Source organism: Lycium ferocissimum, chromosome 7 (assembly GCF_029784015.1).
Source record: "Lycium ferocissimum isolate CSIRO_LF1 chromosome 7, AGI_CSIRO_Lferr_CH_V1, whole genome shotgun sequence".
Taxonomy (NCBI): domain Eukaryota; kingdom Viridiplantae; phylum Streptophyta; class Magnoliopsida; order Solanales; family Solanaceae; genus Lycium; species Lycium ferocissimum.
Window position 1 is genome coordinate 37,878,083 of NC_081348.1, and position 56,847 is coordinate 37,934,929.

At 33.2% G+C, this 56,847-nt stretch overlaps 5 protein-coding genes across 6 annotated transcripts in view; 2 read left to right on the plus strand and 3 right to left on the minus strand.

Annotated features, from left to right (window-relative positions):
• LOC132064824 (probable protein phosphatase 2C 63) overlaps positions 1–2,618 on the plus strand; it is a 3,438-nt gene extending 820 nt beyond the window's left edge. Inside the window, exons 2-5 of one of the 2 annotated variants that reach the window (XM_059457948.1) lie at positions 48–412; positions 540–569; positions 1,289–1,525; positions 1,940–2,618. In XM_059457948.1, the coding sequence (XP_059313931.1) occupies positions 48–412; positions 540–569; positions 1,289–1,525; positions 1,940–2,200 (893 nt within the window). In that variant the 3' untranslated portion in view covers positions 2,201–2,618. The remainder of the gene's footprint in view (positions 1–47; positions 413–539; positions 570–1,288; positions 1,526–1,939) is intronic. The other variant, XM_059457949.1, reaches the window with a different exon arrangement.
• A 499-nt stretch (positions 2,619–3,117) lies between these two features.
• Positions 3,118–6,095, minus strand: LOC132064825 (pentatricopeptide repeat-containing protein At5g02860). The gene has a single exon (XM_059457950.1). It carries the CDS (start codon positions 5,916–5,918, stop codon positions 3,477–3,479), a length of 2,442 nt encoding a protein of 813 aa, XP_059313933.1. The 5' UTR covers positions 5,919–6,095; the 3' UTR covers positions 3,118–3,476.
• Positions 6,096–7,176: 1,081 nt separating this feature from the next.
• On the minus strand, positions 7,177–9,764 carry LOC132064827 (uncharacterized). The gene is made up of 2 exons (XM_059457952.1): positions 9,353–9,764; positions 7,177–7,685 (listed from the first exon to the last, which is right to left on the minus strand). Exons 1-2 carry the CDS (start codon positions 9,647–9,649, stop codon positions 7,566–7,568), a joined length of 417 nt encoding a protein of 138 aa, XP_059313935.1. The 5' UTR covers positions 9,650–9,764; the 3' UTR covers positions 7,177–7,565.
• A 6,778-nt stretch (positions 9,765–16,542) lies between these two features.
• On the plus strand, positions 16,543–19,141 carry LOC132064826 (classical arabinogalactan protein 9). Its single transcript, XM_059457951.1, has 2 exons — positions 16,543–17,190; positions 18,832–19,141. Exons 1-2 carry the CDS (start codon positions 16,648–16,650, stop codon positions 18,913–18,915), a joined length of 627 nt encoding a protein of 208 aa, XP_059313934.1. The 5' UTR covers positions 16,543–16,647; the 3' UTR covers positions 18,916–19,141.
• Positions 19,142–31,463: 12,322 nt separating this feature from the next.
• Positions 31,464–34,471, minus strand: LOC132064828 (uncharacterized). The gene is made up of 3 exons (XM_059457953.1): positions 33,732–34,471; positions 32,857–33,204; positions 31,464–32,767 (listed from the first exon to the last, which is right to left on the minus strand). Exons 1-3 carry the CDS (start codon positions 34,200–34,202, stop codon positions 32,144–32,146), a joined length of 1,443 nt encoding a protein of 480 aa, XP_059313936.1. The 5' UTR covers positions 34,203–34,471; the 3' UTR covers positions 31,464–32,143.
• Between the last annotated feature and the right edge of the window lie 22,376 nt (positions 34,472–56,847).

Consider the following 56,847-nt stretch of genomic DNA (forward strand, 5'->3'; position numbering starts at 1 on the left):
ATAATTTGAGATTGAGGGAATACTAATTTTCTGGATATTTGTTGTAGAGTTTTCGAAAGAGCAAGGGGGTTTGTCGTCAGATGTGATAAAGAGGGCTTTTTATGCTACAGAAGAGGATTTTATTCAATTGGTGAAGAGATCTTTGCCTGTAATGCCAAAAATTGCTTCAGTTGGCTCATGTTGTTTAGTTGGTGCAATTTCTGAGGGTGAATTATATGTGGCTAATTTAGGAGATTCTAGGGCAGTTCTTGGACGCAATGGGGAGAAAAATTCTGTGGTTGCAGAAAGATTGTCGACTGATCACAATGTTTCATGTGAGAAAGTGAGGAAAGAAGTTGAATCACTTCATCCTGATGATCAGGCTGTTGTGGTATACATTCGAGGTGTTTGGAGAATTAAAGGCATAATTCAGGTGATCTTGCTTGTTCTCTTCTACGTGTTTGTCAGTTGATGAATGACCTAAGTTTTTATATTTGTGTTCTTAACGTAAGAATATGTATTCTTTCGAGTAATGTTAAAATTAAATTTGAACTTTCCAGGTGGTAAGAGGTTCCATCTGGATAGTCCAGGTTATACAATTCGCGCCTTTATTTTGCAATATGTTTTGTAGGCCAACTTTCACGACGTCAGTTTCATCTTTATTTTGCAGAAATCTTATCACTAACCTTAGATGGTTGTCCTATTGGTTTTGATAGTGGTTATATTTTAGTCTCTTTCAGTCAGTTTCATAATTGCCGAGCCTTGAATTTATAAGATGTGTTTTGTATATTATATGACTTGGGAAAGTTTAGGCTTCGGAGCATAAGGCTGAGGTAATTATGTTCCATATTATTTTGTGTGCATATCGATAGGGAATTCCTGTTTATCTCTGCCCGACGTGTTTTTAAGGCTTTATATCTTCCTACTCTTCCAGGAATTACACGCTTTGCCTCTTGGTCCACTGTTTCATGCAGTTCAAGTTAGAGGAAGCCTGTGTTCCTTTCATGAGACGTGCATGAAGATTTTATAAAGCCATGAGTCGTGATACTGTTGAAAAATTTTCCTCTCCGTTTTACTTCAAGGCCATCTTGCAGGCGTAAAAGACTCTGGATTCCTGTGATGGTTATCTAACTTTTAGACCTAGTTTCTGCTTGTTCTCTGCTGATAAAAATATGGACGTTATTCTAGGAGAGTGACAAGGAATGTTTGCACTTTATTTTTGTAGCCTTTTGTCCGTTTAATCTCTTCAGCCTTGTGTGCTCTATTGGAGATCTTAGGACGATACTAACTTATACATGTTAATTTGCAGGTCTCAAGATCTATTGGAGACGCCTATTTGAAGAAACCTGAATTTAGCAGGGACCCTATCTTCCAACAATATGGAAATCTTGTACCTATGAAGCGGCCTGTACTGACAGCAGAGCCTTCCATTGTTACAAGAAGTATTAGGCCAAATGACTTATTCCTGATATTTGCTTCTGATGGCCTCTGGGAACAATTAAGTGATCAAGTAGCTGTGGAAATAGTATTTAAAAACCCAAGAGCTGTAAGTTCCAATTGTTTCATTCTTGTCCTGGCAAACCGATGGGAATATGTGCATTTTTGCATATTGGTCAAGTTAGAGGTGGTTAGAGCTTATAATCTATGGGTTCCATTGAACTCTATTTTTTATCAGAGAACATAGGTATATGTGTGAAAAACTATTAAACTTCCAATAGATACTAAATTCTTAACCGTTAATTTCAAAAGTACAACGACTCGACGAGTTCAGTGCTAAGAACCTTAAGGTTGAAATACATCTAGTTTAAATCCTGGCATGGATCGAAATGAGTTTGCTACTTGTACTTTTTGTATAGCTCTCTGTTCACTAGAACCATTTTCTTGATTAGTAGAGTTCGTAGTAAATCTATGAGATAATCCTATATGACTTATCCTGTTTATTTGGTTGATGTACGTGCAGGGAATAGCTAAGAGACTGGTGCGAGCAGCCCTTCAGGAGGCTGCTAAGAAGAGGGAGATGAGATACAAGGACATACAGAAGATAGAAAAGGGTATTAGGCGCCATTTCCATGATGATATAACAGTTGTTGTGATCTACCTTGATCACCAGAAAGAATCTTTCCACTCCAAAGGCACTCTCGGCTCTATCACTGCACCTGTAGACATTTTCTCGTATAATTCAGATGATGTTGAGGAGAACCAAGTGATTGGAGCTTTTTGAATAGCCAAACACCCCAATAAGAGAGTGGTTTATTCAGTATATAATGTTGCTGTATAGGGAAGTAGCGACCGAAACAAAATATTACATGGAGAGAATACAGGTTTGATGTAGATAAACAGGGGTTATGGGTAGCTGATTGAATGAATTGAGAGCAGAAGTTTCAGTTTAGGGTCTGACCAAACCCGTTGTTTTGTTCTTTTCAGTTGGATTGTGCTTTGAGATGTATAGGATTCCTGTGATTTGAGCTGACCATTACCGGATTTCCCCTTTATTATATCTTTTTTGCTTGGACTACCTATTGTTTCTAGGTAGAGAAGTTTTCTGGAAATCCCTTCTGAAAATTCCAGGTTTTGTTATATCTTTTTGGGCAAAAAGTTGAATAATGTGATAATCAGATGACCTTCCTGTTTTATAGTTATAGTGATGTAGTCTCTCTATTCATAAATTTACACAAATCTTCACTTGTATTAAAGATTTTAACGACTTTCATTTTCTCATTTTTAAAGCCATTTGGGATTCTTCAAAAAAAGCTTGCAGAATTTCACACTCATCCTGCTTCGGTGTAGCCTATGCACAATGAATTGATAGGTTGAAACGCGTAATCACAAGTAAAGACCGTAATCACAAGTAAAGACCGCAGTTCTGCCGTTTCATTAATGAAAAGTATACGCAGAAATTGTCTTTTTTTTTTTTTTATGACATGGGAACATACCGCTTACCCAGTCCCAAAGACAGAATTTCTTGCAATCTGCTCTGCATAAACCAGAAAGTAGAAGAGAGAATATAGCCTATGCACAATGAATTGATAGGTTGAAACGCGTAATCACCTATGCACAATGAATTGATAGGTTGAAACGCGTAATCACAAGTAAAGACCTCAGTTCTGCCGTTTCATTAATGAAAAGTCTACGCAGAAATTGTATTTTAATTGCTGCAAAATCTCAATTAAACAGAAGATGTATCATTAACAAGTTTGCATTTTGGTACAACAAGTGTCATAACTAAGAGCTCAATCAACCTAGCAACTAAGGTTACCTTTTAGCACCAAACTTGCCTATGTCAAGCAAACATCACAAAGCTCAAACTTTTCACCATTGTTGAACCATGTGAATCTATTCTAACAAGGATCCCCCAAAATTGTAAAAGAAATTCTATATACGACAATTAGCACACTGCTCATATTTTCGCAGTATACACGTATAAAAAGGAAAACGGGAGAGAATACAACAAAACGGTATTGCTACTGAACTATAATCTATAAAAAATAAAAAAATACTCATTTCTTCATCAATCGTTCTGATAATTTAGTCACTTCCTCCTTAGAAACATGAGGATTAAGCTTGCGTAGGTTGTTAATAAAAGCTAGAGCCTCATCTCTCCGATTGAGTTTACAATATGAGTCTATAATGGAGTTATATGTGCTATCATTGGGCTTGCAACCTTGTTTGATCATGTAACGAACCACTTCAATGGCATCAATAAACATCGCATCAGCTGCATACCTTGAAACAAAGGTATTGTATGTGATCACATCAGGAACAATTCCAGAATCCTTCATTTCTGTAAAGATTCGTGAAGCGTCTCTCATCCGCCCATTTCTGCAATAAGCATATATTACTGTGTTATACGAAATAACATCAGGCCTGACCCCTTTTGCTATAATTTCCATTAGTAGTTGCTCCGATTTCTCATAATTGCCAGACCGGCTGTACATGTACATCAAACTATTATACGTAGTCAAGCTAGGAGTGTAACCAGTATCCTTCATGAAGTTCATGATCTCAGTTGCCTTTGTAAACATTTGCTTTCGACCATAAATGGAAAGCATGGCATTTAAGGTGCTTATATCTGGCGAAAACCCTCTACTTCTCAACTCCAAAAAAGCTCGTTCAGTCTCCACTAAAAGATCACTTTTGCTATAAACTAATACAAGGGTCTTCAAAAGCACAACATGAGGTTGGATTACAGAAGAGTATATCTCTTCTGCAAGAGTATGAATCCTGTCAATCTCTTTCCCATTAGCATACGCATGAAGTAAAGAACTATATGTTAGCTCATTTGGCTTACAACGACCATCTCTCATTTCTGTAAGTACTTTTTCAGACTGTTCCCATAGCCCTCCCCGAGCTAATGCTGCTAAAACAGCATTATAAGTGGAGAGATCCGGAGTGACCCCAGCATCTAACATTCGTCTGTAAACGACCATAGCTTGATCAAAAGCTCCACAACGACTGTAAGCACCAATTAAAGTATTAAAGGTGTCCCGTTCAGCTACGAAGCCCGCTCTCTTCATTTCTTTGAACACTCCGGTGACTTCTGAATCCATTCCGTTCTGGCCAAATACGGCTAGCAGCGTATTCCAAGTGACAATATCCGGGGAACAACCAAATGTCCTGATGTCATCAAAAACCTTCATCATTTCATTGAATTTTCCCCGGTTCCCATGCATCTTAATAAGAGCATTGAAAGTACAGATGTTTGGTTTACACCCTGCACTTGTCATCTCTTCAAATATTCTCATTGCCGATTCATCTTTCCCAGCCTTCTCAAATCCGGAGAACAAAGTGGTATATGTAAAAACATCAGGCTTAATCCCTTTATCTGTCATCTGGGATTTAAGCTCCATTGCTTCCTCCATTAAACCATCCCTAGCATACGCAGATACCAAAGAATTGTAAGTCACAATGCTGGGCGAAAACCCATGCAACTCCATCTCTCGTAAAACCTCCATGGCTTCTTTTGGCATCCTAGACCTCCCATACACATCTAACAACGCATTATATGTAACCTTATCGGGCATAAAACCGAAATTCTTCATCTCCTCAAAAATCTGCCTAGCTTCCTCATACAAAGAACCCCGACGACAACAAGTAATAAGAGTATTATACGTATAAGCATCAGGAACAACTCCAGAGTTCTTCATACCTTCAAAAACACCCGAAATTCTACTCCAAGGCATGCCCATTTTCCCATAAACATTCAAAATCACATTGTAAGTTATTAAAGTAGGTTTACACCCTTCTTCCTCCATTTTCTTGTAAACCATAACCGCGTCCCTATACCTCCCATTACGCGCAAACGCAGTAATTAACGAAGTATACGCATAAACATCGATACCAAAACCATCTTTATGCAAATTATGTAGCAAATTTGAAGCCACTGAAACCCTACCTTCTTTACCAAGCATACTTATAACCACAGCAATAACAGACCCGTTTAACAAAACACCCGAATCGGGTCGGTTTCTAACCCATTCAAATACATTCAATGCCAGGTCACATTTTTTATAGTAACCTAAACCCTTAATAATACCCAGAACATCAAAACATAAAGACTCATTATCCAATTCAGAACTTTCTAAACGATGTTCAGTATACAAACTGAGCAAAATTTGGTGAATATTTTGGGTTTGGAATTCAGGGTTAATAAGGGTTTGGAGAATTTTCTCACCTTGAGGTGAAAGTCTATGAGGATTCCATGGTTTGCCTTTGTTGGAATCATTGTTTTTGCCAATACGACGTCGTGTTGTTCTGGGAATTGGTGAAGGGAAATTTGGGGAAGTGTTGTTGGGGTTTTGTTGATGGTGAAAAAGGTCGTTTAGGAATGGAGGTTGATTATTGGAGGAAACAGTGAAGTGAGAATGTGGGTGTTCTTGGAAGATGGATTTAGAAGGTGGAGGGTTTGGGAGTAGAAGAGGGAGACCTAATTTGTCTGCCATTAACACAATCCAGTTGCTTCTGCTAGTAATGCTCAAGTGGTAACAAATACTACTGCTAATACTCCTATCTTGTTTGTATTTGGCGCCTCACTTGGCTTTTCATGGTCGCCAGTTTTTGTGTGTGTTTCCTAAGATATTTTTCTTACTAGTATTTATTTTTGTATCTATTTTTTTATTTTGGCGACTTCCAAGTTCCAACCTAGCTTATGGACTCTTGACTACTACTATTCCAGCGTTTCTTCTTTTATCACAATTGGTTCTGCAGAGGGTTGAAATAAAACAAACAAAAAAATATTGTATCCTTCCAACAATGATTTTAATCTTAATTTTCTTATGAGTCAAAATATGAATAAGTAAACACACAAAAGTTTTAAACGTTGTTTAACGTCTACTATATATACATAAAAAATAATTTTAACCATGTATAAATAATGTAATTTTCCGCTGAAGGGGGTTTGAACCCCTTCAGCCCTACCTAGCTCCGCCGCTGCCTTCCGGTAATACAAAAAACTACTACAGTGGCTATTATGAAATACTCATATTAAACGTATCCTTCCTTTATGACCTAAAATTAACAAGATCTTAGGCGCTCAGTTAATTCCATTTTGTAGTCTCCTCCCCCATTTCCTCTTCCCCTACCCCTATCCCTATGTAATTAAAAAAAATCCTGTTGGTGGGATTCTCCATTTTGTAGTCTCCTCCCCAATTCCCCTTCCCCTACCCCTACCCCTACCCCTATGTAATTAAAAAAAAAAAAAAACTAAAATTAACGGTACAGCTTCTTAGAGTAGGTAGGTAATCTGCGTAATAGGACGCTTGTTAATCTAGACAGACCCTAAATGATAGCCAATACCCAGATTCTGGAGTTTTGGTTAATCAGTACGTAGTATTTTTCCTAGAACAAACAGAAACTGAATGAAACTAAACCAACAAAATTACTACATAGAAACTGCACATATCTTCAATTTGGATATTCCGTATTCCGGCTTATACAAGTGCCAAACCTAGTTATAATTTCTCAAATGTTGCTTTGTCAAGTGTGAATCAGTAATAGACCGTGTCTGTGTCATTAAACAACTTCTGAAAACAGAGGGAGCACTCCAGAGTGCAAAGTAAGAAAATTAAAAAAAATTATTCTCCATTAGCATACTCCTAACAGCACATCAATATCTTTCACAAGCTTGAGAGGTCACGATGAAACTTTAAGCATTACTAGTCCTGCAAGTAAAGTGATGATTTCACAAACTTCATTCAGACATAGAAATAACACTGGATATTGTCACACATTTGCAAGGAAAAATCCCAAATATTCAGTACATTTGACCATATCAGAGTTCAGTAAGTGCTGCAGCCAAGCCGAAATTGTACTAAATATGCCCTGTATATAGCATACTGCTCATAACACTGCAATATGTTTAAGATTGACAATTCACTGGCTACTAATCTTGCATCGGAAAACCTTCATATGTAGATCTGAAGACCAAATCCAAACTTCCACAAAAGAGTGATCTTCATAGGCTAAGGCTTCCTTCAGATAAGTTTAGATAAGCTAAATTCAAAAAGCAGCACTATTCCTAGTAGAGACCATTACCCAATCTAGAAGCCTAATTTACAAAAAAAGAACTTCCCTTCTGCCCTTTAGATAGATCACTTAAGAAAGTGAGGACTAATCAAACCAGCAATCTCAAGGAACCCAACACGCTCCTTTCCATCAAAAATCGTCTTCAACTTGTCATCGCAAATTATGACCTTCTTGTTTTGAGGATCCTACAAAGGTAACAGATCGTTAAGTATCAACCAACTATAAAAAGACAGATATTAACCACATAATAAAAGAATGAGTAGGATAATGCAAAGTGCAAACTACAAATAACGGAAAGCTAAAAACAGATTATATATCTTCACCAAAAAAAAAAAAAAGAGATTATATATCACCCAATACAACACTACAAGTTTAGTGTATTAACTATACATTACACTAAGTAGACTGATAGAAAACAGTAGTCCAATGCACTAAGCACTCTTTCTACAGTTGAAACAAAATTTCAAACCTTCAATAGGTACTTTAGATGAAATCTAGGTAGAAAAGGGCAGCAAATCGGCAGCACGCCAAAAGCCAGCAATGTTCTGCGGCATCAATCCCTCATGGTATAGATTAGAACCAGTATGTTCATTCTCAACATACTGCTACATAAATTATCAGGTCTGAAAGTAAACATATCAAATTAAACTTTCAAAAATGATAAAACCTCATGAAAGTCTCACAATAAGATCATTGAAGCTTGATGCTTTATAAGTGAATGAAATTCTACAAACATACATCTTTGTTCATAGAAGATATGAAATGAAGTCCAACCCACAACCAAATACAAAACAACTAGCAACATGTAAAGAAAAATCTGCATTGATAGCCAGTTTCCACAAAATTAGAAATCTGGATCTTTCTCCAACTAAATATACACAAGCTCTCGATCCTCACCACATTATACATCCTGATGAGTTTGACAACCAAACATGAAGGCCAAATGCCATAAAGCCTTTAGATTGAGAGTACAACTTCAGTAAAATGTCAAGGTTTATGCCACATGAGAAGAATATTGCAACAAGGTTCTATAGACTTGGTAAGACTTCTCAATGGAATTACAGAAACAGAATCACACTCTAGTTCTCTTAATCTCCACCTTCTCATTTGACAAGAATTTCTTGCAAGACCAACAAACAAAAGAGAAACTTGTCCCAATTGAACTATTTACAGATTATTTCCACTTTTGCATCAATAGACTAGTTTCGATGCCAGCAAGAATTGCGCCACCAATTTTTTATCTGAAAGCTAGAAAGTGTGAACAGCCTGCAGCTGAATTCTCAACAAAAAAATAAACTGACATAGATTATATGTTGCATATATTACGACTATAACATTGCCAAAGCGATAACATATAACCAACCAATATAACCTTCAAAACCCATCCTCTTTCAACAGAACCAAAAAAAAAAAATCTCAGCAAGCTCCACGTATGCGAGGTTTAATATATCACTACGCGTCTAATTACTAAGTCTAAGTGGAACCCCATATTTTAGACAGCCAAATCAATCATAAAACAAACATTCCTACAACACAACACCGAAAATTACCAATGAACAAACCTCATAAACCCACAATAAGAAATAAGCAACACTCAACCTTTCAGTAATTAATACCTTAGCATAAGACAACAACAACAACATAACCATTGTAGTCCCACAAGTGGAGGTTGAGGAGGGTAGAGTGTACGCAGACTGCCCCTAACAATTTATCATAATCAAACTAAATCCACTCATTACACAAAAATATAAACAAGCAACCTTATCCAAAATCAAGTAACACTATTAAACAGTCAACATTCCCTATAGCGTCATAATAACATAATATTAGTTAGTCCATAGAGATAATATACCTGAAGGTTGTTCCCTTTGATGTGGGCCCAAATCAACTTAAGTGCTTGAGTACGAGGAATCTCAGACATACCACCAAGGAATGCTTGCATTTCAGGGGAAACTCTTTTCGGCTTCATAATCCCTCTTGGCTCACGCTTCTTCGGCTCTGCAGCAGCCGGCTTTGAAGCCGTCGCAAAGGTCACAGTACGCACAGTGCGCACATTAGCAAGCCTGACGGAGGGAAACGAAGCTGACTTAGCAAACGTCGCCGTTTCGCCGGTTGAGAATACTGAGAATAAACCCAAGGACACCGCCATTATTATCTTCTTTTGCTGTACCTTTTTTGTGTGTTTTTGAATTTGTTTTGTTTGCAGAGATAGATAAGTGTTTGGCAAATGAGGGTTTTTTGTGTCCCGATAAGGGTAACCGCGCCTTTTGGACTTTATGTTTTATTGACCATATTGTCCCTTTATCTGCATAATTTGGGCCTCTCATGGGCTCATTGTCCATTGCAAGTATCCAATGTTATCAAGCCCATACATTGAATTTGAATGGGAAAACGACGCACAATGGCCAACTGGCCGAAGTAATCCCACATTTGGGCTTAATTATACATAAATTATATATTAATTATACATTTATTATACATATATTATACAATAATGATACAATTTATATACGTATGATACATTTTATATACATATATAGTAGTGATACATATATACATATTCTATAAACAATGATACGGTTTCTATACGTATATGTATGACATATTTTTTATACGTATGATGCACTTTCTATACAAGAATGATACAGTTTATATACATATGCTGGAATTATATATACACTTTCTATACAAAAATGATACAATTTATATACACTTTCTATACAAGAATGATATAGTTTATACACACTTTCTATACAAGAACGATACAGTTTATATACACTTTCTATACAAGAATGATACAGTTTATATACATATGTTGGAATTATATATACACTTTCTATACAAGAATGATACAGTTTATATACACTTTCTATACAAGAATGATACAGTTTATATATTGTATATATATGATACATTGTCTAGACGTATAATACACTTTCTATACAAGAATGATATAGTTTATACATAAATTATACAACAATGATACATTTTCTATACTATGTGTAATGCGTGAATCATTATTGTATAATCAATGTATAACTAATGTATAATATATGTATGATTAGTGAGTACACGTTGATGATACATTTATTATACACAAATTACACAACAATGATACAAACCTATGATACATTTTTTATAGATATACATTTTCGATACATATGTGAATCATTAGTGTATAATCAATGTATAATGTACATACTAAATGTATAATATATGTATGATTAGTGATTATACGTTGATGATACATATTATGTATAGAATACATATAATATGTGAATCATTAGTGTATAATCAATGTATAATATACATACTAATGCATAATATATGTATGATTAGTGAGTATACGTTGATAATACATTTATTATACACAAATTACACAACAATTATAAAAATTTATGATACATTTTCTATACATATATGGTAGGGATACATATTCTTACAACAATGATACATTTTTTATACGTATGATACATTTTCTATATATAGTTGATCTTCGGTGGCTTTTACCAAAAAAAAAAAAAAGTTTTATCTTTAGTGGCGACTAAAGCCGCCACAAATAGTTCTTTCTTATTTGCAATGGACTTTTAGTGGGTCGCGCTGGCTACACTTTGGGTTTGGAGAAACATGGGCCATCCGGTGGGAATAGTTTGGGCCGGACGGCCTTTATGTCCTTTTCCCAATTTGAATTGCTGATCTTTAATTTTTTATTTTTTTTCCTTCCCCTAAAATACCTCAAAATTTTGGGTTCGAACCCCGGTTCAGTAAAAAAAAATTCACAAGGCAGAGTTTCGTTGCAAATTAAGTCTATTCGGGTAAAAATTAGGCCTTAAGGCACAATTTTCATAGAATTCCAGCAGAGTTGAAAAAAAAAAAAAAACTTAAGGCAGACTTTTCATGAATCCTTGCATTGCTTTTTTTTTTTTTTTTTTGGTAATGCGGGGTTCAAGCCAAAAACCTCGAGGGTATTTTCAATCACCTTTTAAGTGAAGGACAAAAATTAAAGACCAACAATTCGAGGGACAATAATTAAAGACAAGGGCCTTTGAATGGAAATCTGTGCAAAAAAAAAAGGAAATTACACCAAGGATCTTGAAAATTGGTGATCTAATTTTCAAAAAATTGTGTGGATTGTCCTTCATATGGACTGGTATTTAATTTTTGTTCCTCACATCGGTGGTCTTTTAATTTTTGCTCTTACTTCTCATTTAATGAATATTTTTGGGCCAAAGTATTTTTATTCGTTGGTATATGGAACCAGAGATTCAGGTTGGAAAAAAAAAAAACAATTTCGTAAGGCAGGATTTTACAGCAAATTATGCCTATTTAGGCAAAAGTTATGTCTTAAGGCGTAATTTTGTAGTATTGTAAAGGCATAACTATGAAATCTTGCCTTAAGGCAAAACTTTTGCTTATGTATTGAAAAAGCACAGTTCTATATTCTATGCAGTTTTTTTCCGATATAGTTTTGTAGTATAACTTAATTTCTATAAAACTATGCCGGACAAGGCATAATTTACATAGAAACTATGCTTAATGCATAGTTATGTAGGATACTACAGAACTCAGGCCTTAAGGTATAATTTTGAAGCCGAATAAGATAATTTCTTTATGAAATCATGCCTTACAATTTTAAAATTCTCTGCTTCAGGTTTAACCCAAAATACTCGGGAGGTATTTTCGCCATTTAAAATCACGGGACAAAATTAAAGACTGATTTGAGGGTTAAAAATTAATGACTCACTTTCAATAGCATTCTTGTATATCAATCGAATATATCCATTCCTCCCCATAGGATTTGCACCAAGGTATACCCTATTTTACATGAGCTATTTAAATCAATTCTTAAGGGTATTAAACCTTTCATCTATAATTGTCAACTTACACCTGTATTTGTTGCTCGTCTTCGTTTAATGATGAGAAATGAAACAACATATAGCAGTTTTCTGTTTTTATCAAGATACCAACTGATGGCACCGCAATGTAAGAAAAGATGTAGTAATTGATTTCGTGGCTCCAGTCGTGGAGATTTGGAAGGTCGACTTTAAATAAAACAATTCAATGGGATATTTAATTTGGGACGGAATTTATATTTTGTATGCCTTCTACATTAGCGATCAAAAGCCTAATCAACAATAAAATCAGATCCATATCCGTATTCCTCTCAATCTGATCTTCTATTCATAGCCCAGGTTTGACTTTAGGTTTTGCATGGTCTAACTTTCGACTTGAATATTCAAAATTGGACTTCATTCAAAATAAAGTTTAAAATCATACATACAAGTATGAAGTTAAATTTTGTCAAATCAAATTTTGGATCTGTATATTTAAAATCTGAAACTGATCCGTACTCAAAATTTGCAATTTCTTTCCCACATGATTGAAGTTGATTAGAAGATAATTAAATATTTCGTCATTTTCCATTATTTCCTTGTCAATGGTCCTCTAAGGTTATACTTATTTGTGCATTTGCTCCTTCCTTTCCTCATATTCGGCTCTCTCGAAATGCTATGACCGTCCTCACACTTTTCCTAAATTGCCAGCTAAAAAAGTATACAGTCAAATCTTTCTATAACAGCATCGTTGGGTTCGAAATTTTTCAGCTGTTATACACCTATTACAGTATTGACATTTAAATAATATTTCGCTATTATAGGCAAAAAAGATGCATAAAATCTAGCTTTTATTTTTAATTGTCAAATTCTAAACTTAATCACACTTTGTATAATGAAGGAAAATCGTTTGATGATGAAAATATGTATATTCATATAATATTTTTTGTTGTAATCGTGTATTAAATGATCAAATATTTGGTTAAAATCTCTACACTTATTATTGGTAATCATAGATATTCCATTTTTAAAGATAGTTAATTATTATATTACCATAAAAAGAAGATAGTTGTTATATGGAGGATAATTTTACGTAGTCATATATAAAGTTGGTCACATGTAACTTTATAGGTGAAATGTTATTCTGAAAAAGTAAAATACAACATAAAAAATTAGATTCGAAAAAAATTGGTTGTTATAGATCTTTGTTATATCAAAAGTCTTTTATATATGATCTGATCGTAGTAGTAAGGAGAAGACGTCACTACAAAAAAAAAAGATAATTTGCGGAGGTTGAAAGTTGCAATTTGCAATTTGCGTGGTTTTAACTCCTCAGTAATTAATTAAGTGTTAAAAACCCCTAACGAACTTTCAATCTCCGCAAATTATCTTTTTTTTTTTGTAGTGCGTGGAAAGAATTGTTTCCATACTTTTTTGGGCTCTTCATTTTGGAACTTTAATCTAGAAAGAGGAAACTTTAATTTAACGCAAGACATTTCAGATCAAGAAGACAAACTTAAAGAGCTATAGCCTATAAATAGAACTATGTATAATTATGCATCTTCTTTTTCCAAAAAAAAAAGTGGGAGGGGATTAGCTGTAAATTAACCCTACAATAATGAAGTAAAAGTTTAGATAATCAACCAATTAAATTATTAAAATATTGTCACCATAATACTGCTTTACTATCATTATGGATGATTTTAATTAACACCTCCATGATAATAATAAGGGACGAAGAAACAAGCTTAGTCCTCTTTTTCTTTCTGTGGCATTGAAATATATTTTAAAATGATTTATTTAAGACATTCTTTTAGATTTCTTAATATGTCAAGACAATCAATTTTCAGCTTAATTTCACTCCAAATGCTAACTTATTAACTCAAAATGAGGATTACTCAACGACTCATTGTCTCAATTACTATAGGAGACTGTAAAGCTTGAAAGCATAACTTATGATTAAATGTTGAGATATATTTGAGGAATTAACTCGAGAATTTTCACAACTCATTCCATTAAAAATAAAAAAGTAAAAGTTACTCTATCATAGTGCTTACTTTTTCAAAGCATTTTGGTTTCTTTTAAAAGGTTCTTATTCAATTTTAAAAAAATAAGTCTCTCTTCTAAATCAAACTTAGTTGATATTTTGGTTGAAACTTTTCTTTCCAAACGCAATCGAGCTCGGCTTCCTCCTTCCTATTCCTTTAACCATTTTTTATAGTTTTATTTTACTTTTAAAATCTTATTAATTCATCTAATCTCTGTTTTCTTTTGTTTTTCACGAGGAAGAGAAAAAAAAAGAGTACTATGTGCAATTTTTAAAAAATAACGAAAAGGACAAAGCAACGGTAAGGAAGGAACGTTTTTAGCGTCATGTCAAATCATGACCAGAGACTAGAGTACAGGTGTAAAGAATTAAAATGGACACAATTCCTTTTACTCTACGCGATTTGAGACTAATCAAAGGGACCACCCAATTTCCGCCCTGCTAGCTGTTCCCATTATGCTAATATACTGAAATTATTTATAGGTAACTTGTCTTTTCAGTATTTTAATTAATTAGTCATCACATACCCTAAAATCGAAGTTATAATTAAGGCTATAGCAGCTTAACTTTCCATAATGCTACTTCATATTTTTATAAAGTAGAAAAAGGGACAAATTTCCAAAGTCCGGACTATTAAGAGTAATAATAATGGGATATCCCAATAGTTCATAATAGTATCCGTTTTCTGAGGATTACAAAATTTTATGTGACACTCAAAGGCGTGATTATGAGAGATGAGGATTCAAATTTCAATTACAATATGAAGCGTTAGGTATGTCTTTTATTTGTTTAAATTTTATGTGACACTCAAAGGCGTGACCTAAGAATTATGAGAGACGAAGATTCAAATTTCAATTAAAACATGAAGCGTTAGGTATGTCTTTTATTTGTTTAAATTTATAAATGGAATGTAATTCGCTATCTATATTAATTATTAGTAGATATCTAATAAAATAATTGATGTGCACATAAATTAATCTAATCATCACCGTATTCAAATGGAAAATAAAATAAAATGAAAAGTTCATTTGAGTTTATTTCTTTTCTTTTCGTGGGAAAGAGTGCAAGCTGAATTGCAATGCAAGCAAAAGGTTTTCGTTGCATCATGCATGATTTTTGTTTTAATGCCAACCCCTAAATAAGTGACTAGGTCCACCATCATTTTGCTTTTAGCGTTTGCATTCATCAACCATGCTATCTCCTCCAGCACAAAAGTCATCATTTTGCTTTAACTGTTTTACATATGCACATAGTGAAGATCGTACTACAATTTCCTCTCTAGTGCATGCGTGGAAATGTTACTAATCTGAGTTTTATTAAAAGGATGAAATTTATTACTAGTTTGGACCTACCTACTTACTAGTTTCGTAAAAACTAAACCTCATTTTATAGAATCAAATATATAACATTTCATATCATGTGCATTTCGAGTTTACCCCATTCAAATTCTGCAACACATGATGTGTTAGCATCATATAATTGAAACGTTTTTTGAAGAATCAAAGTCATAATTTTTTAATATATAAGTCGAAATTGAATAAATTGTAATTACCGACTTACCGTGTCACACTTTTCCTATGATAAGGTAGTATTTTTAAATATTCAAAATTGAAGCTATCGAACTGGAGTTTTCAATAGTTTATCGTACTGTACCATGAATACCCTTACTTTAACAACATCACTCAACCCAAAAGTTAGCTCGTGAGATGACCAAAATGATACAAGGAGACCAAATAACCCAACATGAGAAATCAATAGCAGTTAGCATAAACATCTAAGTAACTTTACCCCGGCTAATCTATACCCTTGACTCATTTATCTTACAAATTGCTAATTTTATATATTATAGTCAATTTTATATAGTTACTATGTCTTTAGGTAATTTGTTAGAATAAGAAATCCTTTTAAACTTCAAAAGAGGAGTAAAAACCCTAGCAACCACCTTTAAAGCTTTTTTACTAACGTAAGACAACACAGAACATCATTAGATTGGGACTTTTGTATTTATTAAAGCAGTAAAGGAGATCACATGAGAACAACCCAAGTAGGCCCCACAACTAGGCAAAACAGATCTGTTTGGTAGTCACAACTCACCGTCCACCTTTCGACTTTCCTTTTCCTAAACTCTACTCTTCTCCCAAACAAAACCCTATATATACACATTTCCCTCATCCTCCTCCTCCTCTTTCATAATATAGCCGCACACTACTCTTCTTTCTCTCTTCTAAACCAAAAAAAAAAAAAAAGTTCCAGTGTGCAAATACAATAATGGATGGGAAAAATGCTATTTGGATCTGTTTTCTTTGCATTATCATTGCTGGTGTAGGGGGTCAAGCTCCTGCCACGTCACCAACTTCTAGTCCAGCACCACCAACACCCACTACTCCTTCACCTACCGGTTCTCCACCGCCAGTAACTTCATCTCCGCCACCTGCAACAAGCTCACCACCTCCAGCTGTCAGTTCTCCACCTCCAGCTGTCAGTTCTCCACCACCATCTGTATCATCTCCACCGGCTAGTTCACCACCACCTGTGGCTTCTCCTCCTCCACCAGTGAGCGCACCACCACCAGCTACTCCTCCACCAGTGAGTGCTCCACCACCGGCTAGCCCACCACCACCATCACCACCGGCTGCGGCACCTGCACCGGTTGCAACTCCACCAGCTGCAGCTCCTGCTCCGGCGAAAAAGGTAGCTACATCTCCGGCACCATCGCCGTTGTCAACATTGAGTCCTCCATCACCACCAATGGGTGCTCCATCACCAAGCGGTTTTTCAGCTTTATCTCCTGCGCCATCTGCCTCTGATCAGGTATTTTTTTCGCTCTCATTTCATTTTTATATGCTTCCTTTCTCTGGTTTACTAGCATTATATTATGGATCTCGTATTTTTATTATTTCTAGTACATTATTATACTGTTCTCATCTGTTGTCTCTTATACTAAAAATAATTCCGTATTGTTTTTTTATATGGATTTGATCATACTTTTGTTTCTACTAGTACATTATTATACTATACGTTATGTTAATCTGTTCTTAGTTTTAGTTAGTAAACTGCGATCTTTCTATTTAGGTCGCTATTTGTCGTAAAATAGTTGATCCAAAATAAAACTAAGAAAGCATTTAATATCTTTTTCAATTTTTACCTTTACTCTTTCGATGAATACATATACTCTCATTTATTACTGAATTTCTATGAAAGAGATGAGAATAAGGTAAGAATAATTTAATCAAATAAGTACTTGCTCAGTCTCAATTTATGTTATACATATCTTTTTTAGTTTCCTAATTTATCAATAATTTAACTTTAAATTTTATATTTTACGTTTTACTCATTAATTTATAACTACACAAATATATTTAGCTTGATATAGATCACAAAATTTAAAATTCTTTCCTTTATTCTGAAACTCGTGACATAACGGAGGGAGTATTATTTATATTTAATCCTGCTGAAGAATTTAAAAAAGGACAGGTTTGGAGTACTATTTAACTTGTGTTAGTCGCATAATAGTCAAACTTAGTTGAGGAATACTAACATGAGCTAGTTTCTCGTGAAGTGTGTCTGTGACCATTGTGAAGGCCGAATATTGGGTCTTAGCGTAGCTAGTGGGGATCATGTGTGGTCGGAGTCATGAGAGCTTTGTCGACTCTTTTAGTATCTGATTAGTCATCACAGTTTTTCATAATTTATGGTTATTCACTGGGGACATGTCACGTGCTTTTTCTGCTTGGCCATAATGACTCTGCCTCAACCTGATTATATCTTCAGTATAATATAAAGTAGGTTACTTACAAAGAGGTTAAAATATATTGAAAATTTTAAAATACTTTTACGCAGTTGATGTAATAGGAGTATTGATTAATTAAATCTAAAGGGAGAATAATAGTTTTCTAGGTGACTATTACTAAATCTTTAGTAGAAGAAATGGCTGTTAATAATTTTCCATGTGCTACATCTTTTTATTTGAATACAAAACCTGAAGTAGCCTGTATGTAGAACAAATAATTGAAGAGGCAGAAGGAATAATGGTGGGTAGGAAAGTATGTCCAGATAGAATAATATAAAGCCACATTGAACCCCAAATGGCCCAAATAATAATCCCCTGTTTTGAATGTATTTGGATTATTATACGTGTGCTTACATTTCATGTCACTAAAAACTCAAACTAACAGCAAATTGATTATCAGATCAGATCTGACAGTGCTAATTTTTTTATTTTTTTTTGGTATATTTTGAATTTATTCGTATTCTTATGCATGTGCCAACATTTTGTCCGACAAAAACTCAAAACTCACTATAGATTGAATATGATCAGATAGATCTGATGGTCTTTGTCTTGGCTTAATTTATTTTAATTTTTCATGATTTAATTTTTTTTTTTGTTACTGTTTAATTTAAATTATTACTAGTGTACATTTCTTGATATTTTGATGCGTGTCTATTCTGCAGAGTGGAGTTGAGAGCATGAGATTTTCGAAGATGATTATGGGAAGCTTGGTCTTTGGATGGGGTCTCCTCTACTTGCTGATTTAGAAATCTCTCTGATTTTGTGCCCTTTGCTTTTGCCACTATTATTATATGAAATGCCATCACTTTAGTTTTATTAGGAGGATGATGATGGCTTATTTTTCTCACCACTTGTACTCGGTTTATACATTCATGACTTGGATTCTTTTTGGAGGTTTCTTGTTGACGGGAGCTGATTTTTGTATTTTGGGACTATTGTTTTTATATTAAGTTAGTACTATTAGCTAGGAAATCCATTCTTGCTTCTTCTTATATCTGTTGTCACCTTCATGTCTTGTGGAAAATATATATATCAACCTTGATTAATTAGTCGTCCTATAGCTAGGTCACAATATGGATAATATTGTTCACAAAATAGGTAGCGCACGTGCATCTTTGACACCCTTAAAGAACAAAACAACTACTTAATTCTCAATTTCAATCTGGCAAACTGGAATCAACTGTATGAATGTTTGTTTTTCATGTTACTCCATTTAAGCTTGTCTCGCAGGCACGAAGCTTTACCTAGATGGAGTTGAAATCGTCCAAAATGAAGGAAAGATTTTTAAAAGCAAAAGAAAAGTGTGTTGCAGTAAAAGGTATGTGTGAAGATGAGACAAGTTTTTCAGGAGAAAGAGTTTGCAGAAATGCAAGATGACAATTGGTACAGAAAGCTTGATACGTTTTTTTGATTACTTGCTTTAAATGATGGGCACAGACTTAAGTTCCTATGCTTTGTGATATTTACGTTAGTATATTCCCGGCTCTGCAAAGGGTAAAATTACTTTCACTGAAAAGTGAAAACTCTGAAGCCATTTTTGATCTTCCACCAGAAGATATTATTTTTTCAGGCAATTAAACCTTTCTACTTGGCTGCAGATAAACTTTAGGTCATTGTTTGCAAACAAGTTATAGTAATGGGATTATATAACATTTTTTTGTGCGCAATGTCCTTCAAAGGCACTGAGTCTTTAATTTTTGGCCCTCAAATTAGTGGTCTTTAATTTTTGTCCTTCGCTAAAAACCCCTTGGTTTTGGGTTTGAACTCCCGCTTAGTCAAAAAATTTTTAAAAAAATTGCAAGATAAAGTTTGAATTCGCAAGGCTGAGTTTTGCCTCAAACTCTATCTAATCAAGCAGAGTTTGAGAGGTAGAGGTTTGCATTAAGGCAAGTTGAAATTTTATAAAACTCTGCCTTAAAGCCTAGCTTTTGCCTGAATAGGCCTAATTATGCTATAAAACTCTACCTTGCGAAATTCTTTTTCTTTTTTAATATTGAGCCGGGGTTTGAATCCAGGGCCTCGAGGTATTAGGCGAAGGACAAAAATTAAAGATCAGTGCCTTTGAAGGACAATCGTGCAAATGACCCATTATATAATGCGAGTGTTATATACGAGGATTAAATAATGATAATTTATTTAGTGGCACTTTTGTAGGTCAAATTTAGACTTATTACTTATTAGACTAAAATTGAGTATAATTTAAAATATGGTCTAACCTATATAAGCTTGAATAAATTTTTGTTTTCAATTTTGACATCAATTTTCTTAAAAGACTTTGAAAGAAAAGTTTTGGAGAAGGACAAATTGTGCTATTTTGTCGTTTTATCTCGGAATTAAATTCTCGAAATTGTTATCACATATAGACTGTGGAGTAAAATAATACCATAATTATGATATAAACTGAGATTAAAAATTACATCAAAAGTATAATTTCGTGTTTTATTTCTAAATTATATTCTTATCCAAGAAAGGTAAGATATTGAATAACTGACGTTAGGAAATATACGAAATGGACACCTCTTTAGACCCTCCTGGTAAGAAGACATTTGGTTTGCTCACAGAAATACGAAGTGTTGAGGAGATGATTCCTTAGAAAGGTTAGTTACTTACTCTTTCTATTTATTCAATCAATAACGTTGATGGCCCCTAAACACAAAAACAATTATCCCCATGCCCCCTTACTTACATGCCCCAATATGGTATCGTTCTATCTCTTATATATCATGATAATATCACATAGGACTTCTTTCATTTCTTAAAAAACACTCATCAGCCCTCTATGAAACTCATATGGCATATATAATATACTAACACGATATCATAGATGTAATGTTCATTTATTCAAAAAATACACTTTTCTCAAAAAAAAAAAAAGGGAAAAAAAAAGAAACTTTATGATATTATCACCTTATACACATATACTTGTGCTAGTATCATAAAGTACCGCTTCAATCCTTCACTGAGACACTTCTCAGTCCTTCATGATACCATTGTGGTAGATACCATGTACTGAAATGGTATCACGCAGGACTGCTTCAGCCTTTAATGAGACACCCTATCAGCCCTCCATGATACCATCATGGTATATACCATACACTGAGATGGTATCATAGAGGACTTCTCAGCCCTTTAATGAGACACTTTCTCAATCCTCCATGATACCATCAACAGCAACAATAAAATACTTAGTGTAATCCCACAAATGAGGTGCTCCATGATACCATCGTATTGTTTATCCTTAAATATGCCTCAACCAAAATTACCAGTTCAACAAGCTCGCTTCAAGTTTAACTTTGCTGGGTAATTTTTCTTAAGGGAAAATAACCTAATAATACTACTTAAGGCTCTATATTACAAAATATAAGGATATTTTTCCTTATTTACAGAACATATTAACTTAATTACACAACATACTAGATCTAGAAAAATTTAAAACCCACCCTTCCCTTCCCCTTCTCATTGTTCTCTTTTTCCTCCCAAACAGAGCCGTCCCACCCTCCCTTCCCCTTCTCCCCATTTTCTGTTTCCTCTAATAACAGAGCTGCTCCACCATTCCCTTCCCAATCGACCCATTTATCACTTTGCGGCACCCGGCTTGCAGAGTCGTATCCGGCACTTTTGAAGTGGGTTTAGTGGAGTGAATTCGAGAACGACGGGAAGGGATAAGGAATTCAATGGCCACCACCATCCATTTTTTCGACGTATGTTTGTTAAGAATTGATGCTAAGCTTTGGTTATGGCTATTAGCATCGGATAATGATTTGGAAAATTTTGGTTTCTTGCTACTTTCGAACCTTCTCGGCTATGGGGAAGGCTTTTAATCCATCTTTTTGTAAAGTTATGGTAATTCGAGAATATGCGTAGATCTGAAGACAATAAGCGTTGATTATGAAGAATTTTGTGTGGCTGAAATATTTTTAACCAAGAAATGCCCATAAACTGCTCATGAACGTAGCAGTTTTTGCCATGACTGCACTGTTGTTGTTGAAATTTGTATGCACAGCCTAACTGTATGGTATCCAATATTGCAAAAGTAGACTGATGCAAACATAGCCTGATATGTTGGTTCTTTGCTCCTTTGCATAACTAACTCCACCTTATTTGTGGGCCGAATTATTTGAAAGTTGTATACATTATTGTTGTAATTGTATTAATTTCATTTGAATTTCGAAGCGAGATTCAAATTTGTGTGAACATTGTATGAAAGTTGTATATAATGATGTTGTAGTTGTATTAAATTTTCAAAAACCTAACATGAACTTTATACAAATTTGATATAGTTAAATACATATTTCATACCGTTTTTATACAGTTTTCATACACGTAAAATGTGAAAAACCTAAGCCTTGAGCGAGATATAAATATTTTATACAGTTTTTATACCCAAAATTTTGAGCGAAAATTTTAAGCCTTGAGTGAAATATACACATTTCATATAGTTTTCATACACAAAATTTTGAGTGAAATTTTTAAGCCTTGAGTGAAACTTTTTGTATATATTTTGTAAGAAATCTGTTGTTAGGTTTTGTAAACTAAAAAGTATCGTCATATTTTGTAAATATACCCTATTCTTAGGTATATACACGTTATTCTCCCCTTAATCCAGCCAATTTTGTAGTCCACTAAGTATTGGACCGTTCAAAATGCATTGATTGGCGGCCAATTTGCATGATTGTCCTTATTTGGGGATCGTTTTTAATTTTTATCCCTCAAATTGCTGGTCTTTAATTTTTGTCTTTCGCCTAAAATAACTCGAGGTTCTTTTGAACCCCAGCTCAGTCAGAAAAAAAAATTTGCAAGGCAGAATTTCGTAGCTAAATTAGGCCTATTAAGGCCTAACTATTGTAGAACTCCAGCAGAGTAAAAAAAAAAAAAAAAAAAAACTGGCTGGTAAAATTTCTCAAGGCAAATCTTTGCCTTAAGAAAATTCTGCAGCATAAGGCAGAATTTTCGCTAAGCCTTGCCTTGAGAAATTATTATTTTTCTTACTGAGCGGGGGTTCGAATCCAGAACCTGGAGGTATTTTCGGTCGCTTTTTTAAGCGAATAACAAAAATTAAAGACCAGCAATTTAACGGTTAAAAACTAAAGACCAACGCCTTTGAAGGACAATCCGTTTAAAGAAATGTTGATTGGTTGTTAAGCCTTCCTAAAAGCCCAATTACTCTCCATTTCTAAGTAGAGCCCAATTACTCTCCATTTCTATGTAAAGCCCAATTACTATTTCTCGGAAGACTAAGTGTGATTGTCTTCAAGCTCATGGGCCTATATTGTAGGTTGACATCATTCTCTTTGTATGAATACATTTTTTTGTGCGGAGTACCCTTCAAATGCCCTGGTCTTTAATTTTTGTCCCTCAAATTGTTGGTCTTTAATTTTTTCCTTTCGCCTAAAATTCCTAGGTTCCGGGTTCAAACCTTTGCTCAGTCAAATTTTTTTAAAAAAATTGCCAGGTAGAACTTGAATTCGTAAGGCAGAGTTTTGCCTGAAGGCAGAATTTTAAGGCGGAGTTTTGCCCAAAACTCTACCTTACCCAAGGTAGAGTTTGAAACTCTGCTTGAAGCAGGCAAAATTCTACCTCGTTAGGCCTAACTTTGGCCCGAATAGGCCTAAGTTTGCTATAAAACTTTGCGTTGCGTTTTTTTTTTTTTTTAACTGAGCCGGGGTTCGAACCTCAAACCTCATGGTATTAGGGGAAGGGCAAAAATTAAAAACCACCAATTTGAGGGACAAAAATTAAAGACCACCCCAAAATAAGGGCATTCCTGCGAATTGCCCGTATGAATATAGGTACTTCTTTTGGTTAAAAATAGTAGTAATCGTTTATAGCAAATTGAATTTGTAATTAAATATTTGATATGTAGAGAATTCGGAAGTTGTTTATTACTTTTTTTCCCTTCAAATCTATCCTTATTAATTCCATTTGTGGAGTGTTAATTAAAATATTTAAGGAAACACAAATAATAGTTTAGTCAAATAGTCTAACAATTAAAGCTATCAAATATTTTTTATAAGAAATGCAGAAAAATGCTACAAAGATAATTCCGACAGTGGGTAGTAACATTTTCAAAAAGGAAAAAAAAAAAAACAAGGGAAATGTAGAATTAAAATGGGAATAAATGATTTTGAATTGTAGAGGTATTGAGAAGGTTACAGGAGTATATAGTTAGGAAAGGAAACTAGTACTGCTCCCTCCGTCCCAAAAGAAGTGCCACTTTTAGCAAAAATCAAGCGCATTAAGAAATTAATAAATACCATTTATAGTTTACTAAACTACATAGTATTTATTAAGTAAATGTTTTTTGAGAATTAAAGCAATATTTAAAGAGGACTATTTCTTTAATGTTAGGTCATAGTTGTAAACACTTGCTAATTTTTGTCACGATTTTCTAAGATGACACTTATTTTGAGACAAATTCTTTTGCTAAGTTGATACTCCCTTCGTTCAACATAGTGTAGAGAACATTAAGCCTTATTTACTTTTAGTAGCTATACTTTGCCAAAATTGCATCTCATAACTAAATCTTGTATGTCAATTACACATGCAACTAAGATAAGTAAAATTATATGTATTTAGAATAAAACTATTTTCTTTCTATTTTCTCACAATTTGCTTCCCATTTTCCTTCATTCTCTCTCTCTCTACCCCAACGAAGTATACTTTTTTCTTTCTTCCACACTATACTTAGCAAGAAAATCAACATTAAAAGCTTCCATTATCAACATCTGCAACGCACTACTATCAAAGCACATACTATTTTCTGTCTACTTTGGTTAGTAGTAACTACATAGCGAGTAGATAAGGTAAAAATTAAATAAATCTCACTTTTTTTTTTTTTTTTGAAATTTTCAAGAACCCCATAAATGGAAACTCATTCATCCAGATCTCTTTATTTTATTTTATTTTATTTTTTACTAAATTTTCATATATGCACATTTTTGACCCCTATTGTGTATTTAGATATAAAGGCTTTTATGTTTTTTTGTGAGACAAAAAAAAAAAATGCTTAGCCGGTCGTTCTTTTGAAAAAAATATCTTTTAATTTTTCTTTTTTTTTTGTTGAAAAATACAAAAAAGTTTGAATCTTTCTTAGCCGATGTTATCTTTTTATCAAATTTTTGAGGTTGGTAAATACTAGCTACTCTCTCTCTCCTTTTTCTCGACGAGATTTCGGAGCATTTATATTCATTATTTTTGAGCTTTTTTTGGTTAATTTTTTAGATTGTATTCATTTTATTATTTTATATTCGCTTTTTTTTTGAGTGTTTTTGTTAATTTTTAGTGTATCTATGTTTTCATGTATTCTGTGCCTTTCACTAAAAAAAAAAAAATTGTATGCAACAAGTTGAATACAATATTTTTTGTATTTATGTTATTTGAATACCACCGATTTTTAAATACGATAAAGTGAATACAATGTAAAAGTAGCTATAGATGAATCAATCGAATTGAATACATTTGACATGAATATGTTTGAATACACACGACTTGAATACGAAAAAAGAATTTTTGAAATTTTTAATTATTTGTATTCATGAATACGGTGCCGTTTTATGAATAAGCCGAGCCATTTTTCGAATACAACTGTGGAAACCGTAGCTACGCAATGTAAATATTCAACCGTTTAGCCAAGAAATTTTAAACCCCCAAAGTGTAGTCATTTATGTAAAATTCCCTTCATTTTTACTTGTCAACTTTTGACTTTGCAGGCCCCTTAAGAATTAATAAATGAAGTTTGTATTTTACTATAATACCATATTAATTGGTGTATATTCTTATTGAACTTGAAGAATGATTTGAAAATGAATAATTAATGTTAAGGGTGAAACGAGATTTTTTTTTTTTTTTTTTATCTTTCTTAATATGCTAAAGTGGACAAGTAAAAATGAAAATTTTATTTTAAGTATAATAGACAAGTCAAAGTGAAAGGAGGGAGTATTTATTTTGGGACCGGAGGAGTAGTAAATAGTTGGGGAGCAACCAAGTTAAGAAATGCACGTGCAGAGACACATGGGAAAACTTGAAGTTTGTTATCAGAATGAGTGCAACACTTTGAAAAGAATGCTAACCCTAATTCAATTCTTTCCTTGGGAATGTCAAAACTCACTATTCTCACACTCTCAAGGGTATGGTCTCTCTTGCAAGTACTCAGCTCCCTACCTTGGTATACCCCCTTCCATTAATGTGCTTCCCTTCTATAAAAGCTAAAGAAAAGAGAGATGGAGAGTATGTCGGCAATGGTAAATCCAGATTTTATATAATTGAAAATTGACTGTCGAAGTGTGGAGTATCATCTTTTTCTTTCTGTGGAGTATCACTGCACTGTCTGCACCTACTATTCTTTTGTAGAGTACGATGAGAGTTCGAACATATAATAGTATGTATATCAAATATTTTCTTCCTCCCAAGTCTTAACTCCTCTAATTTGCAACAATAGATGTTGCCTCCTATATATCTTAAGATGTTGTTGTTAATTTGGTCAATAATTTTATTACTATAATCATAATTGTTACGTTCCAATCTCAAATAAGTTGAGGTTGATTACATGAATTATTATTGACAGTATTATTCTATTTAAATTCATATTATTTCATATCAATATTATGCAAAAACAAGTAAAAAGTATATTAATTAGAAGGTCACTACACATTTGCTAAATGTGAAAATTTCGGCAAGGCTAAACAATAACATTTTTTCATTTGATTTTAGGTCTACCTTGTCCTCTTTTAACGCCTTCACTCATGATGATTTCACACCTACTAACCGGCGCATCTAGATCGGAGGTCGATGAAAGACATGAATACATCGCAGACGACCTTTGTTCATTTTATCCTCGGCATCTGCTACTTGATCCTTCTCGCAAATTTGATCAATAATCTAATCGTGTATGACCATTCATTCATCTTAGCATCTGGATTTCGGAGATGCGGAAATTTAGAGAACATGCGGGTTCGAGATTCTTGTCATTTTATTCAACGAACTTAAGGCAAATACAAAATTTGGACCAAAATTATTAAGTTTGGCCGAACTCATAACATACACACTAGCTCCGCCCTGATTTCTACCACACTCGTCTATTCAATGTGACAAATAAGAACATTATTCTTAAAGAGCGTTTAAGAACCAAATATAACAAGTAAAAGGGATCGAAGAAAGTGCTAAATAAGTACAGAGGTCCGTCACTATACGTGGGGTACTTCTCGTATTTATTTTTTTCTTTTCTTATTTGCAAAGTGTTTTTTGGGGGGATTGGAGTGGGGGTGGGGTGGGGAGGGGTTCTCTGCCGTTAGGTGGAGGGAGGATAGTTCACCGACAGTTTTAGTACAAACTACTACAGTAGTAGTCATAAAGAAATATTACACGTTTGTATTAAAAAAATAATAATGTTGGAAGGCTGAATTGTGTCATGCAAATCGAAAACACTAGTTTGCTAAAACTCAGCTTGTTTGGTGGAACAAACGGAAGAGATGAAGGAACGAAAAGTCATGGTCAATGTGTGATCTCGAAACTTTCCAAATGGGAGTTTCTGCTATTTTTTTCCTAGGCATTTACTCTTAGCTTTGACTCTCATTTGTTTTTATGTTACACCAAAATGCCAAGTTTGTTCATGCTGATATTCGTTTCTTTATTATTACAACAAGTCCAAAACGTAAGCTCTATTTAATTCAAAAAATCAAGAACGACGAAATTTTTTGCACTAAGAGTTCGATTTCACCGACAATAGTTAGATAATCATCTTGCCAGTACTCTTTACACAAGTTCTATTACTTGTTAGGTATGCTCCACGTTGAGATCTAAGCTATTACTCAACCATGAAAGCAAATTGATTAGGCGCATCAATGGAACTTTTGTTTGTTTTTTTGAAGAAAAATCTTATGTGTGATTCTTCCACGGGAACAATGAAATGAAAGTATTGGAATTACAGTCTAATGGCTTTCCTCCTCATTGTTTTCCTTTACGACTATTCTGATCTGGGATATATCCACCTCCATTAGGAGTGGATCTATCATTTAAGTTGTGTTATAATTTTTTTACTTAATATACATAAATAATCGATCAAAAACACAGTAAGCAAAACAGGTTATGATCCAAAACCCGTTAGCATAAAATCCTCTATTAGCCTCTGACCTCCATTCCAAAAATCTTGAAGTAAAACTAATTCAAACAAAAAAGACAACTCAAACAAAAAAGACTCAAAAATAAAGAAAAGGATTAAGGAAGGCTGTTGACACTATTGTTTCTTTAGTAGTATCATATTACAAATAAAGAAATATAAAAGGGTAGGTGAGTGGAGTCACTTTTAAGCTGAAGCCAAGGGAAGTTTTTGTTGGGAGTTTGAGTTTGAACATTTTCTTGACCGTTACCTAAAACCTAGCTTGGCACATGATGCTACCAATTTAGCAACTGTTTAAAATAATATATGTTTAATGTATAGTACATATTATGGTTCTAAATTAACATTGGAATCTAACACTGTCATCCTAGCAAAGGACGAGAAGATATGGGACTTACTGTTAAAATCTTAAAAGAATGAATACTAATTGCCCCTCCCCGTAGAAATGCTAGAATCCTGCGAAGCATCTACATTTAATTCTGTTAAAACACTAAAAAAAAAAATTGCAAATAATGTTTTTATGAAGTTTTATAAATTGGGATACAACGACAAATAAGCACAAGAGGACAAGTAAAGAAGAAGAAAGCCTTCAGATACAGTGTGAAAGCAAAGACCATAATGTATATTGAATTTGATGGGTCCAGTGAATTGAATAGGCTTGACTGCTCCCAATTTAGTGCAAGGAAGAGAAACTGTTTTTTGACTGTTGAAAAGGTCGCCTTTAATAGTTTGGCTTTCTCATGTTTTACCGTTATGATTGGTCCAAAATACGCCCTTCACTAAAGATATTTCTGCTCAATTTTGCATGCTTTGAGGACACATTTGAACCTGTCTCATTTATTAATAAGCTAATTAGGCTAATTGGATCTCCAGTTAAATTAAACGCATACTTCCACTATTGAACCGTAAAGGAATGAGTGAGCTAAACTATTAATGAAAGGCATATTTGCTCAATTTCTCTTACTATAATGCATATTTGGCCCTTTTCAGTAAAATATATGAGATTTCTTTAACTTTGACTAGAATTTCGAATTTGATTGTCGAGCTTTGAAAATGAAGAAACTATTGGCAAGAAGCGATTTTCCATTAAATGAACCCTATTCGACGCAAATCCAAATTGGTTGAACTAGTGAGCTTTGAATGTTCAATGGGAAAAAAAAAAAAAAGGGAAGATTGTATCTTTCCTTTCTAAGGTCAAGTCTGATATGAATGCAAGTAGAGTCAGTGGTTTAGATCCTCACCACCCAATCATGCAATGGTTGTTACTGAGCCTACTAAATGTGACATGGACCACACCATGATTGAACCATTTCACATTAATTAGGTGATGAGCCCACCATCAAATAAAAGAGCCGTATTAGTAGTAGTAGCAATGATAATGAGTTATAAGCAAAATTCCATCTAATTTACTGTATCGTGTCGTATTATTCATGGAGCTGCACTGCTTACCCAAAGTTGTGAATGAATACAAGTACGATTTCAATCAAGACTCTTGAATGCCAAATTAGTTGAATAGTACCATACAAGTCATCTGTAAGCATCCTAGTCTTATCAAAGTGAAATTTTGTTCTTATGCAGCAATCCAAGTACTATTCCAATTAATTCACACATATAAATTGGATCATTATAGCCTTAATTCGTTTGCTTGGAACTCTCTCAAGTAGGGCTGGGCATAAATACCGACAATTGAAAAATCGGACCGAACCGAACCGAACTTCAAGAAACTGAAACCGAAAGAACCGAACCGAACTAGTTTGGTTCGGTGTTTAATCACCTTTAAAAAACCAAAACCGAAATATTTAGAATCAACTTTGATGAAACCGAAGAAATTTATACATTACTCAAAAAAATTAAAATAGTCGGACTCGGTAAGTTTAAGCCCCAAAAAACCCAATTGTAATAAGCTCTCTTTGCTTTTGTATCCTAATTTTAAAACCGGTTGAGAAAATCAAATATCCTTAACAAAGAAAGGGTGGTAAGATGTGTGTCTTTAGGATTAATGTATGTCCTTTTTTATGTGTTTTTAAATTAATTCTTCTTGTATGTATATAACACCTAGTAATCCTATATTATGGTTATGATTTTCTGTTCTTGTATGTCCTGTTTGTTTGATTTTGATTTTAATTTATTAGTTTTATGTTTTGTTGCTTTTGAGAATAGAATAAATGTAAATGAAATCGCTTCTAATATCATATCAAAAAAATCGAATTGAAAAAATCGAAACCGAACCGAATCAAACTTCAAAAAACCGAAATCGAAAGAATCGAACCGAACTAGTTTGGTTCGGTGTCCACCTTCAAAAAATCAAACCGAAATAGCCAAATCAAAATTTGATAAAATCGAATCGAAGAACCGAACGCTCCCCCAACTCTCAAGTTTGAGAGTGACATTACTTCGAGGAACACTTGCTGTGGTAAAGAAGTTGGAGTAGTGGAGAACATCATCATGACAGAGAAACTTCCCTCCATAGACAGCTAGCTAGCAGCAAAGTAGCAAGCATTGGTTTTTGTTTTTAAAAAAAAAAAAAAAAAAAAAAAAAAAAAAACTAACATCGAAGTTGATGAAAGTGAAAATGGCAGGTGAGGGGGCATGGTTTATCTGTAGAAAAAGGAAGGGTGTTACTATGGGGGAACAAAGCGCCTGAACAAAGGAGAAGATAATACTCCAGTACTAGGAGAAAAGAAAAATCGGTGGGAAGTGATGAGGATATCACGTGGGTTGGTAAAGTTTGTGTTTTTAACCCTTTCTCTTTCATGCTTCTCTACCTTGTCTGTACCATATAGCCCTACCAACAGCTTTTACTTTCTCACTTTATTTCCTTTTTTTCCAATTCAATGTGTTTAATCTAAAAAGTCATGCATTCAAGCCATTTAAACAGAAATACCGGGCAAGTCCGGGTACAAAAGACCTAATGTGATCGCGCATAACAACAGCTTTGTGCACGGCCCTTTAATTCATTTTATTCCAGCACTAGATGCTCTTCTTTGAGCAGAATCCAGCATCTCAACTGTCAAAGACAAATTATTACTTATCTTCACATACACAAGCAATAGACGGAATGCATACAAGAGCAAGGCATCAGCATTATGTCATGAAGGAAGTACATGATTTCAGATAAACCCATAAGGTATTAACTGAGAGATGCTTTCATCTGTGCATCCGCAGGTAATCCATACCAGATGGGCAAAGATTCTGTTTTTATTTTATTGGCTGTATTTACCAAACCAACAAAAAACTGAGAGTAGTATCTGAAACCAACAAACAAGATCCAATCTGGTTAACAGCAGATCAAACAAATTTACAACTTTCTTCATCTGCTTATCCCTCCTTGCTACTTTGACTTCAACCTAAGCTCCGGAGAAATCCTATTCTCCTGACACACAAACAAACAACTCCTTCAACTAAAAAAAAGAAAAGGAACATGTCATATGGAAGTGATAAAATGGAAAAACTAAAGATACTGCTGTCAACCCCCCATCTAGCAGTGACTCTAACGGCAACAGCCGTATACAATAGGCTGAGAAAAATGACTATTATCACCTAAAAAGGTCAATGACTCGATCTTTCCCGACCTAGACTTATGGAAGGTAAACTAAAAATTAACCTCCAATGCTCCATTCTTCACCAGGAAAATTGAGCTCCAACGCTTTAGTTGGATTCTGTTTTCAAGAGTATAAAAATTCATCCAGGCTCGGGAAGAACCTGAGAATCATTATGCTCTATTTACAGATAAAGATGTAGACAACAATCAACTATTTATAACTCAATTAATTAGCTCCTAAAATAACTTCTATTGTGTTAGTCCATCAGCGACCCCCTCTTTCCGTATAAACAATTGACCAGCGTCTGTTCCTAGTAGGTTAGATTTCCACCTTCCAGACCACATTATCCATGCTGCTATCATGAGTTTTCTCTAGCGCTGCAACCTTAGCCCGGTGACTGGCAAGTGAAATTGCACTCTTTCCCCTTTCATCTTGAGGCAGCTCACATGCTTCGCTTATCGACCCAGATCTTAGATCAGCTGGTGGGATAAAGCAGTCTACTGATAATCCCGGAACATTAAACGCAACTTCTTCAATTGTCCAAGCTTCTTCCATCCTGGTTTTGGTATGACTCATCGCCATCTCCCCAAACCGGAAAAGTGTGACTACAGATCGCCCGGAATGGGCAATCATGATACCTTCAACAGGGCGGTAATCATCTAAGAATGAGTTGATCGTCGTCTCCCAGTAAACTGCATCTCCACCGTTAGATTGGATCCTGGTGAGATGTGAATCCTCCATGTGAACAAGAAGACCAGTCTTCTGGCTGAAGTAGCCAAACAAGACATGCCTTATGATCTCCGCTGGTCCTTCACTTCTTGCCTTCAACGTATGCGGATCAGCGCAGAGCTTCAGAATGAAACAATCCTCTCCATTGATCTTCTTCTCTCCAATGCATCTCGCGTTGGTAAACATACTGGCAGTAGATCTTGGATCAAGACCCTGTAGAAAACAGTAAGATCACATTCTGAGACTAATTAAACTAGTTATATAACAATGGCAATGAAGTGAAATCTTGCATATATTTTCACCTGAAGGGCTCGTCGTAGTGGTCGAACAGGCCCTTTTGCAGTATGCGCACCAAGCCAAGGTGTATGTCTCCATACAAGCTTGCCATTGCAGCCCGCGTGGACTTTGCTACCACCAACCGCAAGCTCGACATACCACATGTCAGGATTCATTTGCCAGAGTACAAATCCACCAGACTCAGCACCTCTAGCAGAATTCCTACTCTTAACGACCTTTGTCGGGGTTTCAAATTCGGAAGCTAACATCTTCACTTTTCCCATAGCATAGGCATTCTTAATTGAGCCCTGAAGCTTTTGCCCACCTGATGCAGCAGTATATTGCTGCAATATGTACTGAGCAGATGAAGTTTCCTGCAAAAATTACAATAACGAGAATCAACCCCCGTTTTAAACATTCCACAGCATCACAGAAAAACCACAATGTTAGCGAGTAACACGAAAAATAACAAAGAGACCACATAAAAATAGACCGTCTAAACACCTTTTACACTTCAGTAAATATTCCTTGAAAAGAAAAATGTAGAAAACCATTAAACACGCACTCCAGTTCATACAAAATCGACAAGTAAACAACTAAAATGTGCAACCAAAAGGACCCGTTAAGACAACACTTCATTACTTGGTCCCAGCAAATTAAAAACAATGTGCCAAAATTGTCAAATGACCCATTAAACTTAAAATACTCAAAACAATTAATCAAAATCAAAGTAGTGGTATCTGTCAAAAATTAATACACACTCAAAATCAATCAATGCAAGAGGGACCCGGTTATATATCACTGCTAACTTCTCAAAATAAAATTTAGGTACTTATTAAAAAAAAAAAGGAACAAGTGTACCTAAAAATTTTCAGCTTCAGCTAACTAAAATGAGACTTACGATGGGAGTGTCTTTTATGCTGAGATGAGGCAAAGGATCACTGGTGCTAACGTGCACCGGGGCAAGTGGTGCACCCATTACTCCAAGCAATAATCTCAGATCAGACCTCCTAGCATACGCACTCGATGCAACCGAAGGTGTCCTAGAAAGCTGTCCTTTCACCCAATGTCCTAAACCCGATCCGACCCGCTTCGAATCCCCGACATCTCCACCATCCGGATCCGGACCTTCCATTAACGGCGTTAACGTTTCTCCTAACGGTCTTAAACTCCCTGATCTTGAAATCAACTGCTCATTATTATTTTCACCAAAATGACTGCTGCTATTCTTCTTGTTATTGTTATTTCTTCGTAGGAAACTTGTAATGGGTGACCCACTTCTTGCTGGACTTTTTGCCCTTGACCTTACTGGTGATAACCCACGTACTACTTCATCCTTTAACGCTGAGAAGAAACCTTGTTTTCTCTCCATTTTTTTCAAGAAAACAAAACCCCAAACACTTGCTTCCACTATAAAACAATATTTTTACCAATTTTCAGTGGCAGAAACAACAATAACAAGACTTCAGGGTAGTCATTAAAAATTTCAGCTCATAAAAGTGCATCAACAACACAAAAAAAAATAAAAAAAATCTGGGGTTTAGAGAGAAGAGTGCAAAAGTAGTGAAAATGGTAGCAGAGATTATAGAGGGAAAACAACCTTTATCCAATTTTCAGAGGCTAAAACAACAATAACGAGACTTAAAGGCAGTCCACTGATGAAATTTTCAGCTCAAAATACCCTCATACAGGAAAATACAAACAAGAAAGTAGAATGAAGTTAGTGGGTTTAGAGGGAAGAGATATAGCAGATATTATAGAGTGAGGAAGAAACTGAAAGGGGTGAGTGGAAGTTGAGAAGAAAAAGGAGGTTAAAGAGGAAAGAGAGAGAGAGGAGGGATTGGTTTGAGAGTGACAGTGTGAATAGGACTCTAGAGGAAAAAGAAAATAAAAAGGATAAATCATTAAAGCAATATTGCTGCTTCTCTTTCTTTAGCCATAAGTGGGAATTGATGTTGAGTTGAGCAATTCACTTCACGCGCTTTACTTACTCACTGCAGGCCCTGCTCTACCCTCCAACCTTTAAACTTTTGATTAATTAATTAGGGGCATGTGTTTGGAAGAATTTTTCATGTTAAGGTTGGTCGAAATTTTTTGAAAATATATTCTCTACAAAAATAAGTTCCTTCAAAATAAAAAAAAATAATTTCCTAATAAAAGTGGTATTAAAAACAAGTTCATAGTGACATTTCACAATAATTGTCTCTCCTCCTCCCTCTCGTAAGTCATAGCGTTAGTGGCGGATTGAGGATTTTTATTCAGGGGGTTCGAAAAATACAACAAAAATTAAACCTTTTGCATTTGTTCAGGTATTCAAAAGTTAATATATGTACATAAACATAGAAAATCTAAGTTATATATACACTATAATTTTTTACCGAGAGTGTTTGGGTGAACACCCTCTGCACTCTCTAAATCCGCCCCCGAATAGCGCCTGTCACCTCTATTCCCAATTTTTATTTAGGATGCGTTTGGTCATAATATTATTAACTTTTTTTAAAATAATTTTCACTTTATTTAAATATTCGTGTTTGGCCATGAAAATTTTAAATTTAAAAAACAATTGATAATTCATTTCTCTACTCACTATTCACTTTTGAAGTTGTATTTAAGTAAATTCAAGCATGAACATAAGTACTTCAAATATTTTGTAAAAAGTATAACCAAACACAACTTCGTCTTCAACTCCAATTACATAAATTTTAAATAAAATAAAAAATTATTGAAAATTATTGACAAACGCCTTAATATTACACACAAATGTCTTTTCAAATAATATTTTCTATTTACTTATAAAATATCAAAAAGAAAATAAAATGTCACTTATTTTTAACGGAAAATACCAAACAAACCCTAGTGGTTTCACTTTATCATGATATTATATTATGTATATGTACTTATGAAATTGGGTGACAGGCTTGTTTATTTAATTAAATATTATGGTACTAAGATTTACAGAGGAGTACACTGTAAATTTGTGAAGTAGTAACTAATCCAGGTTATTTCGCCTTTACCACATGACATCTAGCGCGTGGCTTACAACCCGAGCGGGATTTCTGGAATATTTCTCATTAACTCTGGTATGCATTGAAGTTAAGAAGTTAAAAGTCCCAGTAAACAAGGTAAGAAATGTCCTTAAATTCTTTATTCCTTTTTCTCCTATTGATAAAAACGTGATACTCTTTACTTGGATGAATGATGATCTTTTTGTAAAAACTCATAAAAGAACTCTAATATTGTCAATTTAAAAAATTAAAACCAAACAAAACTACTAAAAGCCCTAAGTTTCAGTTTCGCCTTTTGGTTTGCTTTGGTGCATCCAATGGGCATATTGATCGTTAGTATACGTTTGTTTTAAAATAAAAGATTGGTTTGCTTTGGTGCATCCAATGGGCATATTGATCGTTAGTACATGTTTGTTTTAAAATAAAAGAGTAATATTTTCTACGTTTAAGACTTTGAAAATAAATTATAAATATTTGTGTTTCGATAAATCATCTCATTAAAAGTAAAATTAAAAGTTTAAAATTGAATTATTTACTTTCTCCGTCTCAATTTATGAAGACTTTTTTTTTTTAATTAAACTAATTTCATATGTGTGTACTTAGTAATAGTTTAATTTTAAATATCTCATTTTACTCTTGATGAGATTATTTATAGCCAGAGAAATTTCTTTTGCTTATTATAGATCACAAGTTTAAAAACAAAAACTTTTTTCTCTTAAACTTTGTGTCTACTCAAACACCTTCACATAAATTAGAACGGAGACAATACTAAATATAGGAAATGTCTTTCTTTGGGTGCTGATAAAAATGAAAGAATGTCAAATAAATTGAAACAAACAGAGTGTGATAATTTGAAGATTTGCTGTGTATTCTCTCTCTATACCCAAATAAAAATTATAAATGATCAAAATAACATTGGTATACATAGTCATTACCTACTTCAAATAAAGAATCTTCAGTAAATATTTTACAAAATCCATGTGCTATTTTAATGTTATAGTTCAACAATTTCTAACAATTAATGTAAAATCATTATAATTATTAATCCATTTTGCAGTCGCTCATCTACGAAAAAAAATGAGACAAGTATGTTTAACTTTTTCTTTAACCAACAGTTAACCGAAAATAACAAATCCACCCAAGTAACAGCAAAATAAGGGATAGTTCACGCAGCTTTTAAAAAGGTCATTTACGCAAACCTAGTGCAAAGATATAAAAGCCAAATACAGAGAGTTGGAAAAATTAAAGAATTAACCATTAAACCCGTAAGTTATAAGAATATCACCAACAGTTCAAAATATTACTGATGTACCAAAATGAAAAAGGTCAACATATCTTTTCCTATTTTTTACAAAAGCTTTTGACTAGTTGGTTTTGTAGCTAGTAGTTATGCATTTGAATTTTGATTACTTGTTCTCTTGTGTGTTTCTCCTATTTTGTCTAGACAAAGTTATAGTCACATCATATATATAGGGCATTGTTTATAGCCAATCCTATAAAGATACTGATCATGTTGGACTTAAGATCTTCGTTTCGTTCTTTAGATTGCTAAAAAAAAAAAGTAGAATTTGCATGTGAGCTATGTTCACTTAACGAATTACAATATGCATTTACAGCCAACACCGCTCTCCGATCCAAATTAAGATGTTTCCATCACGAGCTTATATCCAAATAAGAATAAACTTTCGGACATGATAGGTATAGTCAGTTGTCAATATATTCTGGTAACCTAACCTTGTACAACTAGCCAAATAAATGGCCTATGAATAAATTAAGATTCTTCTTACAAATTAAAGTTTACGACTATGAGGTGTGATGAAACTACATAACTTACTCTTATTATTTTGAGAATTACTACTTATTAGAAGTTTGAAAAAATGCTTTGAAAGAGTAATAGTTTGTGTTTGACTGCGTAGATATTTAAACTTTAAAAAAATGTGATGTTTGAAAGCTAAAATTATGTTTGGACGTGTATTTAATTTGAACAAAAGTAAAAAATAAAAATAAAAATGTGAGTGGAAGTTTTCTTATAAAATTTCAAATTGTACCCTCCTTTTATTGGTATGTTGCGAGATCTACATTCTGCACTATTTAAATTGCGACTTGAACTAAACAATTTGAGCTTTAGTTTGAACAATTAAAAAGACGTCACATTCTTGGGACTTCTTTTCTTAAGCTAAAACATTGGACTCGACATATCTATTTTATTTTCAATCAAGTGATATCTTTGAACTAACGTTAATTATACACTTGGTCAAAGCTTTTTGAACTATGTAAGAGACTGGGTCCTACTACAGCTAAGTGCTAAATTTTTAAATACTGTTTACAAAACTAACTAACTAGGATTACAACTGATAATGATAAGTTAAATATAGTGGCCCATGTGAAGTGGTCTGGGCCCAGTTAAAAGAAATCTGAACTTGCAATCAGACAACTTTTGACCATTTCATGATTCTCTTTTCTCTTATGAAATTATTTTACCACTACTTGAGATTTTAATATATATTCTTTGCTTTGGTTTTTTGTTTGAACTCAAACTAAGATATGGTCACAGCACTCGATATCCAGCGCAAATGCTTATGTCTCACTAATACATGCATTAACAACAATTAATTTAAGGGATTTGTGATGTGTAATCTCACGTCATAGCCAAAAACTCCCGAACTTTAGGGGCCCAAATAACGCGTTCATTAACTTTATTCCTTAATTTCATTTGCATACAGCTAATGTAGCATTTTTATTTTGCGCCACCAAAGTGTGACATCCACCATCTTCCCATCAAACATTGAACTTTACTTTTTATGTTTTTTACTTACCTTTTTTGCTCCGAAAAGGACAATTTGCGCCTCATGCAACTTCTTGCTTAAAGGGTGCAATATTCAGTATGTTCCTTCTTTTAGTAGTTTATTTAATGTGTTCAAATTTAAACGGGTTGGATCATCATGACATGTTTGCTAATTGAATTCGTAACGACTCATTAATTATTAGGTCAAAGTGTTAAAATAGTATGATCGAATGAGTCAAAATGCAAACCCAAATATACAAAATCAAATTTGATGTTTGATAATGTAAATTTGGAGTTCATTTAAGAAAAATGCAATAGTTATTTTATGTTTTTTTTAAAAAAAAAAAGAATTATGAGTCAATGTTTGACAATTTTTGACCTACAAACTTCGGACGAATTGAATCCTAACACATCTATTATTTTAACCTATTTTTATCCGTTTAAATTTTAAGGAACCGCCTATTTTCCTCCTCTATTCTCTATCGTAGTGATAAAATGTAACAACAGACCAATTCAAGAGCTAATTTTAGGGTAAAAATAACAAATAGGCACTTTTCAACCCTTTGAAAATAGATGTAGTCATGGAATTTTAGATTTTACATTTCTGCGAAATTTGTAATTTCAAGTATTGTCCTGGAGCTTCACCTAGGAAATTTCGAACTCATGACATTAGCAATTTTTCAAAACACAACTAAAAATTAGTCAGTAAATGTTATTTAGGACCCATTTGGCCATGAGAACTTTTCACTTTTTTCCGGAAAATTATTTTACTTTATTTGGAAATCAGCGTTTGGCCATGAAAATTCCAAATATAACTTGAAGTTGTATTTGGAATTTGAAAAACACCTAAAACCTTGTTTTCACTTTCAATACATTCAAACAATCAAATATTTTTTGCGAAAACTATAACCAAACACAACTCGATCTTCAACTCTAACTTCAAAATTCCAAATAAAATGAAAAATATTTGATTTTCATGGCCAAACACCGACTTATACTAATTTTTAATCTTCATTGCAAATCCCTTGAGCAACTTGGACGAGCAGGGATGACTCTTGATGGGATTGTTGGATTGAGGAGATTTTTTGTAAAAGAAGGAGAGGTTAAAAATTACTCCAATTAAATAATAGTCTATTGAATAAAAGATCAAAGAAAATTTAGCATAATGGCACATGACATGGTGTGGTCTCCTACAACGTGTGATAGAGAAATTACTAAACATATAAGGAGAACCTAGCATGGGGACCAAAACATAAAAATACCACATCATGAGATAATCAAATGAAGATGCCTAAATAATCACCATTTAATTTGCTTAATTAACATTCAAGCCTTCTGGGTCCTCTTAGCCCCAAATCTAATTAAATGTCACTTCTCTTTTAGTTTCTTTTGATTACGTGTTAAAAAGTTACATACATTTATGAGTAGACGAATGATATTTTATATGATATTAGTAGATATAAGTGTTTGCGGCTCAAGCGATGAAGATTTCACGCTCAAATGCCATCATACGCGAGTATTGTTCAAATTTATGATGTTGGCATATTGATATATCAATGAACTTGTAATGAATTTATTTGTTTTATTTTTTGTGGTGGACTGCAAAGCAATCCAAAAAAGAAGAGAAAAAGAAAAACAAAAGAGGACCAATGAAGCTTATGTATTATTTGGATATATTTTGTGTATTGCTTGGCAATAATTGAAGAATTCAAGTTGATAATGGTTTGAAGAGTTGGCGACCATTTATTTGTGCAGAGGCGTAGATTTGCATGTTCTGCCGCTTATTTTTTGGTTGTTCACGGAGACAGATTTAAGATTTGAATTTTATGGATTTGAGTTTGAGATTCTAATACAATTCATTTGATTTACTATGTTTGAAATTAATTATTTGCACATATCTAGTAATTTTTGTTACAAATATACATAATTCGAGTTGACTTCAGATCAACCCCATACTTCGATAACTCTATATTCGCCCCCCAAGTTGTACTTGTCCAACATCCCTCTCATTTGCTCTCGTGTCTCCATTATGATAAATTCATATAAAATTGCAACTTGGATATAAACTACTTTTCTCCTTATTTTTATGCCATAAATCTCTCTAACCTTTGATTGAAACATGAATGTGCTCAATGTGACAAGGGTATGGCAGGCTCATGGTGATGGTATGCAAGTTTGTAGAGTTACAGAAAATATGAAGCTATAGCACAAAAAAGAAGCAACTTTTTAGATCCAACAAGGGAAGAGAAGAGAAGGTGCACTCGTAGGAATCAGGAATGGGGACAATAGTAACGGATTCTTTTAACGAAAAGACCAGAAAAATCTTTAAAATTTCGTTACTTCTCTATTCTCATAGCCCACAGGATGAGATTGATATAGAGTATGCCCAAGACTGTAAAAATGATTGAAAGTAGTGAAGCATAAGATTAGAAAAGCCTATGTTTTTGTCGTAGAAGCATATCATAAGCATATATTTCAGGTCACATGGAAAAGATTTACTTCAGATTTGCAGACATATTCTAAGATCATCAGCATCTTTGTTAAGAATCTTATGAGTAAAAAAGGCTGTGTCAAGCTTCGCTTACCTTGGCGAATGTTACTCTGTTAGTCAACTCTCATCGTGAATTTTATAATCCACTTCTTTCACTGAACCAATATGTAACCCAAAGCGGGCGCTGCATGTGGAATTCCAATTAGTGAATTTACAATTAAAATGAATTGACACATCCCAATTTAAAATAGCTTCGCACAATTTAATTGGCCATTAGAGTTTTCAAGTTTGGATTATGGGAAGGAAGTTGTCTTTGATTTGAAAGGCTATACCACTAATTAAAGTGTAATTTGTTTTTTTTATTAAAGTGCGTACGAATCTGAATTAGTTCAGACTCCAAATTAGCAAACACCACATGAAGAATTATATATATATTGTGTGTCTGCGCCCGTGCACGCCTGTCTGCAAACGTAATGTACTTTTTGTTATGAAACATAATTACTTGCGCTCGGTTTTTACAAAATAAAATAAATTAAGCTCAAATTGAATGAGAATACATATTATGTAGGGTTAACTACACTAAACACTCATGTAATAAAATTCCAAATAACTTACATATTTAAAGTACAAGAAAGTTATTACTAATAGTTGGTATGTCTTATTAAATAATTTGTGTTTTTCTTTGAGTTTCAGAACGATAAGTGTTTTAAAAAATATTTATTATATTTTTAATCAAAGACATGAATGAAATTTGTTTTAAATTTTTTATCTTCGTTTTCAAATTTCGTAAAAGTAGCTCCAAGAAACCTCTTATTTACAGTGTTTAGTTTGTCTTTTAAAAATTATATGTTAATATATTTAGTTATCGATATACATCACATGGGTGTAAGTGTAAGATTTTCATAGTACAGAGGGTGTAAGTGTTTGATTTTAAAATACAGAGGGTATATCCGTAATTAAGTCATAGTACAGGGTATTTATTGTAGTTAACCCTATTATCTAATCATATGATTAAATGACAGAAGTATATAAACAAAACACATGTGTTTTATTCATTAGTTATTTGGTTTGGTATAAAATTGGGGAAGATTTTTTTTTTTTCCCACCCAATTTTTAGTAAAGCCACTACCTAGGGCGACTCCTATCTGTCTGGCAATCTCGAAGCTACAGGCATAAGGTAAAGATAAAAAAATCTTCACAACTTTATCACAACCCTTGTCAGTCAAATTGGGGCGAAGTTTTTGTTTTTTCCCTAGTTATTAGGTACCCCTGACTAGTATGATTGATTTATATTGCTAATTACTAAAGGTCTTTAATTCACACTTGATCCTCTCTTGCACGAACATTGTCGCTTTATTTGACTTCAAATTCTCTTATTAGATATTTCTAAAATTTGGTGCATATTCATACTATATATAAGCATGGTTGGGGGATGGATCGTCGTCCGTCCCCAAAAAAAAAAAAAAAAAAAAAAAAAAAAGAGTGGACCCCATGTTAAAAAAATTAAAAAATATATTAAAAAAAAAAATTCTCCAAACTCATGTAAAAAAATAAAAAGGCGGATCTACATATTAAAAAAAATTAAGCAATATCAAAAACAAAAAAAAGGTGGACCCCATATTTTAAAAAAAAAAAAGAGTGGATCTCATGTTAAAAAAATTTTTAAAAAAATTCCTCCAAACTCATGTAAAAAAAAAAAAGTGGATCTCATATTCAAAAAATTAAGCAATATCAAAAAAAAAAAAGTGGACCCCATATTAAAAATAAAAAATAAAAAGAGTGGACCCCATGTTAAAAAAATTAAAAAATATATTAAAAAAAATCCTCCAAACTCATATAAAAAAAAAGGTGGATCTCATATTAAAAAAATTAAGCAATATCAAAAAAAAAAAAAAGGTGGACCCCATATTAAAAAAAAAAAGTGCACCCCATATTAAAAAATCAAACAATATTCATGTAATTAGAAGTATTCCCATTAAGTCAATAATGGTGGATTCATTGTCACACGCGTATCAACCCATTAACGGGGAAAGAATGAATTATTGTAGACAAAGAAAAAAACGTGGATCGTATATTATCGCTTTTCTTCAAAAGATTAAGTAGTAAACCATACAATTTCCTTTCTTTTCTTATATTTTTAGATACGATACAGATATTTAACTGTTGTATTTGCTATTCCACCATATCATTTATTTGTTATGTTTACTAAAATAAATATACTTAAAATATTTATATTTTAATTTTTATTCTTACTCTAATAAATGTGAAAAAAGATTAATGTCGTAAAAGAAAAAATACTATTAAATGGAGATCAAATTATAAATAAGATAAATTAGTCAAATTATAATTCTAATTGACGTTTCCTTAAAAAAAGGTGCAAAAGATAACATGACAAGTAAAATGAGCTAAACCAAGAATATTCACCAAAAATAAAAATAAATAGCAGTTCTTCGTTTAAATAGAAAAACAAATTTCTACTTTGTTTCGTTTTAAACATGTAAAATTAATTTAATAATTTGATTTAGAATTATCCAAATCAAAATTTGATAAAAAAATAATAAGCATTGTTTAGGTCCAATCTACATACATTAACAATAGAATATTTTACACCTTTAAATTAATCGAATTAAAATTTAAAGTATCAACTGATGCTTAAATATTGCTATTATTTTGTCTGAAAGAGAGGAAAATAGTTTCGTTTTAAACAAGTCTTCTCTTTTAAAAAGTATTAATAAATTTTTGCAAACTTTGTATTCGTTGCAAACACTAATATAATATGGTTTTGGATACGGAGCACAAACTACAATGTTATATTAATCGTGTTTTGAACATAGTATATATATATATATATATATATATATATATATATATATATATATATATATATATATATATATATATATATATACTACTCAAATAAAACTACATACACATAGATACACTATAATCCAAAGTGTTGGGCCCGTGCTCCCGCACGGCATCGGGAGGCCAGTATCGTCGTCCACCTCCAACTCATGTTAAAAAAAAAAAAAAAAAAAAAGGTGGACCTCATATTAAAAAAAAAGCAATAAAAAAAATAGACCCATATTAAAAAGTCAAGCAATATTAAAAAACAACTACACACATAAATACATTATAATCTAAAATATTGGGTACCGTGCTGCCATCTAGTATACATGTAACTAGGGGTGTACAAACCAAACCGACAAACCGCACCAACCGATAAACCGAGAAAAAAACCCGACTCGTGGTTTGGTTTGACTTGGTTTGGTGTTAGAAAAAAAAAACCGACCATAATTGGTTTGGTTTGGTTTTAGCTAAAAAAAGTCAAACCGAACCAAACCGACCCGACGTTACGTGTATTCAATTTTAAAAATATTTTATACATAAGAATATTTATTTGTAATGTAATTTGTAAATATTTCTTAAATTTTTTCATAGCTTTTTGTCTTTTATCATATTATTTTAAGCTTGAACTTAGAATTTGAATGCCAATAAGTTTTATATCCCATAGATGTTAATAACTCAAATAAAGTCCAAATCAAAACCAACTCAACACTAATACTAACAAAGAAATTCAATTCTAACACTAGGAATGATAAAAGAATGTTGGATATCTATTCTTTAGTTTTGCATAATTGGTTTAGAGCGTAAAAAACGCATAGCTTAATTTTTTCTTTGTCACGTAATTAATACTTATTAGCCGTACTTATTTTATCATAACTTAGTATTTAGATTAAAGTCATTTTCTTTATGGCTTATTAATTAGCAATACTTATTTTAACCGATTTTATTATTTTTTTGTTGAATATTTTAATACGATGTCATCACCCATCTCACATTTTGTGTTATTTTCTTAAAGAAACACCTTAGTTATATAGTTGTATCTTCTACATTAAAGAAATATTTGAAGTAAAAGGTCATATGTTTTGTATGAAGACTTTTTCGGAAAAAAACCCGAAAAATCCGAAAAAATCGAATAACTCGAGAAAACCCGAAGTTGAAAAACCCGAATTTTATTGGTTTGGTTCGGTTTATAAATTTAAAAACCCGACACAATTGGTTTGGTTTGGTATTTGAAAAATCCGAACCAACTCGGTCCATGTACACCCCTACATGTAACATGTTGCTCCATTACCAAACTACAATTGACAGGGATTACGTTTTCACGTGCATAACCATTATTGTAATATATCTTGATTGAACTTGTGATCTTTTTATTCCGTATTTCTTTGTTCTAATTTGGAATGTTTGGCTGTTAGTTTCCATCATGCAAGCAAAGCATCAAGAGATTGATAATTATATTATACATATAGTGAGTGGCCCTTTTGTAAACTACTTGTGTGTCCAAACAGTTCCCCTTTTTAGCAATCAATGAATGGGAAAACACATAAACAAGTGGGACGCTAATAGATCTGTTAATTTATCACTTGGTATCATAATTGGATTAGTGGGGTATGTCTCCTTTTTCCTTCCTTTTTGAGAAGAGGGCACACAGTAGACAAATTATTTCTCTGTTCCTTCATAACCAAGTCTTCTCTTTACTTTTTGTTTCTTAAGTTCTTTTCTGGTAATTCAAAATCAAATTTGAAACCTAAAGTCTATTATTTTCTCTTATAATCTGGTGATAGGAGGTATTAATTAAATTACTCTTGAAGTTATGGAGCATGTGTTAGAAATCACATCCAAGCCTTAAACTTATTTCTGGTCAATGTCGATTCAAAATTTAGACGATGTGAACTCTGAATTGAAAGCTTGAATTATGAAAGATATGTCATACTCTATTATCTATTGGATTCTACGGAACCTGCAATTCGTTATTGGATCCACGTTGTTAACAACATCTTGAGCAGTTATCTAGACAATACTATATTACCTTCCTCTATTCCGGTTATATTTTATAAGACTTTTGTCGATATTCAAGATAGACTGAATTTTTTCATAAAAAAAGAAAAAATTGGCAACGAGAAATGGTCGGTTTGGGATAAAATCTCTACTATGATGATTCAAAATTTAGACGATGTGAACTCTTAATTGAAAGCTTGAATTATGAAAGATATGTCATACTCTATTATCTGTTGGATTCTACGGAACCTGCAATTCGTTATTGGATCCGCGTTGTTAACAACATCTTGAGCAGTGACGTATATATACATAATAATAGTGTATATTTACAAAATATGACGATACTTTGCAGTTTACAAAATATAACGATAGATTTCTTACAAGACATATACAAAAAAAATTCGCTCAAGGCTTACAATTTTCGTTCAAGATTTTGTGTATGAAAACTATATGAAATGTGTATAACTTGCTCAAGTTTAAAAATTTTCACTCAATATTTTGTGTATGAAAACTGTATGAAATATGTATATCTCGCTCAAGGCTTAAGAATTTCACTCAATTTTGTGTATAAAAACTATATGAAATATGTATATTTCGCTCAAGGCTTAGAATTCTCACATTTTTTCGTGTATGAAAACGTTATAAAAACGGTATGAAGTATGTATACAATTGTATAAAGTTCACGTTAGATTTTTTTTTTTTTTTTGGGAAGGAATTCATGTCAACTTCATCTTATCAAAGCCTAGTTAAATTTAGGTACCATACATAATTCACTTAGGTTCCATAAGAGCAGTAATATTTTGAATGTAGATAAGGACCCCTTTAATAATCGCCTCATTCATATTCCGTGGTATGGCAACAAGCTCCGTTGCTTCAATTGTCATTTGTCGCCACACTATTACCCCGAATTACCACCATGCCAATCTCATTTTTCTCATTGTCATTAACCTCAATGGTGTTGTCAATAACTAAATTCATGAACTGATCGAACCCATGAAGAGTCCCCACAACTTGGCGGTTTTAACATAGCTGAACATAATCATCTGTTATAATTCTCAGATCTGAAGCAGAGGTTGAGTAGAATGGAGAGAAGGGGAAGGAAGGGTGGGCGGCTGAGAAAAGGGAAAGGGAAGGGTTTTTTTTTAAAAAAAAAAAATTCAGATCTGGTATGATTTGGGAAAGGGAAGGGTGGGACTTTAAATTTTTTCAAATCTGGATTTGTAATTAAGTTGTTATGTTTTGTAAATAAGGAAAAATATTCTTATATTTTGTAATATAGTGTCTTAAGTGGTATTATTAAGTTATTTTCCCTATTACTTATTGCCTTCCTCTATTCCGGTTATATTTTATAAGACTTTTGTCGACGTTCAAGATAGTCTGAAATTTTTTCAGAAAAAAAAATATATTGGCAACGAGAAATGGTCGGCTTGAGGTAAAATCTCTACCATGTTGATGCTAAAAACAAATATAAAATGAGATGATATGAGTAATTTGACATATCTGTAAAATTTCTCACTATCGATTATTCCCATTGCTATACAGTGAAAATTTGAGATAGCTCTGCTTACTCATCTCAAGAAACATTTCTGAAAGTATGCTTGATAATTGGAAATGCTCCACTGATCACCATTTTTTGTTTTTCTAGTTTTAGTAAATAAAAGTACATATTTCCTTAAATTTGATGGTCGATCAAAACTAAAACCATAAAATTTGGAATCAACGAATTCACGATTGCGATGCATATAGCATGTGCATGTAGCACATCACAGTAATTTTAAGTTCAGTCGTGTTCATAATAAGGTGACATCAAGACACTTAAAAGAGAATACGTAAGATTTATTTTTTGATTGGTGTTATTCACAATCTTTCATCTCAGAAATTTTCCGCATGATCAAAATAGACTAAATAATGGGTCATAAGTTTTAACCTAGCCTGTCCAACTCTTATTAAGTTTTAATTTCTTTATTTATTTTCTTATAATTTGTTTAAGTACCGAATGAAACTAGTGTTTCCTTAATATGACTATGAGCCCGTTTGGATTGGCTTATAAGTTGCTTATAAGCTGTTTTCAACTTTTTTGAGTGTTTGGTGTTTTTAAAGTCATTTTGTGCTTAAAATAAGCTCAAAAAAATAATTGGGCCTATTTGACTTAAATTATCTAAAGGGAACATATAAATTTAAAAACGACTTATAAGCCAAAAAAATAAGTTAGACTACCCCAACTTATTTTTTTTTTTTTTTTATAACTAGAAATGAAATGCGCATAAGCCCATCCAAACAGGCTCTATATATAATATATCAAACAAAAGAACATCTTTTTCACTTCTTTTTAAGATCATGAGTGAATTTGGACTACATACCAGCCTAAATTTTAGATAGTCTGAATTGAAGGGATCAAAATGGGATGAGTTAATAGATGAGTGGGTCACTAATCCGTCCAAAGTTGAATGAATTGAGTGAGTCATGTTTTCATGAGCTAATTTTGCCGCCCCTATACCCAGAGGCGAATCCAGGATTTCAAGAGGATTCGTTCGTCTTAGATTTTTTTTTTTTTTTTAAAGATGCAAAAGTGCATTTAGTATGGTTGATCCCACAACCTTAAGGGGTTAAACACAACACTTAACCAATGCACCACTCAGTCTAGTTTGACCATGTGTTCCTTCAGTTAATATTAGATATATTTTAAGGATTATATACATAATATACCGAGTTTAGCCGGATGACCATGATTCACGTGACCCATTTTTCATACACGGATTCGCCTCTGCCTGTACATAACTAGTGCCATCAGGGGCGGATCCATGTAGCACCGTGGAAGTGCCACGCCACCCGAACTCCTCGGTGGAAACTCTGTGTGTATATGTATAAGAAATTTTGTACTTATTACTTGCGCCACCCGCAGAACAAGAGAGTCTGTGGTGCCAGTGGCTAATCGCCAGGTTAACCACCCTTGGGACCCAAGTTTGATCCCCTGTTGCTATAATTTTTAAAACATTTTTAATATACAGATTCTAGAACTGCCCCAGCTTCTCTTCCATTTTGTTTCTTATTTTATTTTTATTAAACGATTTAGCAGAACAAAGAGAGTTTGTGGTGCCAGTGGCTAATCGCTAGGTTAACCACCCTTGGGACCCAAGTTTGATCCCCCATTGCTACAATTTTTAAAACATTTTTAATATACAGATTCTGGAACTGCCCCAGCTTCTCTTCCATTTTGATTCTTATTTTATTTTTATTAAACGATTTAACAAAATACAAAAGAAAAGGGTAGCCTTGGTTCACGCTGATTTAGAAAAGAAATCTTCTTTATGCTAGAGGAGGAGTAATTATGCTTGTAAACTTAAGTTAGTTCTATATAATATTTGGAATAGTATTTTCCTATGTAAATTGAAAAGACAAACAACTCGAACTACAAGCCCTAGTTGATCTAACCGATCAAATGTTTTATTCTATTTGGACCATGCAAATTGCAATACATCTACTTTCACTATAGAGTGGTACCCGGAACATCTAAATCCTGGATCCGCCTCTGAGTGCCAGAGTTGAACCCGGTGGCCTCTAACTGCAACGAACGGACTGTCGATTGTGTGGGTGAGGATGTAAAACTTGGTCACTCATTGAATACAAGAAAAATGACCGAGCAATTTATAAGTAAACATCAATTTCTTACCTCATGAAATAGCTTTTTTAAGATAGAATTGGACAAAGTAATACTTTATTTTCCTTTTAGGCAATATGGTAAGACTCATGGAGTATCGAATGGAGGAATCTAGTATCCTAGCTGGGCCCAAATGAAATTACTACGGGAAAATGATACTGTATGCCCAATGGCCCAAAGTAATGCCACATTTGGCCAATGTTTGGGCCTAATATCCTCAAGAGTCCGGTCGGCCCAAAATAATGCCAAAAAATGGCCGGTCGGCCCAAAATAATGCCAAAGCTAGCTGGCCCAACAGCCCAGGCGCTTTAAAAAAAAATAAAAAAAAAAAATTGTGGCGACTAAGTCGCCACTAAAGGGCTGCTACAATATTATATACACGAATTATACATTTTATATACATATGCTAGAATTAGTCTTACATTTATTATACATAAATTATATGTTAATTATACATTTATTATACAATAATGATATGATATTTATTTTCAACATATATAATAGTGATACATATTATATACCACAATGATACGGTTTCTATGATACATATTTTATACTTATGATACACTTTATATACAAGACTGATATAGTTTATATACACATGCTGAAATTATATATACACTTTCTATACAAAAATGATACATATTATATACAAAAATGATATAATTTTCTATTCTATAATACACATTATATACAAAAATCATACATATTATATACAAAAATGATACATACCTTAGTGATTCATATTTTATATAGTTTCTATACATTATAGATAGGTACTGATACATATTTTTATACACAAACGATACATATTATATACAAAAATCGTCTCAGAGTTTTTTGAGATATTTCTTATTAAATATACACATATTATACATGTTTTCGGACATTTAACCTTTAGTGGCGACTTTTTTAATTGCCACTAAAAAGCCTGATTTTTCTGTAGCAGCCCTTTAGTGGCGACTTTTAGTCGCCACAAAAAGTCAGACTTTAAAAAAAAAAAAAAAAAAAAAACATGGGGCTGTTGGACCACCTAGCCTTTAGTCGCGACTTTTTAAATCATTTGTGGCGACTACCGCACAGATTTGGCTACTAGATGGGAATAGTTTATGGGCTAATTTTTGGATTTGAAAATAGATGGGCCAGCGCATGGGATTATTTATGGCCCAGCGGCCATTTGTGGCCTTTCCCCAATTGCTACGTACACTATTAATTATTAGGGGAAAGGACACAAATAGCCACTGGGCCATAAATAATCCCACACGCTGGCCCATCTATTCTCAAACTCAAAAATTAGCCCATAAATTATTTCTATCCGCTAGCCAAATCGTGTAGCAGCTGTGGCGACAGCGCCGCCACACAAAAGATTTAAAAAGTCCCCACTAAAAGCCCAGGCGCTTTTTAGTTGCCACAAAAGATTTAAAAAGTCGCCACTAAAAGCCTAGGCGCTTAAAAAATGTACTTTGTGGCCACTAAAAAAAAGCTACCTTTCTGAAAAAATCAAAGCTTTTTAGTGGCAATTAAAAAAGTCGTCATTAAAGATTAAACATCCCAAAACATGTATAATATGTGTATGTTTAGTAAGAAATATCTTAAAAAACTCTGAGGCGATTTTTGTATATAATATGTATCATTTGTGTATAAAAATATGTACCAGTACCTATCTGTAATGTATAGAAACTGTATAAAATATGAATCACTAAGGTATGTATCATTTGTGTATAAAAATACAGTTTGTTTATATACATATGCTAGAATTAATTATACACTTTATATACAAGAATGATGCAGTTTATATACATATCTTTGGAATTAATTATACACTTTATATACAAGAATGATACAGTTTATATACATATGCTGTATCATTCTTGTATATAAAGTGTATAATTAATTCAAAGATATGTATATATAACCGCATCATTCTTGTTATATAAGCCAGATAATTAATTCTAGCATATGTATATAAACAACTGTGTCATTCTTGTATATAAAGTGTATATATAATTCCAACATATGTATATAAAAATGTATCATTCTTGTATATACTTACTAAATATACACATATTATACATATTTTGGGATATTTCTTACTAAATATACCCATATTATACATGTTTTGGGATATTTAACCTTTAGAGGCGACTTTTTTAATTGCCACTAAAAAGCACGATTTTTACGTAAGAGTTTAGTGGCGACGTAAGTACGCCACAAAAAAGTCTTTTTTTTTTTTCAAGTGCTCGAAGTACTGTTGGGCCGGCCATTTTTTGGCATTAATTTGGGCCGACCTTGTGGTATTAAGCCCAAATATTGATCAAATGTGAGATTAATTTGGCTGACTGGACACACAGTGTCCTTTTCATTATTACTAGGTTCGTTTCAAAATGTTTATGTTTTTTTTTTTCCGTCTGTTTTAAAAGAATGCCTTTTTTTTTTTTTTTTTATGCAACTCTTTAATTACAATTTTCTACATGACATGTTTAAGACCACAACAAATAATATTTAGTATATTTTATATATCTATAATTTAAAATTATAAGATTCAATAGTCTTATTTATTTTTTAAATTTCGTATCAAATTAAAATATGACGAATGTTATTTTTTAAATTTTTTATATTTAATTAAAGACGAATGTTATGAAACTTATGAAACAGAGTATTTAAAATAAAGTGGCCCACCAAAACAACCTTGTGAGCTACACGCGGCATTAGCACGTGCTGGGCAGCTCGAGTAGTAGAACTTCATTAATTTGGTTCTCTTATCTTTCTTTTTTCCCCACTTTGCAAGGGAAAAGCGTGGGGCATCACAATGGAATTTTCCTCTTTCTTTTTGCTAACAAGTTGGACTATTTTGTCGAGTCCACAATTTCACATTCACACTATCGGAAAGATATAACTAAAGAGGAACCAGGCCCAGGATTTACATCATAAAGTGGTTATCTTTATCTACATGCACCTTATCTGGAACAAGCTTTGTTCGTATATATAGTTGCTTCCGGTTGTTCTTTCTGATGGTGGTATTATTTGTTTACGCTATTAAATAATGGGTTTTGTCACTGTTGTAGCAAGTAGTGATGCAACAACCAATAGGAGGGGGAAAAGGTCAAATACCGAAATTCCAGTGCTAAAAGACGACCACAAGTAGTCATTCCTAACTTTTGTTTTATTATATAGTTGGTCTTCGAGGAACTTTTTGACGTCTCGAGTATTTAGTTGAATATTTATTATCTTTCACCAACAAAAATATTCATAACAAACCTAGATTCACATCAATAGATTCTCAAACACACTTTGTGTTTAACCCAAGCATTATATATTAGTAGCAACTCTAGATTAAAGACGAATGAATACTCATGATTTTAAAAAAATTGAGTCCGACGCTGATAGATACTGATTACTCTTTCGACAAATGTTTAGGCAAGTGAAAAGAAATTGCCTAGCCTGACTTAAGTCTTGATTTGCACCTACTTTATTGACTGAGACAATAGTCATTCCTTGTTTTTTTTTTTTTTTTTTTTTAAACCTCAAGATTGTTTGTACTTTTAATTTGAAATATATAACTCTATGGCCAATTAACCGCAAATTTACTTTAATACTATCTTACATATATAAGGAAAATTTTACATAGCTTAAAAAGTGGCGTAAGAAAATTTTAAATTTTAAATTTAATCCAAAAGTAAAAAGTGGTTATAATGCGTAAAGTTCGTATTTTAGCATTACCCGATAGATTAACGGGTCATTTGCACTTTTGCGCTTATTTTGTACTGATCTTTAATTTTTGTCCCTCAAATGGAACTTATGTCTTCGGAGGCATAAGTTCTTTAAGGATCCAGCACAAGTTGTACCGGATTCCTTAAACAAATCATGCCCCCGGAAGGCATAAGTTCTATGTGAAGAACAAAAATTAAAGACCAGCCCATTTGAAGGACAAACCGTGCAATTTTTTGTAGATTAACTTCTTCGATGTTTACTTTAAAAATTTCTTTTAGAGGTTTAATTTTGGGAATTTTACATAAATGACTACACTTTGGGGGTTTAAAATTTGCCATAGCTACAGTTTCAATATTTACATTGCGTAGCTACGGTTCCCGTTGTATTCAAAAAATGGCGGTCACGTATTCATAAAACGGCTTAGTGTATTCATGAATACGGCGAATAAAAAAATTTCAAAAATTCTTTTCATCGTATTCAAGTCATATGTATTCAACTTACCGTATTCATGTCAAATGTATTCAACTCGGTTGTATTCATCTATACTACTTTTACATTGTATTCACTTTATTGTATTTAAAAATCAAAGTATTCAAACAACATAAATACAAAAAATATTGTATTCAACTTGTTGCATACAATTTTTTTTTAGTGAAGGCAGCAAGTCATACACTAAAATTTGAATACATAAAACATAGATACCTTTGCCCGGATTTCCTAAACCCGCAGCCACTTGAATGGCAATTACCATTCCCCTTCTTCTCAGATGGCAGTGGACAAGAACAAGCTTGATGAAGAATTCTTCCAAGTCAATAAAACTATTCCTAATACTCATTATTCTCGAATTTCATTATTACAACTAAGTAAAGCATCTAATCACTCACAAAGCCGAGATTTGACGTTAAAAATGGAGAGTTTAGGATATTGCGGGTTGCGGATATGCACTACGGAGATGGAAAAATGAGACGGTGTAAGGATGTGTTACACGACCAGATGTCACGTGTTCGGATGCGAATACTGGTGGTTTTATTATACGTCGGTGAGGGAGAAGAGAGAGAAGCGTCCGAGGACGCTCGCGGGAGAAGATGACGGAGCTCGTTAGAGACTCCGGGTTAAAAAGCCGAAGGAGCGAGCGATAAGATTAACAAAAATTATAAATAATAATAATAAGAGAGTATTCTACTTTAAATATATATGTAGCTATTAATTGTATTTATCATACTACTCTTAACTATAAGATGTAATTAATCTAAACTATAGCTACTAAATATAAATATGTACCATAGTTAGTTATGCCACGTAGATTTTCCTTTAATTTTGATTGTTATTTTTTCTGATTGTTGCAAAAAAATTAGTGGAGACTGGGGAGTCAATTAGTTGGTAGCATTTCAACTTCAACTCAGTCTTCAAAAGCGCTCTCCGTTATAAACCTCAAGCCCAATTTCTAGTTTACACCTAAACACTATAGTAGAACATTGTCCAATTTAGCATCTAGTCTAGGTCCACTACACCTAATTAGGCTACAGCCTCATTCACTGAATTTGAGCCTTTAAAGGATGCGTCCAAATTGATACCTTCAGCCCATTAGAGTATCGTTGCTACTTGCTACACATAGTACAGTTATTTAAAAAAAAAAAAAATTGAGGCAGAAATTAAGCTAACAACCTTATTGGCTGATTATAATACAAGTAACCAGTCCATAACATTATTTTTTGTCTGCTAGAACTTCCCAAGTGAAAAAACAGGAAAAAAGGAGAAATTCTAATTTTAGTCTTTGTAATTATGACTAAGCATATTTAACATTTAATTAATTAGAATGAGTGGTTTTGGTTCATTTACATAAGAAATATGTTACAATTTAAATTAAATTATTTCTAGAATTGCGTTACTCTCAAACATGGAGTGATAATACACATAACATATGAGTAATAAAAAGGGCATTTTACACTGTATGCCAATTATGATAAGATATTTACCCGTTTTAACCCATCTTTGTTTAATTACCTGCCATAGCCATTTTTTTCCTCTTTAATTTTTTACTTGTCTTATACATTATTATACACTTTTATACAAGATTTATACATTGTCTACAGTAGATGTATAAAGTTATATATTGTTGTATAATATTGTATACTAGTCTTATAAATTATTATACACTTTTATAAAAGGTGTATACATTGTCTACAGTATGTGTATAAAGTTGTATATTGTTGTATAAAGGTGAATATTCAAGTTGGGCCATGAAATGTTGGGCTATAGGTTTATAATTTAAAATATGGGCTATGAATATGTAATTTAGACCCATAAATTGTTTATAAGTGAAATTTTCCCTAATAAAAAAAGATGTTGTGGTCTATAATTTGTAGATTTAAAAGTGCTCACAGGGATCAAAATCATAATTTTATAAATATACGAGGGACTAAAAGAACTAGCAATTACTAGCAAAAGTCCTCTTTCTGCTAATAAAAATTATCTTTAAATTCAAAACCACAAGCTATTCTTAATCATTTTTTTAAGCGAATGACAAAAACTAAAGACCAATAATTTAAGGGCCCAAAATTAAAGACCAGAGCCTTTGAATGACAATCCACGCAAAAAAAATGTTTCGATTTTACACCTAAACGCTACAGCCGAAAATTGCCCAATTTAGCATCTAGTTTAGGCCCACTACTACACCTACTATTTAGCTCCATTTTTTTGCGCGGATTGCCCTTCTTTTGGGGCGGTCTTTAAATTTTCTTTTTCATATTTATGATCTTTAAATTATGCCCCTCATATTGCTAGTCTTTAATTTTTGCCCTTCGCATTGCAACTTTGAGCGTTCACGCAGAAATCATGGGGTTCTGAGTTCGAATCCCCCGCTCAAACATAAATTTTTTTTAAAAAAGTTGCAAGGCAAGGTTTGGGTCGTGTGTATGCCCGATCCGGCATACTCTTGTTAAGGAATTACCAAATTTATACCAGACCCGGCATACTCGTACCTTGTAAATGAACTTGGCATAAGTATCACAAGATTGCGACATCATTTTAGTAATTATTGTAATTAATGCGGTGGGGCATGCGTAATGGGCAGCACATGGGACCGGCATAAACTTGAAGGAATTACCAAAGTTATGCGGACCAATGGACTTAGCATAAGTATCTTAGGTCAGGCACCTTTTGATAATTCATCTGGCGTATCTTGGGTGGGGGTAAGCGAAATTTAAACTTCTGCCTTTGCGAATTTTTTTTTTAAAATTTTAGTGTGTGAGTTCAGATACGGAACATAAATTTTTAAGAAGGGCAAAATTTAAAAATTTCAAATATGGGGGACAAAATTTAAAGACCACACCCGAATTGCCCATTTAGCTCTAATTAGGCTACAGCCTTTAGGAATGGGACCCTCATTCACTGAATTTGAGCCTGTAAAGAATGTGTCCCAAGTTGTTATCTTCGGCCCATTATAGTATATCGTTGCTAAATGGCACCGGGCAATTCTGCCTTCTTTTGGGGTGGTATTTAAATTTTTCTCAAATTCTTGGT

Bases quoted from the DNA above. Each gene is read 5' to 3' on its own strand.
- LOC132064825 (XM_059457950.1), bottom strand. From the start codon at position 5,918: ATGGCAGACAAATTAGGTCTCCCTCTTCTACTCCCAAACCCTCCACCT.
- LOC132064828 (XM_059457953.1), bottom strand. From the start codon at position 34,202: ATGGAGAGAAAACAAGGTTTCTTCTCAGCGTTAAAGGATGAAGTAGTA. The intron at 33,205-33,731 runs GTAAGTCTCATT...TAATTTTTGCAG, and splicing joins GCATAAAAGACACTCCCATC to GAAACTTCATCTGCTCAGTA. The intron at 32,768-32,856 runs GTGAAAATATAT...TGTTTTCTACAG, and splicing joins CACTACGACGAGCCCTTCAG to GGTCTTGATCCAAGATCTAC.
- LOC132064826 (XM_059457951.1), top strand. From the start codon at position 16,648: ATGGATGGGAAAAATGCTATTTGGATCTGTTTTCTTTGCATTATCATT. The intron at 17,191-18,831 runs GTATTTTTTTCG...TCTATTCTGCAG, and splicing joins CGCCATCTGCCTCTGATCAG to AGTGGAGTTGAGAGCATGAG.
- LOC132064827 (XM_059457952.1), bottom strand. From the start codon at position 9,649: ATGGCGGTGTCCTTGGGTTTATTCTCAGTATTCTCAACCGGCGAAACG. The intron at 7,686-9,352 runs GTATATTATCTC...TTACCTTTGTAG, and splicing joins TCAAAGGGAACAACCTTCAG to GATCCTCAAAACAAGAAGGT.